Source organism: Papio anubis, chromosome 14 (genome assembly GCF_008728515.1).
Source record: "Papio anubis isolate 15944 chromosome 14, Panubis1.0, whole genome shotgun sequence".
NCBI lineage: Eukaryota > Metazoa > Chordata > Mammalia > Primates > Cercopithecidae > Papio > Papio anubis.
In genome coordinates this window covers 81,591,250-81,659,646 of record NC_044989.1, presented here as the reverse complement: position 1 = coordinate 81,659,646, position 68,397 = coordinate 81,591,250, and the positions used below count along the sequence as shown (strand labels likewise).

At 37.6% G+C, this 68,397-nt stretch overlaps 1 pseudogene; it reads left to right on the top strand.

Moving 5' to 3' along the window:
• The first annotated feature begins 8,058 nt into the window (after positions 1-8,058).
• On the top strand, positions 8,059-34,207 carry LOC101011021 (annotated as a pseudogene).
• Positions 34,208-68,397: the final 34,190 nt, after the last annotated feature.

Here is a 68,397-nt window from a genome sequence, read left to right as displayed (position 1 = left end):
TCTCCTTCTTTTCTTCTTCTCTTTTCTCTTCTTCTTCTTCCTCTCCTTTTTCTCTTCTTCTTCTTCTTCTGCTGCTGCTGCTGCTGCTGCTGCTTTGACTTCTCCTTCTTTCTTTCTTTCTTTCTTTCTTTCTTTCTTTCTTTCTTTCTCTCTCTCTCTCTCTCTCTCTCTCTGTCTCTCTTCCTTTGTTTCTTTCTTTTTTATACAAGGTTTCACTCTGTTACCCAGGCTGGAATGCAGTGGCACTCTCAGGGATCACTGCAGCCTTGACCTGCTCAGTTCAAGTGATCCTCCCACCTCAGACTCCCTAGTAGCTAGGACTACAGGTACAATGCCTGGCTATTAATTTTTTTTTTTTTTTTCTGTAGAGATGAAGTCTCTCTTTGTTACCCAGGCTGGTTTTGAAATCCTGAGTTGATGTGATCCTCTAACTTCAGCCCCACCAAAGTACTGGGATTACAGGTATGAAGCACCATGCCTGGCCCATCTTCTTCTTACAGGTAAAAATAAAGAAGCCAGATGGTTCTTTCAACAGTTTGACTTAATGTTTTTTTAAAATAACTTGATAATGTAGCTTGAATAATATATTTTGCATTTTCCACATTACTACAGGGAAGAGGATTGCCAAAGTTTCATGATACATAGCAAGGATCTCTTTTTCTGTAGCTATAAAAATATTTTTTCCTCACTTTTTTTAAGCTTTCACTAATATTCTCCTCAAGGACCTTCATGATTTCACTAACAGTGTTCTAAAAGCCTTTCCCAGCTTTCTTCTGTCTTGTTCCAAAGTTAATGCAAACATGTCTTGCCTTTTTGTTTTTCCATAGTAACTCCCTTCTTCCAGGTACCAAAAACCCAGGTAATTTATTGTTGTGTAACAAACAACTGCAAATATGAGTCTCTTTAAATAAAAATAATTATTTTACTCATATATCTTCAATTTGACCAAAACTCTACATAAGTATATAAACATGTATATATTTTGCTATTCAGCTATGGCCTGGGACCCACTGTCAAACGGCTGCCTCACATGATGGGTATGTTAATGCTGGTTGCCAGGTGGGAACTCACCAAGTCTGTGGGCCAGGACATTGGTTCCTCTCTATGTCAGCCTTTTCATAGACTGAACTTTCTTATCCACAATGGCTGAATTCCAAGAGTAAACATCCCCAATGGACAGAGTGGGAATGCATAAGAGTCATATGCCCTAGTTTCAGAAGTCACAGAGCATCACTTCCAGCATTCAGTATGTAAAAATGAAGGCATACGGGTTCATAAAAAAATGCATATCATAAAAAACTATGCATGCATTTCAAAAAAAAAATTGCAGCAAAATAAACTTGTACTAATTTGTTAAGATATGCCTAAACAGCATCTAGTTTGAGGCAATAAGAAAAATAAGACAGCAGTTTGACAAAAACCTCTATCAGGCTAACATGAATTCTGATACAATTGAAACAAGAACAAACATTAAATTTATGGGGAAGCTTGGGTGGAAGAATGGTGAAATCATTGATACTTTAAAAAAAGTTTATTAGGACAATGCACCAAAATAAATCAGCAGTTTACAAATGGATAACTTATTTTGAGAAGGGAAAAGAGAATACTGAAAATGAAGCCGACAGTGGCAGGCCATCTACATCAATTTGCAAGGAAAAAAATCATCCTGTTTGTATCCTGATTAAAGAGGACAGATGATTAACAACAGAAATTATAGACAACACCATAGACATCTCAAATGGTTCAGCTTACACAATTCTGACTGAAAAATTAGTGTTGAGCAAACTTTCAACTTGATGTGTTTGACAACCATTGCACCCAGATCAGCTGCAGACAAGAGTGGAGCTTTCAGTGGAAATTTTAAACAAGCGATTTTGAGACATTGAAGCTTTTTTGTTTCTTGAAAAATTTTAACAGAAAATGAAACATGGCTTTACCAGTATGATCCTGAAGACAAAGCATAATCAAAGTGATGGCTACCAAGAGTTGGAAGTGGTCCAGTCAAACCAAAAGTGGACCTATCAAGAACAAAGGCCACGGCAACAGTTTTTTTTTGAAATGCTCAAGGCATTTTGCTTGCCAACTTTCTGGATGGCTTTGAAATGATGACATCTGTGATTTTTTAGAGTGTTTTGAGAAAGGTAACCAAAGCTTTAGCAGAAAAACACCCAGAGAACTTCACCAGAGAGCCCTTCTCCACCACAGCAAAGCTCCTGCTGATTATTCCAATCAAAAAAGGGCAATTTTGGTGGGAAATAATTAGGCATCTTACAGTCCTTACAGTCCTGATTTGACTTGTTCTGACTTCATTTTGTTTCCAAATTGCAAATAATCTTTAAGGCACATCAACCTTAACTGTCTCACAATATTCTGTTATATAAATATGCCATATGTAAAATAATTTAGGAGTTACTCAAAGACCTGAAGCTTTAGCTGGAAAGATTCCAGGGCAGTCTTTCAGTTTTATATATTCAAGTATTTTAGTTCACATATGCTTCTAGGAAGAATAGCCTAATTTCCTTCTCCAAGCTAGTAAGTTTATCTAAAAATATTTTGCAGTCTTAGAGTAACCTCTTGAGTAAAGGCTATATTGAGAACTCTAAAATCTTGCTTGTGATGTTCAATAGTATTATTATATCTAAAGGACTAAAGTGATTCTGGCAGAAGACATTTAGCAGAAATAACAACAGGGGCTTCTTCCAAGAGAAAGAATCTGGTATGTTAATTGCTGACCTAAACTCTTGGGAGGAAGACTGCAAGTGTGAAAGCAGAAAGAACTGAACTACTAAGATTTGTAACAATTTGAGCCAAGGAACATTTCTTTCCAGATATCCAAAATTAAAGGTGACAATGAACTTTCTTTGCTACCACAGGGAAGAATGGGGCTTAAGTGAATCAACAGAGACTTGAGACTTGAGAAGGTAACCATGGAGGTAATATGTAGAATATCAGAAAAAGTGAGAGGCACTGGTTGAATTAAGGTATAAGTGGTGATCCTGAACACCATAATTTATCACTGGGGCTCAAGGACAGCCTGGTAAGATCATGATCAAGATTTATTGCAGGGGTAACATGAGTGAAACAGAAAAGCACTGACTTCCCACAATATTCACCTTTAAAAGAGTAATGAGAAAAATAACAAAAATTGTCAGAAGCAACTCTTTCTGACTTGGGAAATTAACTAAAGCATGCAGCAATCCAGAGAGCATTTTCTTGGGGAAAACAGCTGAACCTCAGTAAGAACAGGGGGCTTTATGGAGTTTTTACTTTCCCTACTCTTATGCCCCACTCTTCAGCTTTGTGATAGCATTAAAAAAAGTCATCTTTACAATAAAAGCATATAGCATCTCAACTACTGAAAGGAGCAGATTATAGCAAACAGGACATAACTAGAGAACTTTCAAAGTCTGTTACCAAAGAATTGTCATTGTTTAACATGGAGAGCAGCACTTGCTATTCTGCCCATGTTGGGCTTGAGTTGAAGATCTTTCAATGACTTTTCCACAGGGACTGCTGAAAATAATTAAAGGCAAATAATTAATTTAATGACTGCCTTGTGTGTTGGATAACAGTTGAGGCTTAGCTGACTAGCTAAGGTTTAAAGGTTTATTTGTAATTCCTATTTTTTTCCTATCTGATTGTAAAGATAACTGTATAATGCAATAAATCTAAATCTAAGCTGATAAACACACAATGTATATAGAAATAGTCTGTATGACAATAAGTGCAAAATTATGAGAAGGAGTAAAGGAGCTATAGAGAAGAATATTTTGCATAATATTGAAATTAGGTTGGTATTAATCCAACTAGGTTATTATGAGTTATAATGTCAAAAGTAGTCCTCAGAGCCACCATTAAGAAAAATAACTTATAGTTATATAAAGAAATTAGAAGGATATTAAAATGAGACACTATAAAATATCTATTTAACACAAAAGAATGCAATAATGGAGAAATTGAGAAACAAAGAAGATACAAGATATATAGAAAAGAAATAGCAAATGGCAGATGTAAGCCTTACCTTAGCAGTAATTACATTAAATTTAAATGAATTAAGCTCTCCAGTTTAAATGGAGATTGACAGAATGGATTTTAAAAAAAACTATTCAACTGTATTATCTATAAAATCAAACACTTCTTATTTAATGATGTAAATATATTGGAAGTAAAAGGATGAAAAAAGATATATCACGTGAACAATAATCAAAAGAGAACTGGGATTACTATAGGAATGTTACACAAAATAAAATTTAGACAAAAATAGTAGCAACAAAGAATGGTAGGAGTCCAATTACCTGGAAAACATAACAAGTATAAACACCCATTCCTCTAGTATATTGAAATAAGTGAAATAAATCTGAAGACATGCACAAAGAGAAACCTATAGCTGCAAATAGCTATATTAAAAATTTTTAAAGCAGGCTAAGGAAGAAAATAATAAAAGTTTCAGTGATTAAATGAAATAAAAATAAAAACAGTACAGGAAATTAACAAAATCAAAAGACAGTTTTTTGAAAAAATCAACAGTATTGACAAACCACTATGTAGACTGAACAAGAAAGAGAGAAGAATTAAATTACTAAATAAAACATGAAGAATAAGTCATTTCTACAAAATTTACAAAAACAAAAAGATTTTGTGAAAACACCATGAGCAATTATATGTTAACAAATTAGATAACTCAGATAAAATTGGAAAATTCCTAGACACAGACCAGCGAAACTTTCTCAAGAAAAAACCCAGAAAGTTGAAATAGAATCACCACTATTGAATTAGCAATCAAAAAACTTCTCACCAAGAAAATCTCAGGACCACACTACTGAAGACATGTAGTCCCGAGGTTTTAATAAACACCAATACGTTCAAACTTTTCCAAAAACAAGAAGAGGAGGAACCGCTTTTGAATTCATTTGATAAGGCCAGTAGTACTGCAATTCAAAAACCATGAAAACGTATTTTTAAAACTCTGTAAACTAGTGTCCCTTATGAATAGAGTTTCATAAATCCTCAAGTAAATACTAGCAAACTGAATCTAATAACATAAAGAAAATTACACATCATGAGTAAGTGAAATTATTCTACGAATGCAAGGTTGGTTCAATAAATAAAAAATAAACCAGTGTAATACCCCATATTAATAGAAGAAAAGAAAAAAAGCACACGATCATCCCAATAAAAACTGGAAAAAAAACTTGACAAAATTCAACATTGTTTCATCATTTTTAAAAACTCAACAAACTAGAAGAAAATGTATCGATCCAATGAAGGGTGTCTAAAATATAATTTTAAAAACTCTACAGTTTAACATCACACTAAGTAAATTTAGAAATAAGGTGATGATATCTACTGTCATCAATTCTACTTAATATTATATTGTAGTAGAAATTAAAACTAGCAAAATTAGGCAACAGAAAAATTCAAAATATCCAGGTTGCAAAGAAAGAAATAAAAATTACTATGTGCAGATAACACAATCATATGCATAGAAAATAGTAAGGAATTCATAAAAATACTAGAGCTTATAAGTGCATTCAGGAAGGTCACAAGTTGTAAGATCAATATACAAATATCATTTGTATTTCTACATTCTGGCAATGAACAATCTGAAAATGAAATGAATAAAACAATTATATTTGCAATAGTATCAAAAAAGTAAACTATGTAGGGATAAATTTAACATAAGATGTGTAAAATTTGTACATTGAAAAGTGTAAAATATGATTGAAAAAATTAAGGAAAACCAAATAAACAAAAATTTATTTAATGTTCACAGATTGAAAGACTTGTTATTGTTAAAAGGCAATAATTCCCAAATTGCTAGAGTAAATGTAATTCTTTTTAAATCAGAACTACCTTTTTCTGTACAATTTTCAGACAACACTGATCAGATATAAAATACAATAACTAAAAGCAATTATAAAACCATTTATATCCTCAAAAGAGGCAAGGACAAATATTGGTGAAAATGTGAAGAAAGGGGAACTCTCTTACACTGTTGGTGGGAATGTAAATTAGTACAACCACCACAGAGAACAGTTTGGTGATTCCTCAAAAAAATAAAAATAGAGCTACTACATGATCCAGCAATCCCAGTCCTGGGTATATACCCCAATAGAAGGAAATCAGTATATCCAAAAGAAAAGAAATCAGTATATCAGAGAGATATCTGCACTCCCATGTTTGTTGCATCACTGTTCACAATAGCTAAGATTTGGAAGAAATGTAAATATCCATCAACAGACGAATGGATAAAGACAATGTGTTACACACACACAGAAGAGTACTATTCCACCATAAAAAAGAATGAGATCTTGTTATTACCAGCAACATGGATGGAAGTGGGGATCATTACGTTCATTGAAATAAGCGAGGACAGAAAGACAAACATTGCATGTTCTCACTTATGTGTTGGATCTAAAAATCAAAACAATAGAACTCATGGACATAGAGAGTAGAAGGATAATTACTAGAGGCTGAAAAGGGTAGTGTGGGGCTGGAGGGGAGGTGGGGGATACTTAATGGTTACAATAAATAGAGACAATAAACAAGTCCTACTATTTGATAGCACAATAGGGTGACTATAGTCAACAATATCTTAATTGTACATTTTAAAATAACTAAAAGAGTGTAACTGGATTGTTTGTAACACAACAGATAAATGCTTGAGGGGGTAGATACTCCATTTGTCACGACGTGATTATTTCACATTCCATACTTGTATTAAAACATCCTATGTACTCCATAAAATTAAAATTAAATATATTTTTTTAAATTGCCTGTTGAGGGACATCTTGCGTGTTTCTAGCTTTTGGCTAATACAAATAAAACTACTATGTATAAAAAAATTAAATTAATAAAAGAGACAAAAGTTGAAAAAAAAATAATTTGAGTACACATTTCTCCAAAGAAGATATATATATATATAGCCATATAGTCAATAAGCGTATGAAAAGATTCTCACTATCCTTAGTCATTAAGGGTAATTAAGGATGTATTAGTTCATTCTCACACTGTTATAAAGGTACTACCTGAGACTGAGTAATTTATAAAGGAAAGAGGTTTAATTGATTCACAGTTTCACATGGCCGGGAAGGCCTCAGGGAACTTACAATCATGGTGGAAGGAAAAGGGGAAGCAAGGACCATCTTACAGCAGGAAGGTGGGAGGGGAACTGTCAAACACCAGATGTTGTGAGCACTCACTCACTATCAAGAGAAAAGCATGGAAGAAACCGCCCCTATAATCCAATCATCTCCTACCAGGTCCCTCCCTTGACACCTGGAGATTACAATTCCAGATGAGATTTGGGTGGAGACACAATGTCAAACCATATCAAAGGAAATGCAATGGATGGCTACAAACTGAAAGATAGTTGACGGTAGCATTTACAAAGATGTGGATAAATTGTGTGCCTTATATATTGAAGATAAGAATATAAAATAATGCAACTGCTTTGGAAAACAGTTTAGCATTTTCTCAAATAGTTAAATATAGAATTACCTTATTACCTAGTGATTTCACTCCTAGGTGTACCCCCAGGAGAATTGGAAACATATATTTATATAACAACCTGTACATGAATGTTCACACCATTATTTTGTATGCTAATAGAATAATTGTAATTGTAAACAACTCAAATATCTATCAGCAAATGAATGGATTTGCTATATGTACGTGCTATATGCATACAGTGGAATATTTTTCAGCCATAAAAACTAATGAAGCATTTCTAGATGGTACAACATAAAAGAACCTTGAAAACATACTATCCAGAAGAAGCTAGATACTAAATGCCACATTACAGAATGATTTCATTTAGATGAACTGTACAAAATAGGCAAATAGATAGTGAATTGCCAGGGCCTGTATGGAAATAGGTAAGGGTGAGTGGCTATTCATGAATTATACATTTTAAAATCATCAGTTTTATAGTATGTTAATTGTGTCTCAGATTTTTAAAATCCTCAAGTAAAATAAACCGACAAAAATTACTATCAAGACTATTGTGGTGGAAGTGACAGGGTGTAGCACACCTTTTTGTATTATCAAGACTTCACCATGGAGTACAAACTTGTGAGACCAGCAGCAATAAAACCTGAACAGATGAGGATTGATTTCTCCCCTCGGGGCAGCAACTGTGATGGTGGGCCCCAAACAGAATGCATGGTAAATAATGAGGATGAGGGAGCCATGATTAATGTAGGTATCCCCATTAGGTTTTAAGAAGAGATAGGAAGGAAAACTTAGACAAGGACAGGGCTGCCTGCTAATAAAAAATGTAAAATGCTGTAGTCTTCTAATTCAGGTGTTAAGAAAAACAAGGCCTAATTTTATAGTAATGCACTTTCAAAGCCAAAGCACATGGTTTTCGAATTTATCATTTAAAAAATCCACATTGAGCAAAGTCCAGTAGTTATTCTGGTAGAAAATATTCATCTTTATGTTAAGGAATTATAATTCTCTTGCTAATTTAATAAAAGCTTTTCTTAGAGATGGATATTTCACTTTGTAAAATGATTTTTGGCCATTTATTTAGAGCATCATATGTTTTTATCTTATTAATGAGATGAATTTTAGTAGCATAATTCTCAATGTAACTCATTTTTCTAATTTTAAATTAATTCTACTTGATAATTTTACAGAGTTCTTACATCTAGTACTTTATTCTAAATGTGTTAAAATGTCATATTATATAAGCTTTAAAATCTTTATACATGATAACAAAGAGTTTGTAAAGTTTTTTCGCTATGTTTTATAGTTTTATCCTCATGTTAAGTTACAATTGTATTCAGAAGCATTGCAGTGCTATCTATACTCATAATTTATTTCCTAAAGTCTTTAAAATTTTTAATGAGTCACTCAAAAAGTTGAAAATGTGAACATATTTTATTTTTGATAATTTATTTCAAGCATTAAACTTCCTGAGATCAGAGTTTGATACTGTGACAGAAACCAGAATTCGGAGAGGTTTGGGTTACTAGAAAATGTGGAGCAGAATACCAGGAGGACAATACTGCACTGAAAGGCAGCTTAGGAGAACTGCAAAATAGTTTCCTCCCTTTTTCCACCGAGTACTAAGATACATGGGAATGGGATGAAACTCTCCAAAGATGCAGAAAAAACAACCATAGAAGAGCAGGCTCACTAAATCCTGTAGGTAAGACAGGATCATTAGGGAGAGTCCTCAGAAGGAACATGCCTTAGTAGTAGGGCTAAATTAGCTTCAGAATAAAGGCTCCTCTGTATTTGGCATAATAAATAATAAAATGCAAAGCTTGAAATAATCAAGCTGTTGCCAGTTAACTCTGTGCTAAACCAACATCCAATATCTTTTTTAGAAATACAGGCAACTTTGAGACTTAAGCCCAATGAAAAATTGTCAGGTGTGCAAAAAAGCAGGAAAATAAAATAGAGAACCATGAAAAAATCTATCAATGGAAATAAAGATTCTATAATTAGCATTCAAAGTAAAACAGATATTATAAATCTTTAAAATATGCTCGCAGAAATAAAGAAAAGAAGAAACATAATAAAGAAGTTAAATAACCATGAATTAAAGGCCAAATTGAACTTGATAAAAATGAAAAATATAGTATTAGAAAAGAAAAATACATTGAGACTGAATTACCAACAGATGTAAGAAACAATTGGTTAACTTAAAGATATTATGCATATTCATAAATAAGAAAAGAGAACAACACTAAGAAAAATGAACAGAGCCTCAGTGAAACGTAGAATAAGTGGTTTCATATATAAGTAATGGGGGTTACAAATGGGGAGGAGAAAGAAGGAACCAACAGAAAGTATTCTATTTAAAATGGGTGAAGTTTATTTTTATAAATAATTTCTCATTAAAATTAATTTTTAAAATTCTAAAAGTGTCAGGTTGGCTTCTGTCATTTAGAGCTATTGGGAAGTGTCAGGTTAATTTTTTCTCTTTTGTTGGCAGTATACCCTTCACTTTTGAACAAATGCTGAAGTTAGCGAAAATTATTTTATTATACTTAGCATGCTATGTACTGTAAGTGAAGCAGTGAATACTATGGTAACACAATTAGTTAGAATGGGTCAAAATTTGTTGGTCTTTTTTGCAGATTTTAGGAGGCCCAAGGATTAACAACCCTAACTTCATACCTCCAGCAATACCTCCATATTGTACTTTACCCTAGTCCCCACATAAGAAGTTGCTAATGGTTATCTGTTGGGTTTGCTTACATTTATTTCTTGATCAATTGATTTCTTTTTCCTCCATACATGTGGTGAATTACTGGCTGGTCACTTCTCTTCTTGCACTAGTTTTGCCTGCAATATATATGGTTGCAGAAGCCATTTATCTTGGTTTTGAAGTTGTTAAAAGATTTCCCTCTTTACCTGTGAAAATTGGGAAAACTCTAGGAAAGTAAATGTGTGGGTGCAGAAAACCATATTAGAGAAGTTTGGGGAATTTTAAAAAGAAGCTGAGATAATGAATGTAACATGATTTCTCTTATTCCACTATGTGTAAGACCCCAGGAGTATGCATTTAAAAAATAATATCTGATTTAAATTTGTTGTAATAAAGAAATAAACCTTTGGCAATTATGCATTAGACATGTTTCAATAGTTTTAGTGGAAGTGACATCAAACTCTGCATTGACTTGAATGCACAGTTCTATCAAAACATTAAAACCAGATCTAAATATATGTCTATATGGACAAAACTTACATTCTGCTAATCTAAAACATAAAAATATATAGATTCTTCAAACTGTGTACTAACATGAAGTCAAATGGAAATTAATGAAGTAAGTTACTTCTGTGTTTTAGTATTTACTTTTTTAAATTTTTCTGCTAAGATGGATCTTAGAGAAGACAGATAAAACCTTCAGTTCTATAGATATTTAAATTGAAGACATAATTATACTGCTGCAGTTGGCTAAGTGAAGTTCTACTTAAAAGAGGAGTTGTGATACAATTTTCTTTAATAATTTCTACTAAAAGGACACCAACATCATCTTTTATCTTATATTTTCTTTCTTTTTTTTTTTTTTTTGAGACGGAGTCTCGCTCTGTCACCCAGGCTGGAGTACAGTGGCCGGATCTCAGCTCACTGCAAGCTCCGCCTCCCGGGTTTACGCCATTCTCCTGCCTCAGCCTCCCGAGTAGCTGGGACTACAGGCGCCCGCCACCACGCCCGGCTAATTTTTTGTATTTTTAGTAGAGACGGGGTTTCACCGTGTTAGCCCGGATGGTCTTGATATCCTGACCTCGTGATCCGCCCGTCTCGGCCTCCCAAAGTGCTGGGATTACAGGCTTGAGCCACCGCGCCCGGCCATTTTTATCTTATATTTTCTTAACTGACAAGAAATAAGAAACTTTTGCTTTTGTTTTTCTTTATTTCCAAAATACCATCTCTGGAGCTATATTCAATTTGAGGGACAGGTAAAGAAAATAATTAAGTTGTTTATAGCCAACTTTTTACTAAAAACAAATATATATGTTACGAAATGTAATTGTACAACCTAGTTGCTTGCATGTAACAATTCCTTAAATAAGAAGGCATGGAACACAACTATTGCTTGATTTTTTATAATTTTAAAACAAAAGAAGATAAAAATTCAAATGAGAGAAAAGAGAAAGCAGAAACATTTTAGGAGACGATAATAATTTCACAATAAACAAATGAACACATTTGGAAAGAGTCTGCAGTAGTAACCTGAAAGGCAGTTGACAAGTACAGCCTGATTGAGAAGCACATACGACATCAGGAACAAAACCAAAAGAGAGAGAATAATGTTTAGTAGAAAACAACATAAAGAAACTTCAAACCCTGACACCAGCCAAAAATCTTTCCTAGGCTGAGAAATAATTACAAACAGTAGAAAATACTCATTTGATATTTACTAAACTGTCACAGCTTCAAGCTAGGATACATTCCATGACCTTAAACAATCTTGAGTCTCCTTTCAAGATAAATGAAGCACAAAGCAGAACCATTCACTCTTTTAAAGAGGGTCAAGCATACTAGACCACAGTGAGTTTCAGCACACACAGATGTGGTATTGAGGAATTGAAAGTAAACCAAGGTCAGCATGTGGGCATCAAGTCATAACAGGCTAGAGTTGATAAACTTTCTGTCTTTTCTTATCTCTTTGTGACTTAACCTAACAATTGTCCACATTTATGTGACAGAGAGACAGCCCTGGGAAAATAGTGATAAAGGCAAATTTATCTGGTGCCTACGTGTTAATTATATCAGCACTCTTAGTTTTTCTTCTCAGGCATCTGTTTCCTACCCTCCAATTTCATGAGACCCTGCTCCAGGATACCTGTTAAATAATAAATTTTTAGCATCAGAGCATTACTCACTTATATAATATTAGAGAAAGCAAATCTCTTAGATCTCACCTTATGATCATACATCTAATTCTCTTCCAATGAGACCAACTTAGATAAAGTATATAATCAGGGCAATTGATCCCAGGGACAAATTTCATTAACCATGACTGTGTGGTAGTGATGCTGGTGGTGAAAAACTTAGTGGTAGGAGCCATGGGATCACAGGGAGCCGGATCCAAGGAAACACCCATGGTCTGACTTTTCTCTGTTTCTTTTCACCAGATGACTTGGTTTCAAACTATGAGGCCAGTGGCCCCAGGAATTCCAAAATTGTTAACAATCTATTTCTTAGACTTGTGCATTCCATAACTTACCACTTGTTTATTCTTCTAGCAAGGAGAAATATATCTTAACAGAATTTATCATGAGCTTTAAATATAATATGTGGTATGTATATATTTTAAACATAATACCTTGGAATCTTCCTAGGTTACCAATTTACAAGGATATTCATGGTCACTATGTGAGTATTAGCTTGGAAATCTTGGAGAAAGTATATCTGCTTGGACAATTTTATTTATTATCTGCATTCATCTTGAGTCAACTAAAGCTCAAAGACATTAGGTATCTTACCTAAAGTCACATGGCTAAGATATGATGAAATATTGAAAAGGGCTATTTCTGGGAGCAATATGTTCATATGACTATATTAATGATGTTCTGAAGAATCAAGTTCTGAAAAGCCATGAAAACAGTTGCCAGATAAAATACAGTATGCTCATAAAATTTGAATTTCAGAAAAGCAATGTAATTTGTATAAGTATGTCCCAAATATTGCATGAGATATATTTATGCTAAAAATTATTCTTTGTTAAATTTCAAACTTACCTTAGGGTGTGGAATTTTTATTTACTAAACCTGACAATCCAACCCATGACCCATGCAAATTGCCATAAACTCTGCCTGCTTATTATTTGATAACATGAAAGGCTCTATCAGAGAAATTTGATGACAAATAAGAACACATTGAGAAGAAACATCTACTTACCAAAGACTGTGCTGAAACAAAAAATATATGGCGAAGTCCTCTACTCTCACAGAGTTTATAATTAAGTCATGCGGAGGAAAATAACCCATACAAAGTAACAATGAGTGAAACAAGAAAATGAGCTAGTAGGTATTGTGAGTTATGAAGAGAAGAAAATCAAAGAATATCAACTAGCAAGGGAAGATATCTTTAAGGGAGTGGAGAGGATGAATAGTTGGAAAGTGAAACTGTCTGGGAAAAGTATTGTAAATTGCTTCTGATTCTTTCACTTGTGAAACTCAGGAAATTTCAATACATTTCAATGCCTGTCATTGAATATGTGCAAAGGAAGCCAAAGTTCTCTCCCAATCAGAGACAGAAACATAAGTGTATTCATCAAGAGAGGAATAATGAACAGACATAAGAGGAGACAATGATGTGAAGGTAAGAAAGCTTTGAAGAGAGTAGATCAGTTATTCTCAGTTAGGATCTCGATAGTGGCATCAATATTACCTACGAATTTATTAGAGATGCAAGTCCTACGCTTCACCCCAAAAATGCTGAACCAGAATACCTGGGGCCAAGGCCCAGCCATCACTATTTTATTTCTATTTTTATTATACTTTAAGTTCTGGGTTATCTGGGCAGAACTTCCAGCTTTGTTACATAGGTATACACGTGCCATAGTGGTTCGCTGCACCCATCAACCCAACACCTACATTAGATATTTCTCCTAATGTTATCCCTCCCCTAGCCCCCCACCCCCCCAACAGACCCTGGTGTGTGATGTTCCCCTCCCTGTGTCCATGTGTTCTCGTTGTTCAATTCTCACTTATGAGTGAGAACATGTGGTGTCTGGTTTTCTGATCTTGTGATAGTTTGCTGAGAATGATGGTTTCCAGCTTCATTCATGTCTCTGCAAAGGACATGAACTCATTCTTCTTTATGGCTGCATAGTATTCCATGGTGTATATGTGCCACATTTTCTTAATCCAATCTATCACTGATGGACATTTGGGTTGGTTCCAAGTGTTTGCTATTGGGAATAGTGCCTCAGTGAACATACGTGTGCATGTGTCTTTATCACAGAATGATTTATAATCCTTTGGGTATATGCCCAGTAATGGGATTGCTGGGTCAAGTGGTATTTCTAGTTCTAGATCCTTGAGGAATTGTCACACTGTCTTCCACAATGGTTGAACTTATTAACGCTCCCACCAACAGTGTAAAAGCATTCCTGTTTTTCCACAACCTCTCCAATATCTGATGTTTCCTGACTTTTTAATGATTGCCATTCTACCTGGCATAAGATGGTATCTCATTGTAGTTTTGATTTGCATTTCTCTAATGACCAGTGATGGTGAGCATTTTTTCATATATCTTTTGGCTGCACAAATGTCTTCTTTTGAGAAATGTCTGTTCATATCCTTTGCCCCCTTTTAGATGGGCTGTTTTTTTCTTTTAAATTTTTTTAAGTTCTTTGTAGATTCTGAGTATTACCCCTTTGTCAGAGGAGTAGATTGCAAAAATTTTCTCCCATTCTGTAGGTTGCCTGTTCACCCTGATGATAATTTCTTTTGCTGTGCAGAAGCTCTTTAGTTTAATTAGATCCCCATTATCAATTTTGACTTTTGCTGCCATTGCTTTTCATGTTTTAGACATAAAGTCTTGCCCAAGCCTATGTCCTGAATGGGATTGCCTAAGTTTTCTTCCAGGATTTTTATGGTCCTACGTCTTATGTTTAAGTCGTTCATGAATCTTGAGTTGATTTTTATATAAGGTGTAAGGAAGGGGTCCAGTTTCAATTTTCTGCATATGGCTAGCCAGTTTTCCCAACATCAGGGAATCTTTTCCCCATTGCTTGTGTGTGTCAGGTTTGTCAAAGATCAGATGATTGTAGATGTGTGATGTTATTTCAGAGGCCTCCGTTCTGTTCCATTGGTCTCTATATCTGTTTTAGTACCAGGGCCATACTGTTTTCGTTACTGTAGCCTTGTAGTATAGGTCGAAGTCAGGTAGTGTGATGCCTCCAGCTTTGTTCTTCCTGCCCAGGATTGTCTTCGCTACGCAGACTCTTTTTAGGTTCCATATGAAATATTAAGTAGTTTTTTCCAATTCTGTGAAAAAAATCATTGGTAGCTTAATAGGGATAGCATTGAATCTAAAATTTCTTTGGGCAATATGGCCATTTTCATGATAATGACTCTTCCTATCCATGAGAATGGAATGTTTTTCCATTTGTTTGTGTTCTCTCTTATTTCCTAGAGCAGAGGTTTGCAGTTCTCCTTGAAGAGGTCCTTCACATCCCTTGTAAGTTGGATTCCTAGGTATTTTATTCTCTTTGAAGCTATTGTGAATGGGAGTTCACTCATGATTTGGCTGTTTGTCTGTTATTGGTGTATAGGAATGCTTGTGATTTTTGCACATTTATTTTGTATCCTGAGACTTTGCTGAAGTTGCTTATCAGCTTAAGGAGATTTTGGGCTGAGACGATGGGGTTTTCTAAATATAAAATCATGTCATCTGCAAATAGAGACAATTTGACTTCCTCTCTTCCTATTTGAATACCTTCTATTGCTTTCTCTTGCCTGACTGCCCTGGCCAGAACTTCTAATACAACGTTGAGTAGGAGTGGTGAAGGAGGGCATCCTTGTCTTGTGCCAGTTTTCAAAGAGAATGCTTCCAGTTGTTGCCCATTCAGTATGATATTGGCTGTGGGTTTGTCATAAATAGCTCTTATTATTTTGAGATACGTTCCATCAATACCTTGTTTGTTGACAGTTTTTAGCATGAAGGACTGTTGAATTTTGTTGAAGGCCTTTTCTGCATCCATTGGGATAATCATATGGTTTTCTCGTTGGTTCTGTTTATGTGATATATTACGTTTATTGATTTGTGTATGTTGAACCAGGCTTGCATCCCAGGGATCGTGGTGGATAAGCTTTTTGATGTGCTGCTGGATTTGGTTTGCCAGTATTTTATTGAGGATCTTAGCATCGATGTTCATCAGGGACATTGGTATAAAGTTCTCTTTTTTTGTTGTGTCTCTGCCAGGCTTTGGTATCAGGATGATCCTGGCCTCATAAAATGAGTTAGGGAGGATTCCCTTTTTTTCTATTGATTGGAATAGTTTCAGAAGGAATGGTACCAGCTCCTTCTTGTACCTCTGGTAGAATTTGGCTGTGAATCCATCTGGTCCTGGACTTTTTTGGTTGGTAGGCTATTAAGTATTGCCTCAATTTCAGAGGCTGTTATTGGTCTATTCAGAGATTGAACTTCTTCCTGGTTTAGTCTTGGGAGGGTGTATGTGTCCAGGAATTTACCCATTTCTTCTAGATTTTCTAGTTTATTTGTGTAGAGGTGTTTATATCATTCTCTGATGGTAGTTTGTACTTCTGTGGGATTGGTGGTGATATCCCCTTTATCATTTTTTATGGTGCATATTTGATTCTTCTCTCTTTTCTTCATTGTTAGTCTTCCTAGTGGTCTATCAATTTTGTTGATATTTACAAAAACCCAGCTCCTGGATTTATTGATTTTTTTGAAGGGTTTTTTATGTCTCTATCTCTTTCAATTCTGCTCTGATCTTAGTTATTTCTTGTCTTCTGCTAGATGTTGAATATATGTGTTCTTGCTTCTCTAGTTCTTTTAATTGTGATGTTAGGGTGTCGATTTTAGATCTTTCTTGTTCTCTCGTGGGCATTTAGTGCTATAAATTTCCCTCTAAACACTGCTTTAAATGTGTTCCAGAGATTCTGGTATGTTGTTTCTTTGTTCTCATTGGTTTCAAATAACATCTTTATTTCTGCCTTCATTTCATTATGTACCCAGTAGTCATTCAGGAGCAGGCTGTTCAGTTCCATGTAGTTGTGTGGTTTTGAGTGAGTTTCTTAATCCTGAGTTCTAATTTGATTGCACTGTCATCTGAGAGACAGTTTGTTATGATTTCTGTTCTTTTACATTTGCTGAGGAGTGCTTTACTTCCAATTATGTGGTCAGTTTCAGAATAAGTGTGATGTGGTGCTGAGAAGAATATATATTCTCTTGATTTGGGGTGGAGAGTTCTATAGATGTCTATTAGGTCTGCTTGGTGCATAGCCGAGTTCAATTCCTGGATATCCTTGTTAACCTTCTGTCTTATTGATCTAATATTGACAGTGGGGTGTTAAAGTCTCCCATTATTATTCTGTGGGAGTCTAAGTCTCTTTGCAGGTCTCTAAGGACTTGCTTTATGAAGCTAGGTGCTCTGTATTGGGTGCATATATATTTAGGATAGTAAGCTCTTCTTGTTGAATTGATCCCTGTACCATCACGTAATAGCCTTCTTTGTCTCTTTTGATCTTTGTTGGTTTAAAGTCTGTTTTATAAGAGGCTAGGATTGCAACTCCTGGTTTTTTTTTTTTTTTGTTTTTTTTTTTTTTTTTTGGCTTTCCATTTGCTTGGTAGATCTTCCTCCATCACTTTATTTTGAACCTATGTGTGTCTCTGCATATGAGCTGGCTCTCTTGAATACAGCACACTGATGGGTCTTGACTCTATCCAATTTGCCAGTCTGTGTCTTTTAATTGAGGCATTTAGTCCATTTACATTTAAGGTTAATATTGTTATGTGTGAATTTGATCCTATCATTATGATGCTAGCTGGTTTTTTTGCCCATTAGTTAATGCAGTTTCTTCATAGTGTCAATGTTCTTTAAAATTTGGAATGTTTTTGCAGAGACTGGTACCTGTTGTTCCTTTCCATGTTTAGTGCTTCCCTCAGGAGCTCTTGTAAGGCAGGTCTGGTGGTGACAAAAGTCTGTAAAGGATTTTATTTCTCCTTTGCTTATGAAGCTTAGTTTGGCTGAATATGAAATTCTGGATTGAAAACTCTTTTCTTTGAGAATGTTAAATATTGGCCCCCATTCTCTTCTGGTTTGCGGGGTTTCTGCCAAGAGATCCACTGTCAGTCTGAGGGGCTTCCCTTTGTGGGTAACTCAACCTTTCTCTCTGGCCGCCCTTAGCATTTTTTCCTTCATTTCAACCTTGGTGAATCTGATGATTATGTGTCTTAGGGTTGCTCTTCTCAAGGAGTATCTTTGTGGTGTTCTCTGTATTTCCTGAATTTGAATGTTGGTCTGCCTTGCTAGGTTGGGGAAGTTCTCCTGGATAATTTCCTGAAGATTGTTTTCCAACTTGGTTCCATTCTCCCTGTCAATTTTAGGTACACCAATCAAACATAGATTTGGTCTTTTCACATAGTCCCATATTTCTTGGAGGTTTTGTTCATTCCTTTTTATTCTTTTTTCTCTAATCTTGTCTTCTCTCTTTATTTCACTAAGTTGATCTTCAATCACTGATATCCTTTCTTCTGTTTGATCGATTTGGCTATTGATACTTATGTATTCTTCATGAAGTTCTCCTGCTGTGTTTTTCTACTCCATCAGGACATTTATGTTCTTCTCTTCATTGGTTATTCTAGTTAGCAATTTGACTAACCTTTTTTCAACGTTCTTAGCTCCCTTGCATTGGGTTAGAACACGCTCCTATAGCTCGGAGGAGTTTGTTATTACCCACCTTCTGAAGTCTACTTCTGTCAGTTCATCAAATTCATTATCCATCCAGTTTTGTTCCCTTGCTGACGAGGAGTTGTGATCCTTTGAGGAGAAGAGGCATTCTGGTTTTTGGAATTTTTAGCCTTTTTGCACTGGTTTTTCCCCATCTTTGTGGATTTCTCTACCTTTAGTTTTTGATGTTGGTGACCTTCGGATGGGGTCTTTGGGTGGATGTGCTAATCCTTTCTGTTTGTTTGTTTCTTTTCCTTCTAACAGTGAGGCACCTCTGCTGCAGGTCTGCTGGAGTTTGCTGGAGGTCCACTCCCGACCCTATTCGCTTGGGTATCACCAGCGGAGGCTGCAGAGCAGCAAAGATTGCTGCCTGTTCTTTCCTCTGGAAGCTTCGTCTCAGAAGGGCACCTGCCAGGTGCCAGCCGAAGCTCTCCTGTATTAGGTGTCTGCCGACCCCTACTGAGAGGTGCCTCCCAGTCAGTACACACGGGGGTCAGGGACCCACTTGGGGAGGCAGTCTGACCCTCAGAAGAGCTGGAAGGCTGTGCTGAGAAGTCTGTTGCTCTCTTCAGAGCGGTCAGGCAGGGACGTTTAAGTCTGCTATAAGCCCCTGACTGGGGCTGCTGCCTTTTTTACAGAGATACCCTGTCCAGAGAGGAGAAATCTGGCAGTCTGGCCACAGCAACCTTGCTAAGCTGCAGTGGGTTCCACCCAGTTCGAACTTCCCACTGGCTTTGTTTACACTATGACTGTAAACCGCTTACTCAAGTCTCAGAAATGGCAGACGCCCCTCCCCCAACCAAGCTCCAATGTCCCAGGTGGATCTCAGATTGCTACCTTGCTGGCAGCAAGAATTTCAAGCCAGTGAATCTTAGTTTCCTGGACTCTGTGTGGGAGGGACCTGCCATGCTAGACCACTTGGCTCCCTGGCTCCTGGCTTCGGCACCCCTTTCCAAGGGAGTGAAAGGTTCTGTCTCACTGGTGTTCCAGGTGCCACTGGGGTATGGAAAAAAAAAAAAGAGCTCCTGCAGCTAATTTGGTGTCTGCCCAATTGGCCGCCCAGTTTTGTGTTTGAAACGCAGGACCCTGGTGGGGTAGGCACCAGAGGGGATCTCCTGGTTTGCGGGTTGGGAAGACTGTGGGACAAGTGGAGTATCTGTGCTGGAGTTCCTCAGGCTCAGACCCTCACTGCTTCCCTTCCCTTGGGTAGGGGAGAAAATTCCCCAACCTTTTGCACTTCCCAGGTGAGGGGACCCTGCCCTGCTTCTGCTCGCCCTCCCACTGTCCAACCAGTCCCAATGAGATGAACCGGGTACCTCAGTTGGAAATGCAGACATCACCTGCCTTCTGTGTTGATCTCACTGGGAGCTGCAGACCAGAGCTGTTCCTATTTGGCCATCTTGAATCCTTCCACTATCGCTATTTTAATAAGCACCCCCCTACTCCCACCCCAGTGATTCTGATGCACGGTGACTTTTAAGAAACACTGAAATCAGCTATGTAAAGACACCTTCTTTTTTCTGTCTCCTAGAACAGCCTGGGAAGGATATGTCTACACTACAGAGGGCTAATCTCCAGTATCAAGTACAAAGCTGACAGATATAAAGACAATATCAATGCATCTAATTTGTCCATGCCTCTTATTTTCTCTTGAAATCATTCAAAATCCCTGTTAGGTGGTAGAACCATGATAATTATGAGGTCAAAATTCTTGAGCAGACTCTAATATTAAGAAGGTTGTTTCTGTCATGGAATAATATACAGCCATAAAAAACTGAAATTATGTCTTTTGCAGCAACATGGATGCAGCTGGAAGCCATTATTCTAAGAGAATTAATGTAGGTACCAAATACCTCATGTTCTCACTTACACATGGTAGCTAAATATTGAGCACACATGAACACAAAGAAGGGAACAATAGACACCAGGGCCTACTTGAGGGGGAAGAGTGGGAGGAGGATGAAGGTCAAAAACAACACCTACTAGATACTATGCTCACTATGTGGGTGATGAAATCATTTATACAACAAACCCCAGCGAAACGCAATTTACCCATGTAACAAACCTGCACATGTACCCCTCTCTGTATTTAAAATAAAAGTTGAGAAAATAAAAAGAAGCTGGTTTCTTTCTAGAGGCATTAACTTTCACTTTCAAGTATTCAAAGTAATCATTTTATTCTTATAACACCTATCTTCTTTATCTACTATTAGTAATATAGTAGGATATTATTTTTTTTCTGGTAAATTTCAGTCCATTCATTAAAACATAACACAAAATGTTTTTAGAAAGTTTCTGTGTCATTGTTGGAAGTTCAAATATAACTTGAGAATAAAATAGCTCAAGGGGACATTTGAGCTTTAGGTTTTAGGGCAGTTAATTGTGGATAACAATAGCTCATACTTACTGAGTGATAGCTATGAGTCAGATGCTCTTCAGAGGCTCATATATGTATAGTCTTAATCTTCATAAACAACGTATGGAATATTATTATCCTTATTTTTACATCAGAAAACTGAGGCACCCAAAGGTTATATAGTTTTCTTACGCTCATGAAACTACTAAGCGAGAGAGACATGTTTACAGTGGAGGTAATCTACCTGCAGAGCCCAAACTCTTAACCGTGACAATGGACTACTTGCCATATGTGAGCAAGAGCTGACAAGTAAAAGGTGGAAAACTCTATGAGATTATTTGATAAATAGAAAGTAGTTTATGAAAATACATTTGGTTCTTAAAGGAAAAACACTTGTGATATAATACAGACATGAGAATATTGATTGTAATTTGAGAAAACATTGTGATTCCCTATCGAAATCAGTATGAAAAGCCAATTAATGCATTAAAGCAAAAAAAAAATAGAAAAGAGTAATATTTAGGATGGTATAATAACTAATTAACTTTTTAAAAAATTTGAGGCATTCCATACAAATTAAAATTCAAAATGTTATAAATTATAGCCATTTATGATGACAATCTTTCCAAATCAGATTACAAATATACGCGTGTGTGTATGTATATAGACACAAAAAAATATATATAATTTTTTCTCAGACTAATTTAAATATAAATCAGACTGTTTTTGTTGTTGAGAGTTGGCATAATAAATATTGGTTCCGATGCAGTAAGTTCTTATATGGGTTGGAAAACATGAGACGCATTTGTCCAGTAATAAGCAGTATCTGGCTCATAGTTGGCCATATATATTAGGCATAAGATTGAAGTTGTGTTTTGGGATCATATCATAATGTGCTCTTGCGTAACATAAAGACCTTGAATTTTATTTGGCAAGTAATGAGATATAGAATCTATTATTATTATTTTTAAATCAGGAATTGTATAATCAATCCTTTCTTTCAGAAAGAACAATGTGTAAGAAGGACAAAAACAATAAAAAAAAGACACACAAATAAATTATGAAGTTATTGAAATTTTCTATGTTAGAGATAATGGAGGTTTAAAGTAAAGTGTTTCAAATGGAGTTTAAAGGAGGAGTCAGAAATAAGGGGCATTTCAGTATCAGAATCAATACCAGGTGAGAATGAGAGAAGGGAGAAGTCAGGGATGATTGTAAGACTTTAAGCCTTTAAGTGATTGATGAACAGTGGCATCGTTAATAAGAAACACTAAAATAAAAGCTCTCCAGCCTACCTCCACCACTGCAGTCACCACTAAGACAACTGATTCCACTTCTGACAGTGACAAGATGGGATGTGATTTCTATAAAATCTCGTTCAGCTCTAAAAGTCCATAATGTTATAAAAATACATTTGAAATTAAAAGTAACAGAGGCATCTTACCAGGTATATAATGAATATATAGAGATAGGTGTTAGTAACAGGTTGGAAAATGCCCCCAAATCAAATTCTAACATGTTTACATAGTATTTATGAAGGCACACACACACACACACACACACACACACACACACACACACCCTAAATATGAGATAATTAATTCAACTCTTGTTCTGTGTCTCTTTCAGCAATTTGAAGACCTCTAATTTGCTAGCAACAATGATATCACTTTAATGTTCCCGAGCTTGAGTAACATTGTAAGATTTAAGACTTGGGTTGTGATTTCCAGAAGCTCAGCTGAGGAAAAATTCTGCCTCATGGTAATAAAATCCTTTTCTTCTAACTCCTCAAGAATAGCTTTAATTAACTTTTTCTTTTGCACATACATTGGATAATGTGGTCTTTACAATCAGTGTCTCAGATAATGAACATAGTTCAGAGAAAAGAATCCGGCTCAAAGTCCAGATGTACCAAAGTATTGTTCTTTCCTAACCACTCAACAACCCGCTGCTTAACTTTTTAAACGCACTTCCAAATTTACATAATAGAGAAAATGATAACTTTGGAGAATACTAATGTTTTTGCCTGTGGTATAAAAAGAAATCTCAGGTTATGAGGCTAAGGTTTGCATAAGTACACTACCTAGCACTGTGATTCTATTACCTTTATTTTCTCCTTCTTCAAAGAACTCTAAATACTTCTGCCAGAGAAATTTTTCTTTTACTATATTATTTTCTGGCCCAAGAATTGTCAGTGTTTTTCTGATTCCATATGGACCATTTTCAGACTCTTAGTTTGCATTCACTGTCACCCAGTATTTGATCCTACTCAAATTATGCTCTCATTTTGATTTGGACCCGCTGTCCAGTATATACTCTTTCCCACCAACACAGGCCATTCTCAACTGCCTACACAGTTTTCTATGTGTTCCTCTCTCTGTCTAGAATGACCCTTTCTTCCCCCTCCTCCCTAATCCTACAAGTTTTTAGAAGTGCTGCTCTAGGTTCCCCTCTTCTAAAACTCCTTTTCTGGTCTGCAGTGATCTCCATCTACTCTGGAGCTCTGCTGAACATCTAATAAACTGAAACACATTCACTCTTAACGCTACCATTTGTTTCACCATCTCAGTTCTATCACTCCAACCAGATTTTTTTATCCAGAGTACTAGGTGATACATCATCTTCTTCATTTAACAACTTTAGTCAGTATTTGGCCATGTGATGGGGACATACTCTGATCTATACCAATGGGTTTTCTTAAAAACTCCCATCTTGTTTAGGATTATTGAGTGCAGTATCATCTACCCAAATGTGTCTGTCTGTTTAATGGGTTGATTTAAATAATGGTCATTCTGTTCATTTTAAACAAATGTTGAGATACCTACTACATTGTAAACACTGTAATAAATATAGAGAGTTAAACATAATGCTACAAAATAAACCACAAGAAAATCTCAGTGGTATACAAAAATAAGCATTTATATCTGTATCATAGATGTCTTCACATCATCTCAGGTTTGGCCATGTAGGCTAGGCTCAGCTGTGTTTGGCCCCAATCTCTGAGGTTGTTCTAGGTCTGCTCTAAGTGTTACTCATTATCCTTGGATCAGAGGAAGTGCAAGCTGACACTGCCAATGAAAAAAGATGGAAGAGAAGAGCACAAAGTCAATCATACATGCTCATTTCAAGTGTTCACTCATATCTTCTCCATTAGCATTATGTTCATCAAAACAAGTGATTATGGCCAAGCACCAAGTCAATGGAGGTAAAGGAAGCCATGACAATGGTATGAAGATGAGTATATAAATAACTACTACATGGAACTGATGAATTGGAAACAATAATTCACTCTATTACAAGAAGGTAGACATACAAAATTGACTTTTTGTTGGTGGTGCTATCTTGAAGCTTGTATTTTCTTTAGGGAAACTGTTAAGTTAAAAAGTGATTAGAACTTAATAATATAAGTGAAACATGTAAGATTCTTTTCACACTAGCCTAAAGTAGCATATAAAATCCCACTATTTATTTGCAAGATGTAGAATAGGTATTAGCTGATATTGATACTTTGTGGTTATTGAACACAAGTTAGATATTCATGAAAGCAGAGAAGTGGTAAGTAGCCATAATTAGAAAGAAGGTTGTTGAAAGAGTAGAAGAAGCCATCTAAGACACTATTTTTTATTTTTTACCATATATCTATGAGTCACTGAAATAGAAGAGAAAGGTGCTCTGAATAGAAGAGAAAGAAATAGTCTCTGAAATAGAAGAGAAAGAAAAAGAATAGTCTCTGAAATAGAAGAGAAAGGTGCATCTGTTGAAAAAATATTACAGAAAAGAAATGAAACGAAATCCAATAGTTTTACCTCTACACCCAAAATGGAGGTTAAAAGTTACACTGAAAATAACACTATTGCACAAAAGAAAGCATCCCATCATATCCCGTCAGACACATCAGACGAGGAGGATGTGAGTGTCACCATGGGGACAGGAGAGAAGCTGAGACTCTCGGCACATACGATATTGCCTGGTAGTAAGACACAAGAGGCTTCTAATGCCAAGCAGCAGAAGGACAAATAAAATCAAATGAAAAAGAAGTGAAGGAAAGAAACAAAAGGCAGAGAGGTTCGCTTTGGAAAATGGATCGACAAGTTCTGTTCCTCAGAGTTGGAGAGTGAGTCCTCAAAGAGTAGGGAGGGTGACAGGGACTCCGTGGGGAGCTCCAGCTGCCTCAAGGGGTCCCCACTGGTGCTGAAGGACCCCTCCCTGTTCATCTCCCTGTCCGCTCCCTCCACCTCATCTCAAGGGGGCTCTGCCACCCAGAAGCAGAACCCCAACCACACAGACCAGCACACCAAGCACTGGCAGACAGACAACTGGAAAACCGTTTCTCTCCTGGCTTGGTCAGAGGTCAGTTCTTTATCAGACTCCACATGGAAAGACTGACAAGCGAGTCTGATTACTCCTCTGAGGGCTCCAGTGTGGAATTGCTGAAGCCAGTGAGGAAGCAGCAGGAGCACAGGAAGCTGGGCAGGCTGCAGGGCTCCCTGTCCGAGAAGAGAAGCCCCTTCCTCTCCAGCACAGAGGCACCCTCCTCAAGATGGACAAGAAGGGGAAAGCTGTCAAAAAACATAAAACAAAACAAAAACACAAAAACAAGGAGAAGGGACAGTGTTCTATCAGCCAAGAGCTGAAATTGAAAAGTTTTACATATGAATAAGATGACTACAAGCAAAAGTCAGATAAGGCTATACTTTTAGAGAATGATATTTCTACTGAAAATAAAAGTGTTAAAGCATGATCAAGACCACTTTAAAAAAGAAGAGAAACTTAGCAAAATGAAATCAGGAGAGAAAGAATGGCTCCGTAAAGATGAGATCATAAGGTCTCCAAAGATGAAAAATCACTGAAGAGAATCAAAGACATGAACAAAGACATCAGCAGATCTTTCCAAGAAGAGAAAGACTGTTGGAATAAAACAGAAAAGGAGAAATCTCTGAATGAAAAGTCTTCAAAAGAACAAAAACTGAGACTGTATAAAGAGTAGAGAAAGAAGAAGTCAAAACACCAGCCCTAAAAATTAGAGAAAAAGAATGATTTAAAAGAGGACAGGCCGGGAGCGGTGACTCATGCCTGTAATCCCAGCACTTTGGGAGGCCGAGGTGGGCGGATCATGAGGTCAGGAGATAGAGACCATCCTGGCTAACACGGTGAAACCCCGTCTCTACTTAAAAATACAAAAAAAAAAAAAAAAATAGGCGGGCGTGGTAGCAGGCGCCTGTAGTCCCAGCTACTTGGGAGGCTGAGGCAGGAGAATGGCGTGAAACCTGTAGGCGGGAGCTTGCAGTGAACCGAGATTGTGCCACTGCACTCCAGCCTGGGTGCAGAGTGAGACTCTGTCTGGAAAAAACAACAACAAAAAAAAAAGGACAACATTTCAAAAGAGAAGGAGACTTTTAAAGAAGATAAAGAAAAACTCAAGAAAAAGTTTATAGGGAAGATTCTGCTTTTGATGAATATTTTAATAAAAATCAGTTTCTGGAGAGTGAAGACACCAAATTTAGCCTTTCTGGCGATCAGCAAAATTGGTGGTTTTTTGACTTGTCCAATTCATCCTTTGATTTCAAAGTGGGGGACAGCTAGGACTCTGCAGTGACAGACTACAGGGATTGAAGAATGACTCTGTGGCCAAGTTGATCTTGGAAACAGTGAAAGAGGACAGCCAGGAGAGTAAGCAGGACAGCAGGGCCCGGAAGAAACAAGACTACAGAGAGCCCGTCTTCCGAAAGGACAGGGACTATTTGGATAAAAACTCTTTGAGAAAAGGCCAGACTGAAAAGCGTCAAGTGTCCCCGGTTACCTTTCGGAAAACCACAAGAAGAAGAAAGAAAGTCCGCAGAGGCCAGGCGGGACAGAAAGGACACCCTCCAGAGCTCCAAGGAGCGCAGGGACAGCAGGGCCAAGTCAGAGGAGGCACACCGCACACCGGGAAGAGCTGAAGGAGTGTGGTTGCCAGATGGTCTTCAAGGAAAAGTCTGACTGCGACTTTGGGAAGGGCCTGGAGCCATGGGAACCACACCACCCAGCGTGAGAGAAGAAGGACAGCCTTGATAAGGAAAGGAAGGAGAAAACAAAACCAGAAAAATACAAACAAAAGTCCAGTAACAAGGATAAAAGTAAGAAATCTCTCCTCGAAAAATGTCAGAAGGACAAAGAATTTGATAAATGTTTTAAAGAGAAAAAAATACCAAGATACCAAGGAAAACACATAAAGACACACATGGCAAAGACAAAGAAAGGAAAGCGTTTCTTGACCAAGGGAAAGAGAAAAAGGAGAAGACTTTCCCTGGGATTACCTCAGAAGACTTCTCTGAAAAAACAAAACAAAACAAAAATGACAGGAAAGGCAAGGAGAAAAGCTGGTACATTGCAGACGTATTCACAGAAGAGAGTGTGGATGACAAAGACGACTACACAGGGAGTGGGTTCAAGATCAGAGAGGTCAGCCACTTGCAGAGGGTGGATGGCCTCCAGGAGAAGGAGGAAGGGCAGGAGGCCCAGGCCTCTGACAGACACAGGAAGTCCTCTTCTGAGGAGCAGCACCCTGAGAGGCAAAAGGACAAGAACCCCAAAGCCAAGAGAAAGGACAGAGGGGCTGCCGACGGGGTGAGAGACAAAAAAGAGAAAGTCCTTGAAAAGCACAAGGAGAAGGACAAAGTACCAGAAAAGTATAAGGACAGCAAGGAAAGAGCTTCAGTGGATTTCACGCAAGATAAGAAAAATAAACAGAAGCTCCCTGAGAAGGCTGAAAAGAAACACTCTGTTGAAGACAAGGCTAAAGGCAAACACAAAGAGAAGTTGGATAAAGAACATTCCAAGGAGAGGATGTCCTTGAGAAGTGCGGACACAGAAAAAAGCCTGATTGAAAAGTTAGAAGAAGAAGCTCTCCATGAGTACAGAGAACACTCCAATGATAAAATCAGTGAGGTCTCCTCTGACAGCTTCATGGACTGAGAGCAGGAGCCAGGGCTGACTGCCTTCCTGGAGGTCTGTCTCAAGCAGCCACCTGCATAGGAGGAGGCCAGGGAGAGCACCTGCCTCCTGGAGAAGCTGAAAGAGAAGGAGAGGCACAGACACTACTCATCCTCATCCTCATATAAGAAGAGCCACTACTGAGAGAGAAAGCCAAGAAAGAAAAGGCTGAGAAGAAAGCGAAGGGCAGAGATTACAAGGAGGGCTTGGAAGGACTCTGGCCAGTATGAAAAGGACTTTCTGAGGTGGTTGCTTATGGAGTTTCTTACATGAAAGCTGACATAGAAGATGGGTTAGATAAAACCATTGAATTATTTTCTACCAGAAAGAAAGATAAAAGTGATTAGGAGAGAGAACCTTCCAAGAAAATAGAAAAGGAACTAAAGCCTTATGGATTTAGTACCATCAACATCCTAAAAGAGAAGAATAAGACAGAAACGTAGGGAGAAACTGACAGAGGAGAAGAAGAGGCACCGGAACAGGCATGCAGACTGGTTTCTGAGGCATCACAGGGACCCAGGAGAAGCCCACTGCCAGGGACAAGGACAGCCCTCCCCGCCTGCTCAAAGACAAGTCCAGGGAGGAGGACCCAAGTCTCAGGGAGGCCAAACTGAAGGAGAAATTCAAGGACAGTGCAGAGAAAGAAAAGGGCGACTCTATGAAGATGAGCAACAGGGCATGATAAAGTATCGCAGTTCAAAGACCCAGGCAAGAAAGATGCCAGGCCCAGGGAGAAACTCCTGGGGGAGGTCGACCTGATGATGACCAGCTTGGAGAGGATGTTCTCCCAGAAGGACCTGGAGATCGAGGAGTGCCACAAGGGGCACAAGGAGAGGATGAAGCAGATGGAGAAGCTGAGGCAGTGGTCCGGAGATCCCAACCTCAAGGAGAGGGCGAAGCCGGCAGACAACAGGTGGAAGAAGGGTCTGGACATTTCTGCCAAGAAACCGCCTGGGCTGGACCCTCCTTTTAAAGACAAAAATCTCAAGGAGTCGACTCCTATTCCACCTGCTGCCAAAAATGAGCTACACCCGGGATCAGGTGCAGACTCCAAAGACTGGCTCGCAGGGCCTCACATGAAAGAGGTCCTGCCTGCGTCTTCCAGGCCTGACTAGAGCCGACCTACTGGCGTGCCCACCCCTACGTCGGTGCTGTCCTGCCCCAGCTACGAGGAGGTGATGCACACGCCCAGGACCCCCTCCTGCAGCGCCGATGACTACACGGACCTTGTGTTCGACTGCGCCGACTCCCAGAACTCCACGTCTGTGCCCACTGCCCCTTCCAGCGCCTGTCCCCCTCCTTTTTTGACAAGTTCTCCGTGACATCAAGTGGGCTTTCGGAAGATGCCAGCCAGGCTCCTGCCAAGACTCTCTCCACAAACATTTACCGGTCGGTTTCTGTCGATATTAGGAGGACTCCCTAGGATGAATTCAGAGTGGAAGACAAGCTCTTCAGGCAGCAGAGTGTTCCTGCCGCCTCCAGCTACGACGCTACCCTGCCGCACCAGATGGAAGACAGGGCGCCCCTGCCCCTGGTTCCCACGGAGAAATTTGCTTGCTTGTCCTAAGGGTAATATTCCACAGACTATGACCTCCCATCGCCCAAAGTCGGTGCTCTGCCATTGTCACTGTCACCCCATCTACAGAGGGCCTCAGGGTAATATTCCACAGACTATGATCTCCCATCGCCCAAAGTCGATGCTCTGCCATTGTCACTGTCACCCCATCTACAGAGGGCGTCTTCTCAAGTTTACAAGCAAAACCTTGCCCTTCCCCCAGAGATAAGCTGTTGGTTCCTTCCCTCGAAGGGGCCATTCCTCCGTACCTGAACGCCACCGAGGACCAGCAGGCTACGGCCCCCATCATCCCCCCAGAGCCCAGTTACCTGGAGCCGCTAGACGAGGGTCAGCACCATCATTACAGAGGAGCCTGTCGAGTGGACCCACCCCGCCGAGCAGACCCTTGCTTCTAGTCTGATCGGGAGCGCCTCTGAAAACCCTGTCAGCTGGCCTGTGGGCTCAGACCTTCTGCTGAAGTCTCCACAAAGATTCTCTGAGTCCCCGAAATATTTCTGCTCTGCAGATTCCCTCCACTCTGCAGCCCCAGGGCCTTTCAGCACCTCAGAGGTGCCATACCCACCCCACTTCCGCCTCTCTCCTGGAACACTCTGCCCATCGCTGAGCCAGGACTGGAGGACGTCAAAGACTGGGCAGAAGCCATCCCCGCCTCCATCTCTACCTCAGAGGCGGCTCCTTAAGCCCCTCCCTCCGGGCTGGAGTCCTTCTTCAGCAACTGCAAGTGACTTCTGGAAGCTCCGCTGGACATGGCCCCTGAGGCTGTGGCTCAGGTGGAGGCTCTGGAACCCCTGGAAAATAGCTTCCTGGACAACAGCCACAGCCTGTCTACCCTCGGCCAGGTGGATCTGGTGCCCTGGGCAGACGCCTTTGCCAGCCCCGAAGACGACCTGGACCTGTGGTCCTTCTCACTGCCGGAGCTTCCCTTGCAGACTAAAGATGTCCCAGATGTTGAAACAGAACCCGTATAAGAAAGTCTTGTTCCTTCAGAAAAGATCTCTCCAGGGGCCCCGTGGTCGTAAACTGTAGGGATCTTTCCGCCTTAGTCGCTGAGGAGCAGCCAGCACTGCCTCCCGACCAGGCCTCCACCCAGCTCCCCACAGAGGAGCCCAAGCTGGATGCGGCTCTAGAAGCTACGGAGGCAGAGGCAGTGCCAGAAGAGAGGGCCTCTGGGGATCTGGACTCCAGCATGGAGCCCACGCCCGTTCCCCCTGAACAGTGTCCACTGGGGAGCGGAGACCAGGGGGTCAAGGCTGAAGCCCCCGCCGCCCCGCCGCATCTCTTTGTGCCCCTAACGCCCCCCACCCTCCATGGACACTGTGGCACAAGCCCAGGCTGTGGACAGTGCTGGCCCCCAGGACAACACTGAGGCCTCCAGTCCTGCCGCCCCAGCCGAAGGCCCTCCGTGCAGCATCCACCAAGAAGCCACAGAACCAAAACTCACGGCCGAAGCCCCGAAAGTACCCAGAGTGGGGGAGAACCCTCAGCACATGACCAGGAACTTGCAGATGCTCGTGAATCAGAGTAAGTAGAGCACACCTCACTCCAATGAGTGTGTCCCAGGCCCGCGGCTCCGACTGGGACTACGCCCAGGCCCAGCATCCGGCAAACGCTGCTTCCAGCGCTCCACCCAGCAACTGAACACGTCCACGCAGCAGACGCCGGAGGTGATCCAGCAGACGCTAGTCACCATCGTGGACGCCATCAAGCTGGACGCCATCGAGCCCTACCACAGCAACAGGGCCAACCCCTACTTTGAATTCCTGCAGACCAGGAAGAAGATCCAGGAGAAGCTCAAGATTCTGTGCTGCAGCTCGCCACAGGCACCCCAGTGGCACGCCGAATACGTCACCTACGCGGGATCCTATCTCCTGGACAGCAAGTCGCTCAGCAAGCTCCACATCCCGGTGATCGCACCCCCTCCCTCGCTGGCGGAGTCCCTGAAGGAGCTGTTCAGGCAGCAGGAGGCGGTCCGGGAAAAGCTGCGTCTGCAGCACAGCATCGATCAGGAGAAGCTGATGTGTCCTGTGAGCAGGAGATTCTGCAGGTTCATTGCCCGGCAGCCAGGGCCATCGCCAACTAGGCAGTGCTATTCAGCACCGGCACGATGCTGCTGGACTCTGAGGTTTAAAACATGCCCCTAGAGAGCCAGGGTGATGAGAACAAGTCAGTGCGCGACTGGCTTAACGCCCACCAGTTCATCTTCTGGCTCCAGGACTTGGACGACAAGTACAACTGCATGAAGACCTGCCTCCTCATGCGGCAGCAGCACGAGGCTGCGGCCCTGAATGCCGTGCAGAGGATGGAGTGGCAGCTGAAAGCGCAGAATTTGGACCCTGTTGGGCACTAGTCCCTGTGCGTGAACAAGGTGCCCTCCTTCTACGTGCCTATGGTCGACGTCAACGACGACTTTATTTTGTTGCCGGTGTGACACCAGGGGATGACCACAGGATGCAGGCGAGGGCTGCATGGCTGCTGCTGAGCCCCAGGGGCCAAGGAGGGAGCGCCATGTCCACCCGGGTGAGTAGAGACCCCGAGAGACACTGCACTAGGCCAAAAAATCTCCATCTCTTCCAGACTGCTCCAGACGTTGGGGAGGTGAAACACGTCTCTTGTCCACCAGTTGCCGCGGCGGGGGCAAAGCTCCTTGTGCCGGGCGCACACATGGCAACTTCTGTCTGAAAACGGTGACTTTCGGGCCCTTTTCTCCAACCAACTGCAGAGGCATTTCAGGAGGTGGAGAACGGAGTGGATTTTTAAAAAAATTTTTGCTCTATTCTGATCAACTAAAGAAAATAAAATTAAGGTGTCTATCTCTCACAAACGGTGACCTCCAGGTCAGAGGGGCAGGAGTGCAGTCCCAGCCATGGTCCTGTTGCCACAGAGCTGCAACGGCCTCCGAGTGGGCTTAGGACCTGGTGCGGAGCAGGGCGTTGGCCATGCCACCTGCCCAGGCAGAGGGACACAGAACCAGGACCCCCGTAGTGTTTTTAATGGAGTCAAATCCACGTGGTTTGTATCTTTTTTCCTTTAATCTTGGGCATTTTGTTTATCTTTCTGAGAACATAACTTGAAACACTACAGAGCCAATAATCATTTACAAAGTGTATCTATAAACGCTGTACAGTTTTATATACCTTCACAATGTACTTTTGCTGCCTTCTAGATAATTTAGTTTGCAACACATTACTGCACAGTTGTAAATAACTTCTGTACTGTAACATTACTTTCAGCTATGTGTAAAGAAATAAATTCATTAGTTTTTTAAAAAGCTAGACATGTGGCAGGAGCCTCTAGCACAGTCTGTAAGATGCTAAACTCCTGGAGGTAACTCATTTGATGTTAGAAATTGTTTAATTTGTATTTTCTCCCGCTTATAACTCAATAGGTAGCTACTGCAACAACGGAAATTGCCACATGATGCTCACACACACATACACACACACACACACACACACACACACACACACACACACACACAGCCCATAGATAGGAGGAGTTCTGTGTTGGTCATTGGCAGAATAGCATTATCAGGAGTATAAAACTGGGACAGCACACTGAGTAAACGTTTAGAGTTACAAAGGATTTATAAATGGAAAAACCCATTCAGTTATTGGGTCAGATAATTCTCTGAAAGAGGTCCAGGGAAAATGTGGTGGTGAGTAGAAAGCTAAGCCTAATTCAACTCTTTGTGTCATAAAGGAGGGGTCCTTTCACTCATTTCCTGGTATTACAGTGAGAATGAGGAAGGCTCAAACAGAAAAGATTAAGCATAAGTGTAAGAAAAATGTGTCAATAATTAAGTCACCATGTTTGCTGTACCCTATGCTTTAATTTACAAATCATGAATCTTCTTGGCTCACTAATTACCCATTCTGTTCATTAGTGTAACCCACTAATTACCCATTCCATTCCATAGGAATGTTAATTTGAAGTTCCAGTGTTAAGACACATTCTCTGTGATTAATAACATGATAGACTTCCATAAAAGAACTCAGAATCATGTTCTCAGCAATGGATCATAGCTCAATGCAGCCATGGATTCATATAGAGAATGGCAAAGTTTCTGGAACCTGGAGTTGGAAAAAAGTAATCCTACTTTGATGTTTCATAACTCAAGGCACAATATAATTTCTGCTCCTTCATTCCATCTCAACTCCAGCACCAGATTGCCTACCTATTCACAGTTTCATATCCCAAATTCCTATTCAAAGTAATTTGGGATAAGATGTAATGAAGCCCATTTATGGTTTAGACCTCGAATTTTTAAGGAAAAGCTTGTTAATTGCAAAAGAATAGAGTGAATTGGCAGAGTTAGAAATTACAAATTAGAATCATATATACATGCTAATTTATGTATGATTAGAATTATATATACATAATATATATAATGTGTGTGTTTATATATATAATGTGTATATATACACATATATACACACACACACACATACATGAAAAAGAAATAGCCAGAACTGAGGGCTGACCAGGCCAAAGGTTTAGGATAAATTACAGCACAGTGTGCAGGGGGAAAATCAAGAGTTCTTAATCACAGATCAGAGATCCACCTATAAGCAAATCTAATCAGATCTGACAATTCTGCACATTCAAGTTGGAGGCAAGCAGTTGGCACTGTGGAATCTGTGAGTAGGTCATAGGGCAAGTGCCATCAGAGGCTCTATACTTAAGAGAAATTTAGATGTTATACAGTTTATAAAGGCAGAACATCTAGTCTAAGGGGGAAAAAAAATAGCAGTTATAAGAACTACAACATGGACTATAGTTCCAGGAACAAAGCAAGTCTTGGTTATCAGGACTTGGGTACTCACAAGTTAAAGATAGCTGATGAGTAGAAGGTAATGATGTTGAAATCCTTAGACTTAAATTGGGGAGGATTTAAATACTTCAGTCCTGGCCTTAGAAACTGGATAAAGCTTACTCTGGTAAATAGGAATTTAGAAACACCAACTTTCTTGGGTAAAGAAAATAAATAAGATGAACATTAGTGAACACCCAATGTATTATAAAACAGAATGGATTGGTGAATAACTCCCCATTTGTTGAATAGCAAACTGGTCTTGATAACAATTTCTTGATTCTCCATCCTTTCAGGCAATTCCAAATAATATGCCAGTCCAAATGCAGTTTTTCTGCAGAATCTTTATGTCTGGCCAAATAATGGCAAAGTAAATTAATATAATTGATGTGACACTATATTGTGGCTGTGATCTAGAAAAATATGAGGATTTACCATAGTTTGGCTTCCCTTTTAAGACAATTCTCCTTGCAAAAGTGAAACATGTCCCACCAAAAACAGGGGTTTCAGTTTGCATGCTTATGTAACTTTTTATTTTTGAAAAACAAATGTTTATACATAGGAAATTATTAGCCTAGAAAAAAAGAAATAAACCCAGAAAGTTTATATTATTTCTCTGAGGCAAAAATGTCCATATAATTAATTCCAAACACATACTCCAACTTCCACGAAAATTCCAATATTTGGTGCCCATGTTATAATAAGTGTAATAAAACTTCCTCAGATGTTTGAGCTTATGAGTCCTTAAGTGACAATGATAATGATGATCATGATGAAGATGGCAATAATGATGAAATAATTTTCATAAATAATACTATTTGTTGAAGACCATAAATTATATAGAACATAATTCATCTATTTTTATATATATTGGTAACTGCAAAATAGGTATTATAACTACATTTCATGGATAAGGAAATGTGCTCAAAAAATTTAGACGAGTTATTTGAGGTTCCACAGCAAGTACATACAAGTGGCTTTGCAAATTTAGGCCCAAGTCTGTGCTGTGGTGCTTCTATTCCAGGGCATAAGAAAGAAGGCATTGTCTCCTGAATAAAGGACTTAAAATTCTATCTTATATGCCTCTCCCCAGCTTATTTCCCACATAGATGTTTGAGGATTTATCCACATATCTTCACAGCTCCAATGGGAAACACGTTGACATAATCCTAGAGAAACAGTATGGCTTAGATATATATTAGAGAACGTTGCAGGCAAAAATCAGCTAGGAGAAACTCAACTTGTTTCCATCATTGATGGAACCTCATAAAATGTCTGGGGAGACAACAAAAGCAAAGGCAGCTTGTATCATGAAAGAGGTGGAAAACCACCTTGCAGCTTGAAATAGTAATATATGTTAAGGGTCAGATATCAGACTCCAGATATCCAACATACCCAGTTTACTGTTGAATTAACCATCATGACAGAAACGAGGAAAAACTCAAATACATATTAAAATAAGTCAGTAGCTTGTTAAGATTCTGAGAGAAATATTATACTTCTTACAGTTTCTAATTATTGTTTAACAGGCACTTTGGTTATCCCCTGCAGATACGTTGAAGAAATCAAGCTATTTGGACATCCTGCAGCATACAGGTGATTAGGAATTTTCATTGTCAATTCACAGATCAGCCAACAAAATTTCATACTGATAGAGTGATCTGTTCAAAGTGGCAGCATCACTAAAGGCACATCCTTTTCTTAGTGCAGAATAGCTATGGACTAAATTATGTTCCCCAAAATGAGCTGATGTGTGGTGATGAGATGTTTGAGAGGTAATTAGACATAAATAAGTCACAAAAGGGGAACCCTCATGATGGTATTAATATCCTTAGAGAAATGAGAGAGTGTGCTTTCTCTCTCTCTACCAGATGAGGACACAGTGAGAAGGTGGCCATCTGAAAGCTCAGGAAGAAAGCCTTTTCCAGTAATTGGTCCACACCTTGATGCTAGACTTCTTAGCTTCCAGAACTATGAGAAAATACTTTCTGTTGCTTAAGCCACTCAGACTCTGACTATTTTTTTATGGCAGGGGGAACTCACTAAAACAAGGATCCTTTCCTCCTCCTACTCACCTTCTGGGAGTATGAAAACTGAGGAGCCCCAGGCTGCAAAGAAGGGTTCTGAAGGCAGTATTCCTAATCTCCTCCTGACTTAACAACTGCTATGGTTCGAATGTGTCCCCTCCAAAATTCAGGTGTTACCAATGTGATAGTATTAATAAGTCACTCCTTTAAGAGGTGATTATACCATAAGGGCTGCTTCCTTATGAATGGGATTAAAAGTCCTATAAAGGAGACTTCAGGCAGCATTCCTCTGGCTTGCCCTTCCACTGTGAGGCCTGCAATGTGAGGACACAGTGTTATTTTTTTCTGGAGGATGCAGCAACAACGCATCATCTTGGAAGCAATAAGTAGCCCTCACAAGACAAATGAACCTGCTGGCACCTTGATTTTAGACTTCATGGACTCCAGAACTATGAGAAAATATGTTTCTATTCTTTACAAATAACTCAGTCTCAAGTATTTTGTTATCGCAGTACATACAGATTAAGGACACATCCCTTCCCTTCTTGATCTTATTCTTTCTCTCTTCTTTCAACTGAAGGAGTTTATTTGAACCACCTTTAACTGCCGTTGAGGTTGCAAGTTTCGGAAAAGGCTCCTTAAAGTCATTTCCAAAACCCAAAGAGGCATCAATTGTAAAGTTGTGCACTGAGCTTCTCAAAAATACTGCTATTCTTCCTATAGTATACTTCTCCCTACTCTCTTCTGACAGGTGCCCTAGCCAAATGTAGCCAAAAAAGACAGTTATTCCCAAAATTACCCAGGGTGATAACTCTCATTCTTAGCTTTACTTTTGCCAAAGGGACCAGATGTTAGAGTCATTTTGAAGCAGAATACATCCCTGGATTAAGGACCATTTGTGTAAAAGTTTATCATTCTTAATTGATCCTCCAGATGGCTGACTCTGGCTTTTTCACATTCCTTTTGATCTTCCAATGGATGCATGAATAGGCTCAAAGAACTAGAAATATTTTTTAGAGGTGAAGATCAAAGGAGATAAAAAGATGAAGATAGTTAATTTTTTAAATACTAAAAATACGTGTTAATAAAGGAAAAGATGGCAAACTATGAAACCCACACAGTTAAATAAGAATTGGCAAAGCACTGGTTCTTTGAGTTTGGAGAAGTTGTAGGGTGACAATGGCCTTTTTTTGCCCCAACTAAAAGTCACTACCCTTCAGAGATCCACAGCTACCCAGGTATCTGCAGAGCAAAGGCAGCGCCATGTAATCATAGATCAAATAGACTTCTGTAAAGAGTGAAAAGTAATCCCCAAACCATTAGTAGATACAAACTATGGCTGGACTGTACAGTTCAGGAGCTGGGGATGAATGCAGAGATTTTTAAGATACAGATATGACAAGTTCTCTTGTTATTATAGAAAGACTCTAAATTGTTCCTCTTGTCTATAATATCTTCTTCTCTCTCTTTATTGAGTAATTTCTGGGTTTATGTATTATCATTCCTAGGTAACTCAGGCTTTAGTGTACTCTGTACTGAGAACATCAACAATTATATAAATTATTTATATAAATATACATATAAAATAATATATATACATACTATTTAATCTAGATACATTATATAATATTATACATATATATTCCCTATCACTTTTATAAAGTTTCAGATAACATAAACTCTGTCTTTATTATGCACTAGATGCATACAATCAAGAAAAGTTTATTCTTTATATTTAATTAAATATGTATAAATTGGCTACTTAATTCATAAAGTAAAATGCTAGGCACTGTGGGAAAAAGACTTGAAAAATCCATGGTAGAACTCAAAGAGAATAAATGGTGTAATTTATATACATTTCTAAGATAAGATACACTGACTTTCATATGTAAAAGTTTAGAGTTATAAATATATAGCTGAGAGAGAGAAAAAAAGTTATATTGGAGAAATGTGAGAAGGTTTCATGAAAGAGTTGGGCTTCTATTGTGAGCTTGAAAATAGAATTATCGATGAAGAGAACAGATTGGACGAAAGGATACCTCTTAGATATGTCCTGTGGTTTTTATTTTACTTATCACTTAAAAAAAATGTCTATACACTTTGTGATTCTCTGAGAAAGGCTTTTATTCTGATAAATTAGATTCCTATGACCTGTATAATAATTGTACTGTATTTACTTACAATGTCACTTTGCTACAGATATGTGTATGTTTCTAAACTGGCATGTATTGAAAGATATATTACGATTTTTTAAAAATCAGTGATTAATTGATCATATATATTAAAAGAGACTCCTCTATGAATCTGAGAAAGAAAAGCAACCCTAAAGAGCTGTGAAGTGGATTATGGAGATGATTGCACAACTGTACACCTTTATTTAAAAGTCATTGAAATGTATAATTCCAATGGGTGGATTTTATAATATGTAAATTATGCTTAATGAAATTGTTAATTTAAAAGTTTAAAAAATAAAAAGCTGTCACGCCAGTAATCCCAGCACTTTTGGAGGCCGAGGCGGGTGGATCACGAGGTCAGGAGATCAAGACCATCCTGGCTAACACGGTGAAACCCCATCTCTACTAAAAATACAAAAAAATTAGCCAGGAGTGCTGTAGTCCCAGCTACTTGGTAGGCTGAGGCAGGTGAATGGCGTGAACCCGGGAGGCGGGGCTTGCAGTGAGCCGAGATCAGGCCACTGCATTCCAGCCTGGGCGATAGAGCGAGACTCCGTCTAAAAAAAAATAAAAAATAAAAAATAAAAAATAAAAAAAAGCTATAGTTGTAAATTTTTAATGATTATATAATGATTATGTAGCATCTTCCTGAGATGGAATGGTCTCACATTTTCATATACTTGTCTTAGAACTTTATATATTTATAATTCTTGAGAGATTCTAAAATATACTTGCTTCTTAGTCTCTCATCATTTTTCTTTCTTTTTTCCATCTGTTGCTCTCATAAAGGAATACATTATCCTCCTCTATACCTTATAAAATATGGAATGTATATATCTTTAATTAAAACATATTTGAAGCAGAGAACAAAAGATAAGCACATTGCAGTGAATAATGGGTGACAGAAAAGTTGAGAGGTTTTCTAAAAAATCCTCTTTTTCTCTAATGCCCCACATAAAGATTTCTATTCCAATGACACTGATTATAAATTTCCACCATTAAAAAAGTATTTAAAAGTATACTTAGTAGTACTTGGCATGGGAAAATTGTCATTTAAAAATCCTTGTTATTTAGTTTTTACAGAGTCTGCTTCAAAGAACATCAATATGTACTGAAATATAGCAAAGCAACTACAGGATTTTTTCTAACCAAAAATTGGTTAGTCTCAGAAATAGCTATAAAAAATTATTGTCTTCAACAATTCACTTTGTCCCAGATCTTTAATGAGGCCCATTTAGGTTTTCCAATGTCAACTCTTTCTCTTAAGCTCTGGAGATCTGAACTATGACAAGACATTACCTAAAAGCGTTTGTAAAGAGGATAAAAGCACTAGTCTCTCAAGATGATGATTCTATCCCAAAAAAAAGAGCAAAATGTTTACTTCAATTCTTCATCTTTTCACTCAGTTTTTGTACTTTGGATTTATTAGGTTGGTGCAAAAGTAATTGCTAATAAAATGTAGCCTACTCTGAGAAAAACATCAGAAATAACCTATATCTATATTCATATGGATTTTTCTTATTTGAATGATGAACAAAAAAGAGAAATACATTTAAAATATATCACAGAATATTTGATATTTTGCAAATTCATCGTAATATAAAATACAGATAAATTTTAAGTCCACTTGTTCTATTGACCAAAATAGGTCCTTTAAAGATGTAGACAGATATGTAGATGTCCATAGAAATACACAGACATATGTACACTCATGTTTCAGCTAAATGGTTTATCAAATTAAAACAGCTATTTAAAAATAGTATATACAACATAATTTATCTGTAGGTAACAAACATATTTCCTGATATTTACCTCATGGATGGTTGTAAAATGCAGGCAGCCTAATTTCCCATTCCTTCACCAATAACTCACTGTTTTATGGACAGAGTATTTAACCTTGTTTAATTATACTTTTATCATCTGCAGATGGGAATATGTGCATCTTATGTATCCAACGAGTGACTGGACTCATTGAGACTTGAGTTCCCTCTGCTGTGATTCTACAATGTCAAGTCAGAATTAAGATTTTGATCAACTGTGTGTCTATCATTCCTTCTAGTTCCATTCTGTTATTTTTTATTTAAAACAGGCCATTTCTATTTTCTCATAAAAACATGAAAAAATATTTTTAACATCAAAAATTCTCACATCATTGAAGAAGCTTGACAAAAAGAAGCTGTCCCAGACTGAAACCAATCACTGCAATACTTTCCAGCCCAAAGTCTGCTATTATTCTCATTTTGGCTTCTTCTTCATTCAATGAAATTTACCTACCTTCATATATTTCCTGCAGCAGAGATGCTGTCAGATTGAAATGCACATTTGTAGAAAGCTTTGCTCTTCCATAAAGAAAATTTCTTATAAAAGATTATTAGATCCAAAAGTGCTTTCATGCTTGGGTGTTTAGGCTTTTTCAAATTCCAAGGACAATTTCAAAATTTTCAAAGATTATTATAGGGATAGAAAGTCTGCCCCTTTTGTATTTTTTTCTGACTCCCAGCACTGGAACTTAATAACCATTCCAAACAAACAAACAAACACACAAACAACAACAAATACCAATTCTTTAAAAAGTTTCTATGTCCCCAAACTATCTCTTTTAACTGCCATGGTCACCCCCTACATCTTGACAGATGTACATAAGTGATCTTGTGACTTTGAGAGACTACATGAGGCTAAATCAGCTGGATTTTTATTATTTTGCCATTGTGTCACCCTGTCTTAAGTAGCCACTTTCTTCTTGAGTTAAATAACTAAATATAGGCCCTTAAATGGACATATGTTTTGGTAGATAAACACAGCATATTGAAATTATTCTGTTGCTAGCATTTTTGCAAGATTATTTGAATGGAGAATAAGTATCTGGAAAAATGGGACACTGGCCTGCTAAACTTGGCCCTCTTTATGAAATCTTTAACTATTTTAATCATTTAATTAACACTAAGTTATGAACATAGGAACTGCCATCCAAAGACAATAGTTAATATGTCCAACTGTTTCTTCTTCCTCAGAATTTTTTGCAGAAGTTGTTTTTTGTTTTTTTGAGACAGAGTCTCACTTTGTCGCCCTGGCTGGAGTGCAGTTGCGCGATCTCTGCTCACTGCAACGTCCACCTCCCAGGTTCAAGTGATTATCCCGCCTCAGCCTCCTGAGTAGTTGGGATTACAGGTGCCCACCACTATACCCAACTAATTCTTCCTCAGAATTTATATGCACTCCATCTTACCAGTATCAGTCTTACTGACCTTCTCCTAACTATTCTTTCTCGTTTCTAATCTTGGCTGTCTTAACTCTAACCTCCATTCTGCTGTTAGAGTAACAAAGTCAATTCCCTTACTCTCAGTGTTTCAAATAGTGGTTTCCAAGGCGGGTATATCCCCCTCCAACCCAGAAAAACACTTGGTAAATTACTGATGTGTAGGAGGAAAATATTAGAATTTCCACTTATGATTTATCTTATCCTTTAAAACATGTTTTGTTTGTATTAATGTTTTTATACTGTTTCCAATACATTGGTGCAATAATACTTGGATATTACTCATAAATTTTATTGAAAGTACATTCTTGAAATATTTTTAGTGATAAAGATACACATTAAAACTTTTTTTAGTTCATTTGCCAAAGAAAAAGCCTTGGCCTGACCTATGATGCTGTTATGTGACCTCCACAACCTCATCCCCTGCCAGGGTCAGCTTCCTACACCACACTTTAATTATCCTAATCATAAGCAGTTTCTTCTACACATTAAGCTATTTCTTATTTTTGTGACTTTGCCTATCTTCTTCTCTCTGCCAAGAGCACACTTCCCTGATTCTTTGGCTCAACTCACTCAATTCAATTATCAGCTCCTCTAGAAAGCTTCCCATAGCTATCTAAGGTCAGTTTAAGAGCTGCTTATTTGTGTTCCTTAACACACAGGACCCGTTCCTATTATTGTAACAACAGTAATTATCAGCACATGTGTCTCTTCTTGAGGACAGGGCCCTCACTTATTCATCTGGGTATTCATAGGTAATATTTCAAAGTAGTTGCTTAAAACAAATTTGGTGACGTACTGTAAAAAAAATGTGCAGGAGACATTGTGCAGTCTCTGATTTTTGAAAATCATGCTGTAATTTGTGAGAATGTGCTGGGTCAAGAGTTTTCCGAGGTTAGGTTGAAGGCATTGTTTAGTTATATCAAATATTCATGCTGTTATTTTATTGTATTTGCAACTAACACATCCATTTTCACAGTCAGAGGAAAATATGTGTTGTTTCGCAGTGTGGGCATTCATTTACAGCACTGCTTCCTGGTTATCTCTTCTAATGCTTGGCATTCCTTCCTGTTATACAATAATCCTTAGGTAAGGTTGCAAGCATAAGCAGCAGGATCTAAGGTGGATTTGATTTAACCCAAATCAATTTAAATCACACTTTCAAGCCACAACTTTGATCACTTAGACGAAACCTAGACTCAATTACCACTTCTCCACGATGTGCCCAACTATTTTCTAATAAAACCTTAATGCATGTGCTTCCAGATCTAGACATACTAAATGTTTTACTTCAGAAAGTATATAGTCCTATGGCTGGTCACGGTGGCTCACGCCCCTAATCCCAGTACTTTGGGAGGCCGAGGCGGGCGGAGCACGAGGTCAGGAGATGGAGACCATCCTGGCTAACAAGATGAAACCCCGTCTCTACTAAAGACACAAAAACAAATTTAGCCAAGTGTGGTGGCGGGCGCCTGTGGTCCCAGCTACTTGGCGAGCTGAGGCGAATGGCGTGAACCCGGGAGTGGAGCTTGCAGTGAGCCAAGATCACGCCACGGCACTCCAGCCTGGGCTACAGAGAGAGACTCCGTCTCAGAGGAAAAATGTATATAGTCCTCCAGATTTAAAGAAAAAATTTTATAACTTATATTCAACATACTTAGAAAACCTAATTGCATCTGGTTGTTTTGGTTATTGGATCAAACACTCTCATGATGATAACAGTCTTGCCTCATTCCTAGTGCTTGCTGTAACATGAACATCCTTATTCCATTCCTTGGTCATCAAGCATTTTACCAAGTGTTTGAGGGTTTTTTTGTTTGTTTGTTTTTGCTTTTTTTTTTTTTTTTTTTTTTTGCTTTCCCACAATAGTAGCCATTTTCTTTCAGGATTAATTCTACCCCCAGTATATATTCTTTCCATATGTTATTCAATTCTGATATGACTTACAGAAATCAATAATGTAAAGACTGAGTTTTTCCATTTTTATTACTGTACGCCGCTAAAGCATTTTCTTCCATTTGCTTCTCTGAATACACAAAGGTGAACTTGCTTCTCTCTCTACTTAGCAATTGTATACATATTCTCAGTTTGAACCATTCCTATCTTGCTATCTTCTCCATAGCACCTGAATTGTCCACCTACTCACCACTCTCATACATATGCATTCCAAGACTCCTATTTTGGAAGTTTTAAAAGATGCATGTTTCTTTTTCTTTGTGTGTGTGTGTGAAATAGACTTAACTCAGGTGCCTCTCTTTCTGTCTAAACGAAACAAAAACACACCATTTAAAATGAAATAATTTTATCCATTTTGTTCACATAAATACAGATTAGTTGAGTTATTACTTCCAAGTCAGCATGAGCAAAATGCTGACTTGCATGTCCCAAATGTAAGTTTTTTCTACTTGTTTATCGGTGAATTAGAAATGAAATATGTTTTCCTATTTTATCCTGCTTAATGTTCCTTCACATTCCAATTTGTTTAGTGTACATTATTTAGAGAGAGATGGGTATGGGCTAGAGATAATTCTTAAACCTGTAAATGGAAAGTATATTACAAGAAAGTTCAACAACAAATACTTATTTGTATCGTTTATATGCAAGTAACAGTCCTAACCTTGAGATACATTGGAGATTGCTCCATTGGCCTGAAGTATTCACCTTCCCCTTATCCAAAACATGCACTACAGTTTCTTCCACCTCTGCAGGTCAAATGTACTTCACCACTACTTGGTTTTTTGTGTGCTCACGTGACTTGCTTGGGCTAATGAAATGTTAGCAAATATGATACAAGCAGAAGCATGAAAAACACTTTGTTGGGCTTGCTTCCTTCATCTTCATCATCTCCACAAGAAATATGAGCACTGTGTAGCCCATTGGTCTATAGTTCTCAAGTCCAGACACCTGCTTTAATAAGTATTTCTATAACAAATTATTACTGGGGTAATTTTAACACCATTAAATCTATGAGAGACTTTGCTATAAATCTAAATATAAATTTATTAATTTTTCTGAGATTTTAATATGTACATCACATACTCTCTTTGTTTTCTGATGCACATATTCAGTTATGATCATAAATTCCTTTCTGGATATTGAGAGTGAATACACGCTAATTGGGAGAATTTAACAAGCATTTCTGCAACTAAGATAACTGGAAATATTTTCCACCAGTATTAGTCTAAATTATTACATTTTAGTGTCCTGAGCAGAGGCAGATAAAATTTTAGTCTTAAGAATCTTACTTTCCATCCATTTTCAAGCTCCCTCTCTTCTCTCTCTCTCTCTATATATATATCTATATACATACATATACACACACATATATAAATGTATATAAAATGTATTAAGATGAACATACATTATTTTGGCTGTACATATGTATCAGTGTATAGCTAAGGTAATATATGTGCACATTTAATTATGTAGTATACACAGGCTTATAAAGAGGAACTATGTCTTTTGCTGATTATCTTCATCAGTCTATATAGTCATGTGTCACTTAATGACAGGGGTTCATTCTGAGAAGTGTATCATTAGGCAATTTTGTGGTTCCCTGGACATCATAGAATGTACTTACACAAACCTAGATAGTAGAGCCTACTGTACACCTAGGTCACATGCTATAGCTTATTGCTCCTATGCTATAAACCTGAACAGCAAGTTACTGTACTGAATAGTATAGGCAATTGTAACACAATGGTAAGTGTTTGTCTATCTAAACAAATCCAACCATAGAAAAGGTACAGTCAAAATAAGGTATTACAATCTTATGGGATCACAATTGGACATGTGATCTGTCATTGAAAAAGTCATTGTGTGACACATGTCTGTTTATGTTTCTATTTTTTTGATTTATCAATTTTTGCTATCTGTATTTACCACCTAATGTGATAAACACTAACTATTTTAACTACTATGGAATATTCTTTCCTTCCTCAAATAATGAATTCACTATTTTCTGTTTCCTTAATACATAAATTTTGGAAACTTACCATTTCGTGATTCAATTAGCTCTTGTTTTTACAAACAGCCAAGCTGTGTCTATGCTGCTCACTCTGTAACACAAGCTAACTGTCAACAATTTTTTTCAACTCCATTTTCCCTCAACCTCTGAACTCCCTTTATCTGTATTTTAATGCCAAGGTTAATAGCATTTATATTCTATTTCATAATATAATCATATATTCTGTGCTTTGTCTATATGTTGATTCTAAATATTGAGAATCAATGAAGTGTTTGCTTTGTTAATGACTATGCATATATGATTATCATGCAGTTAATTAATACATAGTTGGCCTTCTGTACCCATAGGTTCTGCAGCCATAGATTTAACCAATCGGATTAAAATTTTTTGGAAAAAAATGGAGGTTGCATTTATACTGAACATGTACAGATGCTTTTCTTGTAATTACTACCAAAACAATACAGTATAGCAAATATTTATATAGCATTTACATTGTATTATAAATTATAAGTAATTAAGAACTGATTTAAATTATATTGGAGGATATATGTAGCTTATATGTAAATACTATACCATTTTCTATAAGGGACTTGAGCATCCAAGAATTTGGTTATCTGTGGGACATCCTGGAACCAATTCCCCATGAAAACTGAAGGATGACTATATTGTTATTATAATACTTTTCTTATACATCCATTGCTTTTGCTTGAGTTTTAAATGGCCTTTTTACTTGTATTGTTTGTATTCAATGCTGTGTCAATGTAAAAAGTTGATCTGACTGAAAGGACTCACCTAAATTATAAGTCTTGCTTGATGCCAAACTTTTTGTATTTATAAAAGTGATATCAGTGAGTACCAGGCATAGTCAAAGCATTTACTTTTCATATAAATTTTAAACTATCATATGCATGTTTCAGAAAATTCTCCTTTTCTGTATTAAGATTTGATTTGATTTCATAGTAACACATAAATCTTAAGCAATATAAATGTAGGCAAAAACAGTGCTCACAAAACAAGTCCTTTCTTTTTTTTTATTACTCTTCTCTTTTATACCCCACCAATAATTTAATTATGACCCATAAATTTATCATCACAGGTATATTTACAATAAAAAGTCTAATCAAACCAGGTATATCCTGTTAGAAGACTTCAGAAGAAAGCCACTTGCAAATGTCTTTCACTAGCCAATCCCATGTATATTGTACAAGTGTGCCTGGTCAAGTTCATTAGCAGGTTTATAAGGAAATGTCTTGGTCATACTATTCCACCTCCTACAGCAGAGAAGGGGTAAGTAATAGGAATGCTGTCAATACTTTTCTCACATGATTCAGATGTTTCAATTTCTTTTTTTTTTCTTTGGTTTTGAAATAGATTTTTATTTAAAATAGGTTCCACACTGATTTCAATAAATCAGGCACTCCAGAACACAGTGTATAGGGTGGCAATTATATGTTGACTTCTTAATACTCCAAGAGATAAAGATCTTTTCCAAATAGGCCAAAAAAAAAAAAAAAAGTACTCATTGTGCAATATTAGCCTCTAAGAGTAATTTGCCTTTATAGACTACAATATTACTGACAGTTTCATGCACTTTTGCTTTATAAAGAATTCCACAGGAAGAAATTTCCCCAGTCTTTCCCAGTAGAAACAGCTACATTTTCTGTCACACACAAACCATTGGCACAGTACAGTATGTCCAGATTCAGAGAATCAAGGGGTTTCACAATTACTTCCCCAATGTATGCCATGAGGTTGGTCAGATTTGAAACGATTCCTGTAACAGGATCAATCTTTATAATTGTGCCCCTGCCATATGGATGGTTTGCATTCCCCAAACAGGAGTGAATGCCCTGGGTTACTCACCTAATGTGATAAACACTATTTTAACTACTATGGGAGTTGGCACCCTCCCTTGGTCGTTTTATAATAACCAGAACAGCCCATTTCCCCATGGACACGCATCCCAAGCTTTCCACAGCCCAGTACCACAGTTATGCAAAGGATATGGATGGAACTCACATTCAGAAAGCTGGAAAATAAGGCTGTGCCAGGCACAGTAGATGAGCAAAGAGAAGATACTAATGTCTTTTTTAGAAGTGTGAGTGATCCAGCTCTTTGGTTCTGAGCATTTCTGCACTTTAGTGTTTCTCTCCCTCATTCACAGTAAAGACATCTGCAACTCTTCCCTCTTCCTGAGATCAGAAACTGGAACAGCCACCACCTGCTCCCTGATGTTTTCATGATCTCTGCCATTTGTTACAATGACCACTTAGCCAGACATCTCAGTGCAGGGATTCCCATTAAACTGCAGAAGCAAGACCAGCCCACCACCCTTTCTTTTTATTCCTGCCATAATTTGATGCTAGTAACACTTGGCCTACCTACTTCCAATGGTAATACATATTTTTTTTGTATGTATTGTAGAATGTGCAAGTTTATTATTTATTTATTTATTTATACATTCTACAAGTTTTGTAAACTTGTAGAATGTGCAAGTTTATTCTGTAGATTGTGGTCCTGGAATGAGAGAAACCCTCTCCACCTACCAGATCTGTGACTTAAGTAAGTCACTCAGTGTCTCCAAACTTAATTTCCTTGATGTGGAAAATGGAGATAGAAGTTAATAACACTGCAGGGAAGGGGACATGAGTTATAATATAAAATTCTTTGCATGGTTCCTATTGGATAATTTTGCTATTATTATTGCTTGTATTTTTGTCACATTATAACCAACTTAGTTTTACTTGTTAAACTACACACAGTTGGGTTTTTTTTACAGAATTAATCAATTTAATTTTCTAGCACAAAAGCCAGTGTTAAAAATATGTGTTAAAAATTGAGTCCCAGTGGGGCACGGTGGCTCACGCCTGTAATCCCACCACTTCAGGGGCCGAGGCAGGCCTCACTTCACTTGAGGTCGGGAGTTTGTGACCAGCCTGGCCAACATGGTGAAACCCCATTTCTACTAAAAGTACAAAAACTAGCTGGGTATGCTGTCTCCCACCTGCAGTCCCAGCTACTCATTCAGGGACTGGGAACCAGCAGCAAGGAGCAGGCTGCATGGAGAAAACACAGTTGGCTCTGAAGTACCCCCAGCTTGTTCAAAGTAAAAGTAGCAATGACTTTGGGATCACAAAAACAGCCCTTTCACATCAAAGTCAATAGTAGAAACCCTTAAATATCATGTTGCAAAAAAAAAAAAAAAGGATTTGAAATTTACTTAAATATTCAGTTTATTTTCTCAGATGAGACTCAATTTTTTTTTTTTTTTTTCCCCTGAGACAGTCTCGCTCTGTTGCCCCATCTGGAGTGCAGTGGCGCCATCTCGACTCACTGCAACCTCTGCCTCCCTGTTCAAGCAATTTTCCTGTCTCAGCTTCCAGATGTTTCAATTTCTAAAAGACAGTGTCAAATCTAGACTCGCTTAATTTCCTTTAGGCTCAGGAGCTTTCTATCACCTTCTCAAGTAACTGACCAGGAAAGGTAAGAAAGGTCCATGTTCTGAATTCTTGTGTCTTTGAAATATCTATACTGTATCACATTTGATTGATTTTAGGGGCTGAATCCAGAATTCTAAGTTCAATATTATCTTTTCTCGGAATTTCAGAGGTTGTAGCCCCAGTATATGATGCAGCCAACATGATGCATTTATTATTGTTAGACCTTTATGGGACAGCTATGTGTTTAAGAATGTTTAGGGCCAGGAATCTAGGTGCAAGTAATATGGACAGGAGACAGGGAAATACTGGGGAGAAGGGGGTGGTTCCCTGCACAGGCCCTATCCTCAAGCCTGGATGCCCGCGGGTCTAAATGAGGACAAGCATTCCTGTTTTCACGCCCAAAAGCTTGCTTTTTGGCTCGCCACGCGCCCTATCCTGTACCCATATAACCCCCAAACTCCAGGCTCCAGAAGCAGACAAAGCAGGCGAGGAGACCAGGAGACATGCAGACGGACACGCAGACGGATGTGGCAGCAGAGAAAGAGAGAAAAAGAAGGAATGTCTGAACACTGAGAGGAGTTTGGCCAGGGGCGGTTGGAGAAGAGTTCGGCCGCTGATTGGCCAAACTCCAGGTGAAGATCATCTTCCCACTCCATCCCTTCTTCCAGGTCCCCATCCATCCCACTGAGAGCCACCTCCACCACTCAGGAAAACTCCTGCATTCATCCTTTGAGTCTGTGTATGGCCCAATTTTTCCAGGACGCTGGACAAGAGCACGGGATACAGAAAGCTGTCACACTGGCCCTCGGGGGCCCTTGCAGAAAGGCAGAGGGTCCACTGAACTGGTTAACACTCAAGCCATCTGTGGATGGCAGGGCTAAAAGGGCACACTGCAGCGCACACCCATTTGGGCTCCTTTACCTGTTCATCTGTGTGCTCCCCCTCCCATAAGGGGTTTGAGTGGTGCCCGCGGCCAAACAGATGAGCCACACGCCTGCCACATGTCTGAGAGGGGGATCAGGGAACTCTCCCTTTTCAGAAGAGAGAAGACATGAGTTTATCACTCAACTCATTATTGTTTAATTTACTTAATTTGGTGTACTATCACAGATTGCTGTCATCACCCACTTGTTATTTGACAATTTATTTCCAGAATCATGCCAATTGACTATCATTAATTGAATAATTTGCTGGTGTCTCCACTGCACAACAGGTAAAACTTTACTGAGAAGACTCATTCTGAGAGATTAGGAAAAATTATACTATTTGTTAACCACACTGTAAACCAGAATTTGCTAAATGTTTTACTATTGTCCTATTTTACCTTCACAATAATTCTGAAGTCAGATTATCCTTACATACACATTTTCACCCAAATTTCAGAAAAGTAAATTGAGCTTTGGAGAGCTTAAATGTGCTATTAAGTCACACAGATAATATGTTGTTGAGGTAGAAGCAAATTCAGAACTACCTTACCTAGATCCTACTCAGCACATTAAATTATTTCCCTTTCAACATGAGGAAGAGAATGCCCAGTTGAAGATTTCTTCTAGTCATCAATTTTTTATCAAGAACAAATACATCTTCAAACATTTGTTCAAATTTCTTGCTTGATTTTTTTTTTCTTGTCCTTGAGAAATAATATCTGTGCTTTTTCATCTGTCTAAGGATAGTTGCTGAAAATCTATTCCTGGTGGGCAGTGATTTGTCAGTTTTTTATTCTAGCCAAACGAAGATGCTCATTTATTCACATCCACACCATAATGTCAGTTTCATAATCAGAAAAGAGTACTGCAGTTATTTTTCTTATAAATGTCAACCATCCAAAGATTTTAACCATATGACGCTAATAGCACTCACCAGAAATGATTCCTGCAAGCATACTGAGCTAAAAATGGAGAAGTTGTAAGTAACTATCACAAAATTCACTTAGACCCAGTTGTCTGGTGGGACTGGCCTGTATTCCACAATGCAAAGCTAATCGGAGAGAGGAAATCAGGTAGTCATGACCACACATGTGGATTTCCAGAAAGACAGAGAGAGAGAAATAATGCTGGAACGAATCACGGAGGATTTTCTGTGTCAGCTCTTTTTTTGATGCATGTTTTAAACAAGAGTTGGACTTCACAAAACTGAAGCTGTTATTTACCTGAGAGAAGAGTCATTCACTGTGGAGGTACAAAGGTACGTGTTCAGCTTTCTGCAGGGGAGCTCAGGGAGATCTGGAATGTTGAACCCAGGAGTAGCACACTGAAAGGTTTGAAAGAAGGATTAGATTGCACATGGTACCATTCATGTGAGTAAGTTTTGTAGACAAAGGTAATAGTAAGTCTTACTGTAACAAACTACAAAATTAAAATTTGGACCATGGTATATGAATTCTATTATTTATTAAACATTTTAATTTAACTTTATGGTAAAGTGCTTATATTGCAGACCTTTGCTGGAATGATACAAAAAAGAATTATGCAATCCAGATATATTCCATGAAATGAATAACCTGAGGAAATTCAGATAATAAAGTCATTGTTTCAGAAAGAACATGCAAAACATTTAATCCCAGTGCCTGGCATAGAGTAAGGGCATATTAAACTTTAGTTCTCTTTGATTGTAACTCCATGTTAAATTTCCACTTTTAGATTTTTATTATTCATTCATTTTCCTAACTCAGGCAACTAGAGAATAGAAATAACAAAAAAAATGGGGGAAAACACCAGATGTCTTTGATAAGTTGCATTATCATGGAACACTTCTTCAATCTCTCCAAATGATAGGGCAAAAAATGAGTAATTCAGATCAATGAGATAACCTCCCTCCAGTGTGAAAATATGATGATTATTAATTGTGACAGAATAGGTTAGTAATAATCTCTCTGTCTCAGCTTCCTCCATGCAGGCAGATTCACTCCTGCATAAAAAAATTACCCCAAAATTTAATGGCTTAAAACAATACAATCACATTCTTGTGGGTTAGAAATGCAAGCATGGTTTAACTGGGTCTTCACCTTCAAGATCTTTTACAAGGCTGCAATAAAATTTTAACCAGGTAAGGAACTGCTTCCAATTCATTTGTATGATTATTGAAGGGTTCGGTTCCTCCTGGGTGGTTGGACTGAAAGGCTTCAGTAATTTGCTAGCTGTTACTTGAAGGCTGACATCAGTTTATTGCCTGCACGACTCTCCCACAAGGCAAATTGCTTCAACAAAGTCAGAAAGAGAATTTGTTAGCTAGGCTGAAGTCACAGTCATTTGTAACCTAATCATGGAAGTGATACCGCAACATTTTTGCCATTTGCTATATTTTAAAAGTCAAGACATAAGTTCAGCCCTCACTAAAGGGGAGGGGATTATATCAGGGTAGGAGTAATAGGAGTGGGAATAATTTGATGTCATCTTAGCGGCTATCACAATGGGCAGTGCACTGATAAGAGTCCCTGGAAAGGGCCAGGAATGGTGACTCACACTTGTAATTCCAGCAAGTTGGCAAGCCTAGGCAGGCAGATCACTTGAGCACCAGAGTTTGAACCAGCCTGCGCAACATGATGAAATCCTGTGTCTACAAAAAGAAAGGAAAGGAAGGGAAGGAAGGGAAGGAAGGAAGGAAGGAAGGAAGGAGGAGGGAGGGAGGGAGGGAGGGGGAGGGGAGGGGGGGGGGAGGGGAGGGGGGGAGGGAGGAAGGAAGGAAGGAAGGAAGGAAGGATTAACATGGAATGAAATGGAATGGATGGACTCAACAATGAAATGGAAGGAGGGAGGGGAGGGGAAGGAGATCTGAAGGAATAATGGAATGGCTTCCTTTGTCCAATTTAAAAATTTAAATACCTTATTTGAGCCTTTTCAACATGCTAGATAAGTTAAATATATGTTATTATGCCGATTTTGTAAATTTGAAAAATGTTAATTAATGGAAATTAATTTTGCACTAAGGATTTCTGCCCTTAGTATTCAAAGGAAGAGTTTTCAAGGAAAGAGAAGAAGTGATAAGAAAAATGTGCTATAGAAACTTCTTTGGATGCCGTTTTACCTGAGGATAGGCATAAAACGCTTTGTTTCAGTTATCTGTAGCTGTGTATAAAACCATTTTACAACAGTGGTATAGATCAAAACGTTTACTAATTTTTCTTACAAATCTAAAAGTGAGCTTCACCAGGATGTTCTTACTTTGAGTCTCTGAAGCATTTGTAGTCAGATGCTGCCTTAAATGAATGTCATCATTCCCTTTTTCTGGAAACTGAGCTTCTTCTCTTCCTCTCTCTCCACTATGTCTTCCTCTGTCTCCACTATGTCTTCATGCAGGCTTTCCCCAGTGTCTGCCTCAGAAGAAGTTAGGCTTCTTGTGGGGCTACTGAAAACTCTGAGAGTGCTTTTCCTAGATAAATCAGCAGACACTAAATGGCTTTTTCTAAGCTATCGTCAACAGTCACACAACATCACTTCCAATGCAATCTACTCATTGAGACAGTCACAAAGGCATGACCAAGTTCAAGCAGAGGAAATGGAATTCACTTTTTTATAGGAGAAGTATCAAGTAATTTCAAGTTATATTTTAAAACCACCAGGACATGCTCAATTAGGTTATTAATATGAAAATATCAGCGAATCTCATCGTTCTTTCCTCTTTTCCTTTTCTGTGCATATGCCTGGTTCCTTTTCCATATTTCTCTCCATTACATTAATAAATTTGTACATTTTTAAATAGTGATTTATCCATTTTCATTGGTTTCTCAAATGTTTCTCAACATTTTTCTTAGCTCTAGCTTCAGAATTGTTTAGTCACAGTGAATTTCGGAGAGTTCCAAGAATGAGAGACCATTAACTGAAACCATCACACCTTTGAGTCTCCATGCTTCTCTTTGATCATTTTTAGGTTCACATTTCACTCATCTTGCTTATACTCATTACTCCTCCTTATCTTAAAGATCTAATGCATCAATGAACTGGTGAGAAGTCTCAACCACACAGCATATGTCATTAAACAAGGACTCACAGATTCATATTCAGGAGATTTTCAGAGCTAAGAAATGAGAGAGAAGAAAAGAAAGCTACTTTCTGTGGAACTACAAACATTACATTTGCTCTGAACACATCTGACTTCTGTAAACTGCCAGTGTAGCCTAAGCAGAAGCAAAAGAAAATCATTATGTGATACATTTTAATTTCATTACCAAACTTATTAAAATGGAGTTATAGGACTTTCTTGAGATATTGAAATTTATGTATACCACAGGTTTTAAATATAATTTGTCTGTTTCAGCACAAGGAAGCAAATTCCAGAGAATAGTAAAGATTCTGGAAACCAAGAAAGTTGACAGAATAGAAAGTCTGTTACTCTTGCAAGTTCCTCCATCTCTACCTCAAACGTGCCTTGCTGTGATCTGTCTTTAAATAGAAAATAGAACTCATCTATTAATTTCAAATGATCTCCAAAGCAAGCAAGCACATTTGACCTTGCCAATGCCCTTTAGCCAAAGATGACCAGGAACATACCTATAGTTGAGTAAGTTGGGTATTTTGACTGTTGCAATGAGGAAAAACACATACCATGGGAATTGTGGGGTTTCTCAAGAGGAGCATGTTAGAAAAGACTTTTATGGAACTTAGGGTTATCTTAGTTAGTTTTGATAAACATTTGTAAGAAGTGAGGCTTTGCTTTGGCTTACATACTGTTATGAAGTGTGCTTAATTACATGATTATTTATATTAAAAATTCATATGTAAAACTCAGAAAAAAATAGGCTGAGGTAAAGTTATAATTGATAAAGACGTAGCAGTCACTCAGTAAGGATGGGGGGTGTTTGTGACTTGGAAAATATTCAATTTTGTGCATGCATTCAGAGATGATTACAAAATAGCCAGATTTTGGCTTAATGACCCCTTATCTTGTGTTGATGTTCTGTAAAATTGATGAGCACCAAAACACAATTGATTGTATCAGGCCAGCTCCCAACCGTCAAGAGCTGCTTTATATTTCTCCACCTTATATAAGTTGCTCAATTTCTCTCATCTTTAGTTTCCTTCATATAATATGGGGATATAAGAATAACCTTTCCTTAATAGAATTGTGGCAGTTTGATTCATAGCAAAATTGAAAGGAAGACACTTACTTCCACAGAGTTTCATCCACTGTCGATATGTGTGTGTGTGTATATATACACACACATATTTATATACACATATATACGCACATATATGAATGAAAGAGAAGAGATGAACTAATTGAACTACAGTTCAAGAAATTTCAACACTGTTCCTTTATCACCTTTCTTTAAATTCTTTCTATTGTACATCTCGGTTTTCTAATCTTTATATTGATTAAAAGTGATTCTATTGTAGTCCTTTTGTTCTCGAAAACATATCTTCCTTTGACTTTTTTTTTCCTTTTTGTAAGATTTTCTACATTTTTTTGAACTAAAACACACTTACAGAAAAGTGCAGAAAACAGAAATGTGAAGGTTAACACCAATGTAAACACATCATCCCCAGAAGAAAATCTAGAATGACCTTGGGTTTGGGGAAGACTTTTCATATAGGACATCAATGGTGAAATCCATAAAACAAAAAATTGATAAGATGAACTTGATTAAAATTAAAGATTTATGCTCCATGAAAGACACTGTCAAGAGAATAAAAAGATGAGCCACAGACTGGGTGAAAATATTTGCTAAATACATAACTGATAGAGGACCACTATTCAAAATAATGAAATAATTCTTAAAACACACAAATAAGAAAACAACTGAATTTTTAAAATAAGCCAAAGACCTTAACATGCACCTCCACAGAAGAAGAAATATATATGCAGAAGAAAATTAACCATATGAAAAGATTGTTTATATCATACATCATCAGAAAAATACAAAAAACAGCAATGAGATACCACTACATACCTATTAGAATGGCTAAACTCTAAACCACAAACACCACCAAATGCTGGAAAGGATGTGGAGCAACAGAAGCACTCCTTCATTGCTGATGAGTATGAAAACTGGTATAGCCACATTGGAAGATAATTTGGCAGTTTCATTAAGACTAAATATATGCTTAACCTACAATTCAGCAATCATGCTCCTTGATATTTACTCAAAGGAGTTGAAAAGTCATAAGTCCACAAAAATACCCACTCATGAATGTATATAGTAGCCAAAATGTATATAGTTAATAATTGCCAATACTTGGAAGAAACCAAGATACCCTTTAGTAGGTGAATGGATAAACTGTAGTACAACCAGACAATGAAATGTTATTCAGCACTAAACAGGCATAAGATATCAAGCCATGAAAAGACATGGAGAACACTTAAATGCATATTACTAAGTAAAAGAAGCCAATCTGAAAAGGCTACATATTATATGATTCCAATTACATGGCATTCTGGAAAAGTCACAACAGTGGAGAGAGTAAAATGGTCTGAGTTTACCAGGGTTTTGAAGAAAGGGATGGATGAATAGGTAGAGCACAGAGGATTTTTAAGACATTGAAACTACTCGGTAGGATACTATAGTGGATACACTTAATTATACATTTTGCTAAACTCGTGGAATATACAACTCTAAGAGTGAATTCTAATACAAACCATGATCTTTCAGGGATAACGCTATGTCAATGTGTGTTCACTGATTGTAACAAATGCACTACTCTGGTGGGGGATACTGACAGTGGATGAAACTCCACGGAAGTAAGTGTCTTTCAATTTTGCTATGAATCAAAAATGGCTGTAAAAAGCAAAAGTATATTGAAAATAAATAAATAAAAGGAATTTGAGTGTATTTGGAAGCCAAATACGTGAAGCAGTAAAAAACAAAATAGAAAGAAGAAGAAAAAGGTAATGATGTCAACTAAGACTATGATGAAGAAAGGGGAGAGTAAGAAACCACAACCACTGGTACCACGCTGGTCTCTCCTGTGTTCCACCCAACCTCAATCATTATCTTCTCCCTGAGGATATGAGAGATATGGATTCTGTACTATCTCCCATAGTACAGAGTTTTATGATAATTATTTAATTAATATAAAGTGTTTATTTCTGTAGGCCTATCTTTGTTACTATATGAGATGTAAATCTTTAGTGGGTTTTGAATGCCATAATTGTTTTTGGAAGGAAAGATCAAATGTATGAGTATGCCTCTTTGGGTATGGATGTTAAAGGAAAAATAGAATAAGTAGTGCAATTGCAAAAGCACACTGGTAAGTAGACATCATTTTGTCCCATGTGTATGATTCAAAAAGGTACCAGCCCAAGGCAAAATAGATAGTGTTGACTTTCATCATCTCCAGCCATTTTGCCTGTTTTTCTAAGTTCCTAGTGGCTTTAGGTCCTCCATTTTGTCTCTTAACCTTCCCACCTGTTTAACGGGAAAGATTCTTATATCATCATTCTTGCTTCAGGACAAATGTGTGTACTATTAGCTGAATGTAAACTACTATTCTCTCTTATTAAAATGTTTGCATTTTAAGAATTTACTCTTTTTACATTCCTGCTGATTAGATTTTAAGAATCAGTCAGTAATGAAAAATGACATTTTGGACATAAATAGGTTTCCTTGGCAACCTTAATATCATATGATGCTGATATATGTTGATATCAGTTTTGAACAAATGACAGTTTCCCTGATTGGTGATGAAAAGAGGCCTGCACTGGAAATGAGTAGACTTGACTTCTAAACCCAGGTCTAACCATATGATCTTGAAGAAGTAATTTTGTCATGCTTGCCCTATTGTTTGATTGGGATCTACTAAGAATTAACCTCAATTTGAGCTACAGGAAGGTAGCGATATAATACACTAGCTCTGCCTTTGAAGAGACCAGAGTTAATGGGAGAGACAAGTAAGCAAACCGCCAAAGTATACAGCTTATGATATGTGATATGACAAAAGTGCCAAGAATATGCCACAGAAAAACCACAAAAAAAGACCATTGGTTCATAATTCAAAGACAAGCAAAACTTCTTGTGGAAGGTCAACCTTAGAAGACATGGAGGAGTTAGCCAGGTGAAGAAGGAGGGGAGAAATTCTAGGCAATGAAAAGACAAGCAATGAGAAAATGAAAAACAAAACACAAGTAGCTAGTAGTGTGGTTTCATCTGGAAATTAGAGCTGGAAATTAGTGGTGGGTAAAGGGAAAAACATGCTCATTACATTCATCTTGGGGCCATGAAAGTGACAGGGTAATATTGGAGGGTAACATCATCAGATAAATAGAAGAGCAACATTAATTTTCAAATTAAGATTACTCCAGCTACAATAAGCATAAAGGATTGGACAAATCAGAATCAGAACTGAGGACAAAGAAAAAAAGTAAATGACTGTTTATGTAATAACAAACTTAGAAAAGAAATTTGGCAGTGGCAGATGATTAAAATAGTTTCAGACATGTCAATTTTGATGTTTCTGGTAAAGTATTAAAACATATTTCCTGTGTGCATGAATAAATAAGTGAATGAATTAATAAATAAATTTAACAACTGCTTCAAGCTCAGAAGTTTGAATCTGAGGTACTGAATAGGATTATGTCAACATATAGAAAATTCTTGAAGTCATAAAAATGAGTATCATTTAGTGAATGAAGAGAAGAGTATCAAACCTCTCTTACCAGATGTGAAGTGTGGCCGAGGATATTGAAAACCCTTGTAGCAGTATCCATGGCCCTGATTTGAAAATAGGACTACAGCACCTCAAGTGCTGAGTTGTGATATTAACACTTAAGGTTCATTATCGTACAGAATTGTCAACTGCACCTTACGGGTAATTTCTACAGTTCTCACAGCTGTGCCCAAGAGACATGGTCAAGAGAGTCCATTGAAGCAGTTAGTTCTAATTTCAAGATATTAGAGAAAAAATTTCAATGTCTCCCTGGAAGACAGAACATAAATAGATAAATATATTACAATCATCCAAGGGTATATTATTCAGTAAAAGAAATGCATTAGGGTTACATGTATCAACATGAAAAATATCTCATGAACAATGATGATATGCATGAAATATCTTTTAAAAGGCCAATTATGTAAAATTTGAAAACACATAGAACTATGCTATATGTTTTATATGGATAATTCCATATGTAAAAATATCATAAAACATGTATAGAAATATAAACTCCAAAATCCTCCCTTTTTGAAGGGAGAGAAAACTTGAAGGTTTCAATTTTACTGTAACATTTTAATACATTTTAACTCTTTTAAAAATATTGGTTTTGTGGGTTAAAACAAAACATTTCATATGAAAAAATCACATCATATTCTTTGGCATGTTTACAAACTTTATATAAATGTTATCATGCTCAATATATTTTTCTCCAATTTCCCATATCTGCTAACTGCTATCTTTTTAAGATTTATATATGTGGATGTTGTCTTACTATTGCCTGCTGTCTTCTATATGTTTAAAATATTTCATAGTAATATTTTTAAGAAAGCAAAGAAAGGAAGTAAGAAATATACAATAATCAGAAACAATGTGAATCTAGGAAAATTATTTGTGACTTGGTTCTGAGTTTGCTGCAGTACTTTATATTATAGCCTTGGTTTCTGATGTATTTGTCCTGGGAACAGATCAGCAGACTGACTGTACATGTATAATACTACCTCATGCCATCTCTCCAATCACCCCTCCCTAAAGAGAAGTGAGTCTAGATCCTCTGGCAGATTTCTGAAGTAGACATGATTTTGCAATTATCCTCCAGTTCACTGCTTTCACATTAGACCTGGAAAGGCAGTAGCCCATACAGGAGTATCTCGCTTACTTTAACATATGATTTTAATTTCTCCTCTGATACTACATACAACCTATCACAGTGGCAGAAGTTGAAGAACTTGGATTTAGTGTGCCATAACAGAAGGCAGTGCAACAGAGTAGTAACATTCATGGGTGGGGGAAATTACAGTCAGGAAGTCACAAAGTTAATAATCGATATCACCATAAGGATCCCAAGAGCTAGTCCTCTACACTCACACATAAGTAGTAAGAATATGCCTACAATAGCACCAGAAGATAACTTTCACTCAGTTACTTGTTCCTGTGGTTTGGTAGAGATATTCCAGGTGCTGCTCTGTGGTGTGCCAAAAGATGTCTTTGAGTTTCATCTGAGTTACTGATAATTCCTCCAAGCAGGCTAGTACTTGGAGGTTATTAGTAGTACTGAGAGTTGTAAGAAAACATCAGAATTTGAAGTCACGGTTGCTCTGAAATAGATTTGTTAAATGGAAAAGAATGAAGTGAGTTGTTTTAGGCAGTCAGCTACGGTGAAGCAAGTAGACCAGTCACATTGTCAGTAGTTGGTATAAACGTTTGTATGCAAGTACAAAAGTTAAGGAATTTGCAAATAGAAAAGTTAAGTAATATGAGAATGACCTCCAGTTTAATCCATATTGCCACATATAACAGGACTTTATTATTTCTTATGGCTGAAGGTCATTATGTTAAGTAAAGGAAGCCAGACACAGAATGACAAATATCACATGTCTTATATGTGAGAACTGTAAAGGTAGATCTCGTGGAAGTACAGAATAGACTGATGGTTATGAGTAGATGGCCTGCTGTCTACTCTTAGACATATATAAACATCCACATATATAAATCTTAAAAAGATAGGGGTTAGCAGATGTGGGAAATTGGAGAAAAATATATTGAGCATGATAACATTTATATAAAGTTTGTAAATGTGCCAAACAATATGATGTGATTTTTTTCATATGAAATGTTTTATTTTAACCCACAATAGAGTATATGAATAGACTGATGGTTATCAGAGGCCAGGAAAGGTAGGAGGGAGGGGAATAAATAGAGGTTGATAAATGAGTACAAAAACACAGTTAGATAGAAGGAATAAGATCTATTGGTTGATAGTACAATAGAGTGACTATTCTTAATAATAATTTACTGTATATTTTAAAATAGGCAGAAGAGAAAAATTTGAATGTGTCCAACATAAAGAGAAATATTTGAGTCAATAAACATCTCAATTACTCTGATTCAATCATTAAACATTGTATGCATGTATCAAAATATCACATTTGCACCAAAAATGTATAAGCATCATGTATCAGTACAAAAAGAAATATTTAAATGATATGTCTTTTGACTGGTTTTCAGGGGTTGGGCTCATTAAATATGTTGATTATTTACAATAAGCATTGAACAGTGCCATCTAAAACTGTAATATAGTTATAGATTCATGCACTTGGAGGCAGATAATACTATGGATAATGCTTTTAATTGACACAAAACCACTCAGCTGGGGTTGATTATGTCCCTCAGGAGACAATTGGTAAACTTGCAACATCTGAAGATATTTTTGGTTGTCACAACTTGGGGGAGGTGCTGTGCTACTTGCATTTTGTGAGTAAAGACCGGGAAAACACACACATACACACACACACACACACACACACACACACACACACACACGCACACACACGTTATCTAGCCTGAAATGTCAATAATGCTGGCCTTGTGAAACCATGATGTAGAATATACAGGTGGCTAGACCAAGGCAGGAGGTGGATGCACAAACTGCACAAATTTTAAGGCTTCTATCACCACAAGAATGGTATCTTTACTGTGATCATGTAATAAGTCAAAATTATAATCTGTTACACTGATGCCAACATATTAAAATATTCCATGTCAATTATGGATCCATTATGAACCCTATTTCAAGGTTTTGTCTGTACTATGGTGAGGGCCAGTTTGACATCATGGCCTTAGGTGAGGACATCCCTAACCTAAATATAATTCAATTTTTCATCCTTTAGATAAGATCATCTCAGCCGTCTATGTCACCAGGGGTCCCCTTTAATAAGCCTGAATCTTGGCTTTCTTATCATGCATAGGGATGTCAGTGCTGGCATACTGCCTATTCCAGACAATGTTTTATTTGAAGACGAGGAATCAATTATTTGTCTAAATCCATCTGTGCCTTTTTTTTTTCTAGATTATGACATACACAAACAACTCAGAAAATTGACACCTAGCATGCAGTGTATTTTTACGTTGGTCTCAAGTGTTTCAAATGGGTAGTGTTTTTCTTATTTGGTAATCTGTGCCACAAAGACAACACTGATGGCCAGCAAGCCCTATCCCTAAAGTATTTATCTTTTTTCTAGTAGCAGTTTTTTGGAAAGTCTAACATAAAGAGGGAAGTTACTTTAATGATTGTATTCCATTATATAAGACTTAGCAGACCAAAGAAAGGGACTCATTTGGTAGCTTTGAAGAAGTAAGCTGCCATGTTGTGTGAGAACCTCATGACAGAGAATTGCTGGTGAGCATTAGGAGCTGAGAGTGGCCCTCAGCTGACAGCCTACAAGAAAACAGGGACTTCTCTCCTACCACCACTAAAAACTGAATTCAACCCAAAACCAAGTCCCCGTAGAAGTGGATTCTTCCCCAGTTGAACCTCTGGTCCTGAGAACTTAGTCCAGCCACATTTTGCTTGCAGTGCTATGAGACCTTAAGCAGAGGACTTAGTTCAGTGATGCCTGGAATCTTGACCCACAGAAACTGTGAGGTAACAAATGGTGATTGTGTTAAGCCTCTAAGTGTGTGGCAATTATGCAGCATAAGGAAAGAAAGCACCATATATTAAATAAATTTGTAAAACCATATTTTGTATATTAACATGCATAGGTTCACTATTCTTACTCATAAATGGATAAACAATCTTTTAAAACATTTCTTGTTTCTGATTTCTCATATGGTAAATACCAGTGAATATAGTCTAAACAAAAGCTCTTTGGGCTCCATATATATATATGTATATATATATATAAAATTTATGATATTTATTTATATCGCAAATTGCAAAATCAGGTTCACACCTTATGTCCACCTCTGAGCTCAAAAAAATGAATAGCGTAATAGTTAAGTGCATAAGGATCTGAATCGCCAACCATACCAGCCAAATGACCTTGCATAAGGTACATAACCTTTTGGCATTTCAGCTTCATATTGTGTCAAGAAGGTGTGAGTCAATAGAAAAATGTTAAAGTTAATTGATAGAAGCTAGAAGAATTGAGCTATAGGCTGGGCGTGGTGGCTCACGACACTAATCCCAACAATTTGGGAGGTTGAAGTGGGTGGATCACATGAGGTCAGGAGTTGGAGACCAGCCTAACCAACATGATGAAACACTGTCTCTACTAAAAATACAAAATTAGCCAGGTGTCGTGATGCACACCTGTAATCCCAACTACTCTGGAGGCAGAGGCAGGAGAATTGCTTGAATCAGGAAGACGGAAGTTCCAGTGAGCCAAGATTGTGCCATTGCACTCCAGCCTGGGCAACAAGGGTGAAACTCCATCTCAAAAAAAAAGAAAAAGAAAAAAAAGAAATTGAGCTATAGTAACAAATAAATCTAATGATGAGTGATAACTGTTTGGGGGGACTTATTATATATTAGAAATAAATGACTTTACAAAGTTTATTTTATTGGCTCCTCATAAAGATTCTATTACAATTATATTTATTTCATAAATAAAGAGTCTGAGATGTACAGAGGTGAAATGTCTTGCTCAAAATTCACAGCAGGTACTCTTGTCTCAGACTCAAGCTCTGAACTGCATGGCCTCCTAAGGTAAATTACCCTTTATGCAGACTTCTATCATAGCACTTACTTTCTTTTTTTCAACTTTTGTTTGTTTGGCTTTTCTAGTTATATTAGATAACTCATTAACTACTCTTACTTTTGAGCAGGATGTATCTTAAGCCTTTTAACCTCAATGTTGATCATATGTCCCTATTTATTTTTGCCATGGCAAATATTATACAGTGATTACTGTATTTATTTCTACGTTATATTTTTGTCTTCAGGAATAGAAACTTTGACTCTCTTTTTTTTTCACTGTTATTTCCATAGTGTCTAGAACATTTCCCAACATATATTAGGCATTCAGTAAATATTTGCAGAATGAATAACTATGCCTGATGAATGGAAGTAAGCAATTGATCGTTGTTGAGTGTCACTCTATCTATTTAATCCATCCACCACAACTGTCCACAATTCAGGTTTTCATTATCTCACATATTGTGTCTCATCACCCAGGCACATATTTCTGTATTCTTTCCTCAAATTGCAAATGCTTTTTCTTTTCCTTTTGACTAACCCAAATCATTCACATTCTGTGAGACTCAGATTAAAATGAACTCTACTTGAAGCCTTTTCTTAATCATTGCAGCTCACAGTGATCTGGTCCTTTGCTAACCACCCATGCTAGGCATTAATTATTAAAAAGAAAACTTTTTAAACATTTACATAATTTTACACACTGTCCTAGGTTTGAGGTTAGAACATGAAATAAAGGCTTTTTCTCTAGCATAACTTACATTTTGAGTTAAAGTCAGGAAACAAACACGTAAATAAAATCATTTTGCATCATGATGAATGCTATGAAAAAAATAAACTATTGCAGTTTTGCTGAAATGAACAATAGATGGAGGGCCAGACAGCATAAAAGCCATGTGGATCGCTGTAGTAAGAATATCCGAGGCTGAAGGAACAGCAAAGAAATGTTGTAAAACCGGAAAGACAAATACCATATATTGTCATATGCTTATTTGTTTCATATTATTTGTTCTCTAACTGTTCCATATTTGTTAGTTTTTTAGTTACATCTTGATTTTATATTTTCTGATGGTAGGAATACTGTTTTATTCTTAGGGTTTATACCCATAACACCTCAGAAACAGAATGTAATGTATAACACAAATTTTATATGAATACTTACGGAAAAATTATTACTCAAAAATGTTTTTAGTAACAACTCCTTCCCTATTCCTAGTTCAATACATTAAGATTGCTAAGTTTCTTCAAGGAAAAACATTTTATGAGTAATGTATTATTTATACCAATAAATAAATGAAAAATGGAATAAATACATGTCCCTGAGCCCATTTTCTCAAGTGTAATTTATGTCTGCATTCAATTTACAGGGCCATTATAATTTAGCAGAAAGGGGAGCATAATTTTCATCAATAAGTTTTCATCTGCTTATTTTTTATTTGAACAATGAAGCGTGCCCTGCATTAATAAAATTAATTGTATTGACCAATCAAAAGATGGGAAATGTTGATGATTGATGAAATGTTAATAATTTCTTGTAGTAAAATAGATGTTATATTGTGAGAATTTGGTAATCATAGCCAGAATTTTTTTTTCTTTGTTTTGCTTTTACAAGACAAGACTTTATTCTGCTGACTAGACTAGAGTGTAGTGGCACAATCATAGATCCTGCAGCCTCGAATTCAAGCCATCCTCCTGCCTCAGTCTCCCAGAGCTCTGGAATTACAGGCATGTTCCACCACTCCAAGCATCAAAATTTTTTAAATCACATTTCTCTATCCTGCACTGCCACATTTTCTCTCTCCTTAAGGGTTTACTTTTTTGGATAGCACCTGCTCTATAATGAAGACACTGGGTGTGATCCAAAAGCCAAGGGAGTGTCTCTCAAGTACCTCTTCATTAAATCTGGGCACCACCATGTCTCCGAGAGCAAAAACGGATCACAGAGATAATCTGTCTCGGTCCCTAACATGTGCAGAAATGCCTTCTGCAACATCACAGAGACATGATCATCTAACATGTGCCGAAACACTTCCTGTGAATGAGAGCTCAACACTTCCCATTATTGAGAACTCTGTTACTATATTCTTCTTCATGCCAAGTCCTATTTACCTATATCTCTGTATTCTAAGACTGCTTCTGAAATCCATGAGAATAGAGTGCAACTTAAATGATAAAATATCTTTGCTGATCACTAGACCTAAGTTCAAATTCTGGTTATAACTTTTCCTGTCTGGATGACCTTGCATACGACACAAGCTTTCTAAACCATAATGTCTTCCATGATAAGAAAATAGCTCTATAAATGTTCACAAGCTTACAACATCCACAAAATTATTTTCTTGAGCCACATAATCAATGTACGAAAATACACAATATACAAAAGTCTAAAGCCTTAGCATCATCTAAAACACAGATAGTAATCTGAAAAACAAAAAAAAAAGTATACATCGGTGCAAAAGTAATTGTAGTTTCTGCCATTAAAAGCAATGGCATAGTATAGACATAATGAGCAGTTTCATCTAAATGTCTTCAAAATTCTGATAGTTTTATGATAAATGGAAGTGAAGAGTCTTCTTCAATGTAGATTTTATTAGAGGTTCACATTTGCTTTTATAAGAACATTTTACCTTTACATCTATCTGACACTTTTGTTCATACTTTACTTTGTCATTATTTTTACTAATCATATAGCATTTATTATATGGTTAGCTATATGATTGGAGATTTGTGGGATACACAGAGAAATAAAAAATATAGACCTGTCCTCAATTTGGTAGCAATCTAGTGATGGCTAAAAAGGATATGAATGAAATGCAATAGGAGCACTCAGTAACGAGCAATTTTTTATGTTTGCGAAGAAGTTAGAGGGAATAGAGAAAGAAATTAATTGGATCCTTGCTCTCTCATGCTAAAAGATCTCCCACATCAGGAAACAAATGAAGTGGTTATGTTGAATAAAAGGAAAACCTTTTTTCTCTCCTCGAGATTAAATTATTTACTGATATTTCATATAAAGGAGTCACAAAAGTTAGATAACAAATCAATTTAGAAATTTATACCATCTTTTGATGACATCATCTGCCGAGCATTTAGTTGCTTATTGATGAAAAACGGTCACCTTACTAAACTAGTGAGTAGTTTTTATTCCCCATCCCCTCCCCTTGCTGTCCCCTGGAATAAAACTTAGTGACTGATACTTACGGCTAGAAAAAAGTCCGTTCCAGTAAAGAGACTTCCATACAGTAGTTACATCTTTTGTACCTGGCATTCAGTTCACCTTGTTCCTCTTTGTGTTTCTACTTGCTGGACTCTGGATTCTAAATAAAAGATAGCTTTGGTGACCTCAATGGATTTCTGTTGTCCAGGATCAGAACTGATAAATAATATATGCTTAGAGTATCCATTATTAATTCTTACAATCAGCAGTAAATAATAAGAGTCTAGCTTCATCTCTCCTGCCTTTTCCACTAGAGGCAGTTAGCTCAGTCCACAAGGTGCTTTTCAGAACTTCATCTGCTTATTTATATGTATATTCTGAGAGAATGTGATTGGGAACCTCATCACAGAATATTTTTGTATTGGGCCCTAAAGGAAGTCCCAGCACACTATTTATTTTGCATCAAATAGAGTTTGTAAAGATGCGTCATGCAGCAGCTTGCTGGACAATGTTCGGAGAAATAGTACATCCTTCCATAAAGCCACAAACCATGCGCTGCAAAGCACAAACAAATCACACTGCACTAAAATCCCACTCTTCAATCAACACTGTATTCCAGTCTGTCATATCTCTACAACAGCTGCAGGGGAATAACTCTTGTATAGAGTTTTAGAGTTTTCTTTGAAAGTAAGATGTGTGTACAAGTGACTTGCAAAAAAAGACAGTAATAAAACTCTGCAATCTTTTCCAATTTTCTCTCTCCATATTTAACGGTGCCTGGCATTTCTATAGATGACATTTAATATTTGAAAGGGCATAATTTCCTTCAATGCACAGAGGAGTTTCTGTTCTGTTTCTGGCAGATAGAGAGAAATTCGTATCTGTACCTGAGATCTGCATTGAAATCACTATGTATGATGGATGTTTCTCAGTACTTAACAGCTTCCGCATTGTACCTCAAGTGTGTCTACAAAAATCCTCTATGTGGTATTTCTTTACTGGTCTAAAGTCATTTATATTAAGTAACAAAAATAAGCCAATAATTCTGGAGTTAAAAGTAGTTAGGGAAAAATCCAGTTTGATGCCTTTCAAATTGTATTAACCTGAGACCAGGAGTTTTGGAAGGCACCTCAGCGGCAAATGAAAGCTCTGGAAAGCCCAATCTGCTCAGTCAAAGCAGCTATGCTTTGAAATGTTTCACACATTAAACTTT